This window comes from Aegilops tauschii, chromosome 2, assembly GCF_002575655.3.
Source record: "Aegilops tauschii subsp. strangulata cultivar AL8/78 chromosome 2, Aet v6.0, whole genome shotgun sequence".
NCBI lineage: Eukaryota > Viridiplantae > Streptophyta > Magnoliopsida > Poales > Poaceae > Aegilops > Aegilops tauschii.
Genome location: NC_053036.3, coordinates 28426296 through 28498384, shown reverse-complemented (window position 1 = coordinate 28498384; position 72089 = coordinate 28426296). Strand labels below are relative to the sequence as shown.

Here is a 72089-nt window from a genome sequence, read left to right as displayed (position 1 = left end):
CCATGGACTTGGCTACCTTGAGCAGTCTTTGTGAGCTTCTCGGAGAGGGAGAGGTAGACGACAGAGGTGAGATTGGATAAGTTTTGGGTCACTGAATCACATGAAGGCTCTGAAAAGGAAAAAAAGGTTGTTGGTTGCTTTGTGTGGGTTGAGCGATGCATGACCCCATGTGGGATGTGTGGCACGAAAGGGAGCCCCGCGGCGTGTGGTGGCACGCCCGATATGGGCTTGGCGTGGCGTGGCGGGCCTGCCTTCCGATGGCCGCGCGGCGGCCGCCTCAGCCTAGGGCGGCTATGGTGGCGGGTGCGGCGGCCGGCCCTGCTTTGGGCAGTGGCCTTGGCTGCGTTCGGCGGCGGCAACCAGGTCTGCGGCGACGGACCATCTGACCTCGGATCGGCGGTGGCGGCATGAAGGGCCAGGTGGATGGGTCGGCACCATGCGTGGTTTGCCCTCCGGACAGATCTGATCTGGCCAGTGCGGCCTGCTCGATGTGCGGCGGCTCAAATCGGCGGCGACCCGTGCACACGATGCTTGATGGAGGTTCTTCAAGCGGATCCGGGTGACAACCTCGTTCTCGGCTTGATGCCAAGACCGGCGTTGGCAGCACTCTTTTATGTCATTACCTTCTTGAAGGCATCGCTATGGAGAAGGTCCAGACCTCTATCCGCTACCTCCGGGGGAAACCCTAGATCAGTAGATCGGATGACGGCAGCGCGTTGGTGTCGTTTCCTCCTTGGGGGCGTCATTCTTGGAGGCGTACACGGGATCGAGGGACCAGTGGGTGACTTTTTTGGTGGAGCGGTGCTTCATCCTACACATTGATGACGGCGGATCTCGACGGCGTGGCGCAGTGGAGACTCGGCGCCCGATGCGCAGTGATGGACTCGCGCAGGAGGAGGTAGCTAGTTGTCTAACATCATGGTGGCATCGATGGCAGAGTGGCCTGACAAGGTAGAAGCCTCAATATCTGCTCTAGAGACGGACATGTGGAAGATGGCGGCGACGACACATGTGAGTGCGTCAGACCAGTTTATGCCCCAGACCTGGTATGTGGCTCGGCTGGGGCTTCTGGCTTTTGATGATAGTCTTAGGCGAGTGGTCTGGGTATTTGGCCCAGCTAGCACCCCTTCATCATATGGCTAGGAGTAGTGGCATATGTTGCCAAGATGGCGGGTTCAGGCATATTGTTGTAATACTTTGTAAGGTCCTCGAAAATAATCAATAAAGTGGCCACATGCATCTTCCAGATACAGAGGCTTGGGGTCATCCTCTTTTCTAAAAAAAACCATGATTCTGGATCATGCTTTACCTCCATACCACATCTTAGGGTTGGTAGCCTCCCTTCTCAGATGACGTTTAAGCTTCAGTTCCATTGTTGGTAATCCTCCAATCACCAGCCTCTAGGCAAACAACTTCATTTTTTGCGTAACCACAATTTTTCGGAACAACGACTGTACCGGTCGTTCACCTTACAGCGTAGATAGCATAGCGATGATATAAGTTGCTGGCATCGACCCCCATTGGTCAGAAAGCTTTCTCTCTGATCCGCACGACCGCCCCATCGAGCCGGGGGGGGGGGGGGGGGGGGGGGGGGATCCAGCCATGCCAATAGCCGCCGCCGCCACTTTCACTTTGGTCAAACCCCTCCCAATGCTGAGGAATGTGAACCTGCGAGACTAAGCCGTGACTCCCCTCTTATGCCAATTGGAGCAAAATAACAGCACTGCCAGACCACACTATGACTACAAGCTCAAAATGACGCCGACACCACTACAACCATTGTAGCCAGGATGCCGACCAGCCGACAACGAGGTCCAGGACAACCCAAGCAAGCGAGCGTGGCTCAACACTACTACGGCATCCGAGCCGCCACCACCACCGTGTCCCTCGTGCCGCCACCACCACCGCATGCCTCGGCGCCAACTCGCCAATAGCAACACAGAACCACGCCGTGGTCGAGCGAAACCGCACTGCCAACGCACACTCGGGTGCGGTTCACCGGATCCTAAAGAAACCATGCACAACCACAACCTAACCACACCACAAAACACCAACTAGCAGCCCCGCTGCACCGCCAATGACCGGACCAGACATTGGCGACACTAACCTAGCTCCACACCACCACTGCGTCACAGCAAGCCATGGCCGGGCTGGGTGGAAGGCACCCGAGCCGCCCGCCAAAGCAACCCACCGACATGGCCCAGATCGGGCCCGCCGGCTACACCCAACCACCACCATGTGTCAAGGCGTTGGCCAGATATGCCCGGCTGCCCGCCTGTCGCATGGACGCCACCACTGCCGCAGACTAGACGCCTCCACTGTCAGTGCTCGTCGATGCACCTACGAGTCATGGAGTCACCATGTTCGCACACCCATGCCTGCCTTCTATGGGAACTAGGGTGGACGCCTCCAATGTGTCACCTACGGGCGGCAGATTCGGGCGGGGACATAGTCGAAGAGGTGGGAGGTAGACGGCGTGAGACAGCTGCAGACAGTCGAATGTGCATATACTTTTGTGCTCGATCATATTCGAATACAGAATTTTGTTCGCCTTCGAACTTGTTCCATAAATTTGCATTTTGTTCTTAGACATTTCTCACCTTAATTTGATCAGAAGTGCAATATATTCATCGGGTAGGATTACATGAATGCCTCATATTACATGAATATGTTTTGACGGAAATATGCAGGAACATTCACCAACACCATAAAGGTCGCCACATTTAAGTTATTTGATTGCATATTAAGATCTTGTGTGTTTTGCCCGAGTAGGCAAATCCGTGACAATCACATGGGGAAGAATAACACATCTGAATTTGTTCTTGTATATCAAGTGAAAATAGATTCCATAAAATAAATAGTGGGAACGAAGGGGGGGGGGGGGGGGGGGGGGGGGGGGGGAGGGAGATAATATATATACATAGGTTGAAACAAGCAGGCCTAAACATGTCAAACATGCAAAGTCTAAACCAGCTAATTAAAAGGCTCAAGATAAGACCAATACATACTGCAATGACATTGAGCAGCTAGAATTCCGGGGGGAGAAGCCACATCAGACCCGCAGAGTCATTAGTAATGTTATAGTTACTAGTCCTGTAATATCCTGTTGACTTGATCCTACCCACTCCATTGATTTTTTTGTCTTTCCTACAATACAAATGTTCGCTGTAGTGACATTTCATCAATTGCACATCATTGCAGATGCGATTAGTATCACCTGGTAAATTTAAATGGTTGTAGTAGATGTGGTTTCTCTCTACTCCGCCACGCCTATCCGCCGGCACGTACACCATCTTCGAGCAATTGGTACTCAAGAATAAGGCATGGTCGTCCAATGTAGTCACTTCTACCCAGCTATAATCGTAACGTGTATTTTTTATTAGCTCAAACACCTTGAAGAAAAGCCTGTTCTGCACTGTCGTCCACTGGGCTCGTTTGGCCATCAACATCCTGTCGCCGTGCTTGAAAATGTAGCTGACGTCGTCGGATCCCACACACTTGGGTAGTTGGTTCATGTCCAATTCGTAGGTGATGCTGACCACCAGATCGCTGTTCTTGGTCATGCTAATTGTGTATATTTGTAGACTGCGGCGGAGTAGGCCACATAGCTTCCCATCGTAGAAAGCGATGTCGTAGTAATGGTTACGCTCTCTCGACCTCCACCAATTATGGTTGCGACATCCAACTTTGCACACCGCGAGCCCGGCCGTAGTGACGGCAATGATGCAACGATTTGACGTGGGGCGCTCCGAACACACTAACTTGTCCATGTATGGCGTGGCGCGTTGCTTGGCGGAGAGCGGCGCCTCGACGCCAGAATAGAGATTGACAATCGTTAGCCAGTCACCAGCACCACCGTCGCGAGAGGATGCGGCGGCGATCCAGCCTCCATCATGAAAGCCGACGAGCCTGTTGTGGACTGCCTCGGGCGGGAGCTGAAGGCGTAAGGATACACCGTCCATGGGGCAGAACACGCGCATCGCACCGCCATGATACGACGAGAAGATGAGCCATGGCAAAGTCGGCGCCGGCTGTTGCCGTGACTTGACAACACGCCATGAGCGGCAGACTACGGTGAAGCGGACGCGGTCGAGAGGGGAAACGATCCGGCCGTAGACCTCGCCGAGAAGATCGGCCGGGAGCTTGGACCACGTATCATCGGCCGCCGCCACCGCAGCGGACGTGCTCAGCTGGGCCGCCATCTTCGTAGTTCTCGATTTAATTTGACCACAAGACGGTTTATGCATATATGCGGCTGGATTTGTATTTGTATTACGGTGGGGATCGATCGGCGTAGGAGTAGTAGAAAGAGGCCTGACGTCCCTTTGACCACGTGTTGTAGAAACTTACCAACGTATCTTTCGTCGGGGGCACGTAAACCGAAAGCAATCACGTCACGTTCCTACTCCACGCAACTTTTTTTGCGGATGTCCAGGCAAGTTATTTTATAGAAGAAAAAAAATAGAAAACTTACTTGATCGGCACACCGGGGTCAGCATGCAAGTTTTTGTAGTGTCCAAGATTTTTACATCTTTATGTACTCATTTATTTACAGGTGGAAGAATTTACATAGCTCCCAAGGGAGCCGTAAGCAACACATGGTTTGCACTTTCAATGAGATTTGAGTAGATAGTGAAATGTTTTCTTCTCGGCCAAAATATTTATGCAATTTCAGTAGTACACACAATTTGAAATCTTTATAAAATATTTTTTGAAAAATTAGAATATTTAATTGAATTCAAGTGAACATATACAAACCGGAATCACTGAAATTCAGTGATTTGATGATTTAGGTTGGTGCTGAATTTTTTCTGAAACTGAAAGTGAAAACCATCAGCAACACTCAATCGTATGCATGCATTGGCCTTTTAATAGCTAGTTCGAGTACAAAGTTTACACGCAATTCATTTCCATCCTAGTTTACACAATCTAGAAGACTAGAAGAGAGAGCTTGTACACAAATGCTCAATATGGATAGCAATGACAAGCTTGCGAAAATTCCAGCAGTATAAAGCTATTAATAGAATCATAATCTAGTCAGGGTCAATGGTCGTAAATTAATTAATCCATACTAGTTGTCATTGCTAAGGTTGTACTAAAGCGGCTACAGTAATATGGATCGGAGGGAGTAACAAGTTTAGGTGCAGCGAGCGAGCTAGCTCAAACCACAATATGATGTGTACCCTTCTAGCTCGAATACAGGATTGCGTTTGCCTTGTAGCTAGTTCTATAAATCCGTAATTCGTTCTTAGATATTTCTCACCTTAGCTTGATCGGAAGAGCAGATATATTCCTTAGATAGGATTACATGAATGCTCAATGCTACAGGAATTTATTTTGCTGGTGATATTCACAAAATATTACCCTTCAAGTCATCACATTTACAGCGAACCAACCTATGGTTGCACAGTTAGGAGGACAGTGGTATCCTCAGACTTACAGGGCTCAAGTCCCAAATTTGACATTGGTGCTAGCATTATTCATGGATTTATTTCAGGCTTCCGGCGATGTTCGTTCAGTAGGAGGAGACATTCCCGTCGACTGCGAGGCGCTTATGGTGAGTTCGTAAAATCTCAAGTTCTTATGCCGGCTAAGTCTCTCGGAGGTGCTCATAGGGGTAGGATGTGCATGTGTGCGTTCATAGGGATGAGTGTATGCTGATGTGTGTGAGGGACTTTGATTGTACTGTATTCCAAAAAATCATCACATTTACATTACTTATTTGTGTTGTCTTTGACTGCATATTAATCGGAATTGATCTGCCTACGACTAAGCCGAGTGCGATGTATCGCACACAGTTTTTGTCTAGCGTGTGCGAAAGGGTGGCTTAATAGAACCATTCTACACTAGTGAATTTTGTGTAGAAAGATGCAAAAACTAGACTTGACTTATATTTTTTTCCTCTCTACAAGACGCACACTTGATATATTGTATTCTAACTGTAATCAACAAAACAACATTTATGTCGCTATCCTAGTTCTTTTGCTAAGTTTGTGTTTGAACAACATCACTCATATAATTAATGTACATTTTCGGACTAGTGATGCGTTCATTACCAAATTGCACACACATACATTGGAGACTTCCTAGTCGAACACATAAACAATGGTTGCGCTGTTGCGCACATTCGTAAAGAGACATATAGTTGGACGGTGACAAATAATTTGTTTTCTCGCAAATGAAGCTACACATTCTCCCTAAATCGAACTAAGAACTAGCACTATCTCTTCTAAGAATGATGCTGACGGATCTTGACGTACGGCATCTTCAGCTTCCATGCATGCATCTTGTTTCTGCAAAGAGCAAATCAAGAGAAGTTAAAGTATGATACATAAATAAGTATACCTCACACATGATTACATGACTAAGGACTTGGCACATTTTCGGACTAGTGATGCGTTCATTACCAAATTGCACACACATACATCGAATACTCCCTAGTCGAACACATAAACAACGGTTGCGCTGTTGCACACTTTCGTAAAGAGACATATAGTTGGACGGTGACAAATAATTTGTTTTCTCGCAAATGAAGCTACACATTCTCCCTAAATCGAACTAAGAACTAGCACTATCTCTTCTAAGAATGATGCTGACGGATCTTGACATGCATCTTCAGCTTCCATGCATGCATCTTGTTTCTGTAACGCTACAACGACGACGATGGCTCTGCAAAGAGCAAATCAAGAGAAGTTAAAGTACGATACATAAATAAGTATACCTCACCCTAAAAGAAGTATACCTAGTTGATTCAGCCATGCATGAATAAATGGGCACAAAAAATTGGTTAAATTTATCTGGAAATAAACTGGTTACCTGACTTGCCCGATCAAGGAGCAGCTTTAGGGGTAGGTGCGGCCCTCATTGGTGGCACGGGTCCTGCTCCCGATCCATCAAAAAGACTCACATTAAAAACGGGCTAGCACAATCAGAAATGCACATAACAGTTTACACTATTAAGCAACAACTTACCTTCGCAGGAACCAAATTCACCGGGGCTCGAGTCGCAGATGATCATCGTACGAATGAATTTCTCTCTATCAACGGTCGCCGACATGAGCTTGTCGAGGTCGGTGCCCTCCAGTATGCGGCAAAGGCAGATGGGAGCGTCTTGGACGAGCGACCTGATGCCGTCGCAGCACTTGCCCTGGTTCGGAGGCTCCGGCGCGGTGCTGCTGGTGAGGAAATCCTTGCACGGCATCAGCCCCATCAGCGGCGTCCGGCACTCCTTCGGCTGTGGCTTCGATGGGGGCGGAGGCGGCGGAGGTAGAGGAGGTGGCGGCGGCGGCCGTGGACAGAATATGGGTGGTATACACAATATCTGTGGTATAAACGAAAAGCAGGGGATGATGCACCATGACCATGATGATGGTTTCGCCACCAAGTCGCCGTTGGTGGAGGGAGCGGGGGCCCTGGCCGTGACGGCCACCGCCGAAGTCTCCGGCGCGGCGGCGGTCAGGACGGCGAGGGTGAGGAAGAAGCAGGCGAGATGGGACTTGGATGGCGCCATGGGTCGGTCTCTTTCTTGGTTTGTGCTTGCTGGCCAGATGTGAATGGTGCCACGAACGTCTTGTGGTTTGTGATCAGTGAATGTATATATAGGGTGGAAGCACGTGAAATGCTCCATGTAATGCGTTGGGATAAGGAGATTGAGATGTTTTCTGTTGGAGCCGAGCCATATCCTGATTCCTTGATCTTCTCTCGTACCTTTTGATGGTTTGTTAGGCGGGAGTGTTAGTGCGGGATTTGTTAGGATGATCTTCACCGTGTGGGCCCAACGGCCCACCGGGCCCTTAGATCCGCGCCCCGATCGGGGGCGCTCAGCCCACTATGGGTGACGGGCCCCTGTCACCTGCACTATATAGAAAGAGGTGGGGGGCGGCGGCTCGCATCACGAGGTTCGTCGCGACACCGTACTTCCCACCACATCCCCTACCGATCTAGGTTTAGTGCAGTGCTGACGGGAAGCTCCGCCACCACTTCGCCCACGATCTGCCATCACCACCGCCGCCATCCACCATGGCCAACCCATCGGGCTCATCAATCCAAGGAAAAGGTAAAGACTACTGTGAATCCTTAACCCTAACCGATCCAGAGGACTTCACAATGGTATCAGACAAGGTTTGGTTTAGGATTTTCAGTAGAAATGAACACAAAAGAAATCTTTCCCCCTCCCGAAGAACCCTAGACAGGGCAAAGAAGATCACCGGAGCAGGGCCAAGGGCCCGCCGGCAAAGAGCGCCGCCGTCATGGCCGCGCCGTTCCTCTCGATCTCGATGCGCATCGGCAAGCCGAGGCATGAGAAGAAGAACACCACCCCGTTTTGGGGGCAAAGAGACCACGCGGTCGCCGAAACAGGGCGCCGCCGCTGAATCGCTTGACGGCGGTGCGCCCATCTACGGGTGCACGCACACGCCGGCAAGGGGGGCAGAGGGGCGCCATTCTTCCCTGAATCTGCACTGCTCGAATCCTTATATGGTGGTGGAGGGAGAAAAAGCAGAAAAAAGGGAAATAGGGAGGGGATCGCGCGTCGCGGTGGTTTGCTGTCGACGCCGGCGGCCGGCGCAGCCGTGCCCAGCCGCTACTCCAACAGAGATGGAGGCGCCGTCGAGGCGCAAGTGGAGCAGAGGAGGGCGCAAGCCCGACCCTCTTTCTGTGCCACAGGAAAGGAAGGGAGTCGCGGTGCAGCGCGGCGCGGTGACGCTCGTCGCCGTCGCCGGCGACCGGAGCGGCGCGATGCCCCGGCGTGCGGGACAGAGCGACAGATCAGAGGAGGGGCTCGCGCCTAGTCCTCTTTGCAAAAGAGAAGGGGGAAGGGAGAAGAGGCGCGCGCGGCGCGGTGGCTTCCGCCGCCGGCGGCGGCGGCCGGGGCGCAACCCCGTGCTTCCGCCGTCGAGAGAGAGAGAGCAAAGAGACATAAATGGCTAGGGTTCGGTCGGGGTTTCCGTCGGCTCCTGTTTTGTTCAAGCGAGAAGAACGCTGGATCGTCCGATCGGACTGGATGGTCACGATTGAAAACCTAGCCCCGCTGCAGGCCTTTTGGGCCGAAAGAGAGAGCGGGAGCCGGGCTGAGGCCGGTGCGGCCTGCTGCTTTTTCTTTTGTTTTTTCAGTTTTTGTCCAGTTTTTTGGGCAAAATATAATACAGTTTTTTTTCTATTCAAATTATTCAGAGAAATTTTTTTGTTTAGAAAATAGAAAAGAAAAGGAAATGTTTCTGAAAAGAAGAATTTCATGAATTTTTACTTAGTCAAAGAAAAGTTTATGTAAACAGTAAAAGTTCATGAATTTTTTATTCCGCTGCGTAAATAATTAATAGTACTCTTTTACAAAGAAACAAAATGTATTATCCTCCAGTTAAATTGGAACCAACGGGAAAATTTAATTGGATGAGCAGTCTTTTGAGAGAAGTTTTTTCACTTGTGGGTGAAATCAGATTAAGATAGCTTCTGCTATGACAGTAGAAAGATATTTGATTAAAGTTTAATTATGGTATTGTTATTTTCTGACCAACGTTGATGATGACAATATTATAATTCAATGAGTCTTATAGTTAAAAGTTCAAATCTCTGATAATTTTTGTATCAAAGTGACCAATTTTCAGAGCATTTGATAAAGATTGAGAAATGTATATTAAAAGTTTTCCGCTGCAAAAAAAAAGTTGATAATGATGATTATTTTCTTAGCAAAGTCGCTTAATAGAAATTTTATTATCACATTATTTACGAGTTATATGCATTATTTCCATTTCCGCCCAACGGTGATACGGAATTAATGTAGAAGGATGATGTTTTATTCTAATTCTGCCCAACAGTGATTTAGAATATAAAAGAAAGTTTTTCAAAGTTTAATGTGCATATTTTTTTAACCAGGCCAACATGGGTTATTTTTTGTGCTCATTATTGTTGATTATTGGCTAAGTTTTCTCAGACTAAAAGTTTTCCATGCTTTCATTCACGAAAGCGAATGGCTGGGTACTTGTGACCCGAAAGATGACCAAGAAAGGTCATAACGTGAGGGAGTATGTGCTCTCTAAAGAATGGTTTCAAAAGAAAAGAGAAAGATCATTGAGAGTCTTGGTTGACGAATGTCTTTCATGTACTCTCTATGAAGAAGATTTTTCAATCAACATGATTTGAAATGAAACAAGCAACATGTGTGTTTAATTTGACCAACGTCGGATCAAGCACGTGTGTCAAAGAGCATTTGGATCTATTTCTGAATTTGATGATTGAATATGCAGTCAAAAGAGCCAATTCTGGCATTTATATCCCTTACAGCGAATTACCCGCATAGCGGGAAAAGATGATTATGATAAGAAACCGCATGGCGGGAAAGGTCTGGGAAAACACCTGCGTAACTGGGTAAAGTTGACATAGTATTATGTCAAAAATCCTATACGTCAGGAGAAATTTTGGCTAAGACTTATCCTGTGTGACAGGAGAAAGATATGATGACTCATGTGCGTTTAATGTGTCCCATTCTGGGAGAAAAGTATGGAGTAGCTATTATGCTTTCCTAGTATCGACCGTACACCTTATGTGCAACAGTCATTAAGCACTCAATAAATTCACAGAGAATAAAAGTTACAGACGAACCTAAAGATAAGAATGATATGCAAGTGTGACTTGCAAAAGTACTAATGATAAAGAACTATTTTGAGTTTCTGAAATGGAATGAGGAATAAGGAAAAAGTACTCCCATACCGTTAACAGATAACTTCATTACATATGAAGTAATCAGATACATGAAGTAGATACTCAAAGTTTCCTCAATTCACAAGAGTTGTGAATGGTTTTTCGAAATTGTGGCAGAAAAGTTCTTGCCACATTTCGAGGGGGAGAAAGAAATATGAGATATCCATTAATGAAGAATGTGATCATCTGGGGGAGTACGACGATCATAATAATACCCCTAAAGAAAAGAAATAGATGTATTCCTGGATCTTTTACAGTTCCGAAAGCAGACTAAGGAATACTAAGACAGTGTTTAAAGTGCCATAAAGAAGAAAATTTTAACAGAGTAAACCCAAATAATAAAGTTTAAAGATACGCCATTCTTAGTGAAGATGGAGTAATCTGGGGGAGCATGGTATGAAGATACCTAAGACTCAAATAGATTGTATCTAGGGGAGCATGTTGTATGACCTATACAACACCCGTTGTTAGCTCTATAAAGGAGGAATGATTAAACAGGAGGTCCCTGTAAAACCTATTGCCTCTTGGAAGTGAAAGACTACAATTAATTTGCCTCTTGGCAATGACAGAGCAACAACAACCCCATATGAAAGAAGTGCCAGTACCTGAGACACAGATGGTCTCAAGGAATGAGAAAATCAGATACTTCTGATTACTATAAAGTCTATGTTAGTGAAATTCAAATGGAGGTTGATCCCACCTCATTTAAAGCGCTCAATCGAGTTTTGAGAAGTGTCTGCTTATCTAAATGATAAGAGACTATGTGAGATGAAATGAAATTGGTGAATTCTGACGATGTTCGGGACTCACGAGTAATTTCCAATGGAGCCAAAACAGTAGGCTGTAAAGAGTCTACAAGGACAATGTGACTCCAAAGGAAATATGTAAAGGTGTAAAACACGACTAAAATCGAAAGGTTTTTTGCGCATTTTACACTGAATAGATTACAATGAGTGCTGGTAGCACATCATGATCTGAGTTACATCAGATGAAAGATATTATGATCTGAGTTACATCAGATGAAAGTAAAGAACACAGGGGATACTGCCTGAAGAAGTCTTTTATGGACTAAAGCAATCAAATGTTGTTTTGGGTTAAAGAAAATGAGAGGACAATTGTGTTTGTATAAAGTTATAGAATGGGAATTTCATTTCCTATATCTTGTACATGCGGATAACATTCTGCTTGTTAGTAGTGATGTTAATTCGACTGCAGGAGGAAAAGAAGTTCTTGTCCTCAAAGTTTAAAAGAATGTCTCTCGTTATAAGGATCGAGATTCACCGAGAAAAGAATAAAAGGGGTATTAGGTGTGTCGCATGGGCATGCTAAGGAAAGTTTCTAAAGTATGCATGCGAGAAAACCTACGCCTGTTCTTATAGTAAAGGGTAATGATTTTGGGAACTTTAGTGTTCCAAAAGTCAATACGAAATAGACCAAATGAATATGGTACCATATGCTTCAGCTGTTGGAAGCTTAATGAATGCAAAAGTATAACATTACCGTGACACAGTTCACGTAACCGGGTTGTTTTGGTAATGTCCAATCCAGATATAGATCACTGGAATGGAGTCAAGGATATCGGCCTCATGCTGAAAGAAATAAGTGCTCTCAAAAGATTGTGAGTACAAAGACAGGACTCGTGAAATATACAGCGAAATCCACAATTGTCGCTGACTTTCACACTTGGAGTTTTTGTGTGGAAAAACTCTAAAGAATGAATCAGTTATCATTAATATGATGTAAAGATAATGTACAACATGATATGAGGCTGAGGGACAGGCAAAAAGGTTAAAGAAACAAGTACCCGGAATTGATAATGGTTGACAACAGCGATAACCATTTTAAGTTTTTCGCTCCTATGACAACGAGTCAAGTGTTGATGCCAAACACACTGACACAGAGTTATGCGTTGTAAAGGAGAAAGTCCGGAATCATGTAGAAATGCTTGAAGCATAAAAGCAACAGACAAGTGTTTGCAGATCTGCTTATTAAAGGCTTGCCGCCCAGTGTGTTCGGAGAACACACAGTCGACATGGGTTTTATGGTATAGTCTAAGATTTCCGGACAATAAAAGGGCCCAAGGTTAAAGAATCTATTTCAAAACAGATGAGTGTGTTGTAGGTGTTGATTCTATCGGGAATGAACCGTGATGATGAGACATGCTCTACATGCAAATCTGTGATGGAACAAGTACTTTGAAAAGAGTTATTTCAAAGTATAAAGGTCAAAAGTAAAAGTTGAGATCAAGGGGGAGAATGTTAGGATGATCTCCACCGTGTGGGCCCAACGGCCCACCGGGCCCTTAGATCCGCGCCCCGATCGGGGGCGCTCAGCCCACTATGGGTGACGGGCCCCTGTCACCTGCACTATATAGAAAGAGGTGGGGGACGGCGGCTCGCATCACGAGGTTCGTCGCGACGCCATACTTCCCACCACATCCCCTACCGATCTAGGTTTAGTGCAGTGCTGACGGGAAGCTCCGCCACCACTTCGCCCACGATCTGCCATCACCACCGCCGCCATCCACCATGGCCAACCCATCGGGCTCATCAATCCAAGGAAAAGGTAAAGACTACTGTGAATCCTTAACCCTAACCGATCCAGAGGACTTCACAGGATTATGTTATTTCAGTTAGTGCGTGAGTACTTACTTTGTTAGTATCTAATAAACCTTCAACCGGTGATTATGTTAGTTTAGTTAGTGTGTGTAGTTTAGTTGAGCCCATGTAACGTCGGGTCGGACAGTCCATCGACGGCGCGGTCGGTGCCATGGACGGCTGGCCAAGTTCAACGGAGTAGAACCAGCAAAGGCAAAACCCTTCAGGGCTTCGTCTCTTTCAGCATTCTAACGACAGTAAAAATAAAAGCAGCAAACTGCAAGCACTTCTATTCTCTAGCATAAAACTGCAAAGCTTGGACAGATTATAGAATGCAAAAGCTGAACCAATTACACAGGTAACTTTGAACAATATGCGGCACAACACCGCAAGCACTTGAAATGGTTAAACAAGGAAGCATCTGTGTTTGTACCGTGTTTCTAGAAAAAGATGAAACAGTTGCACAAGGCACGGGGATCCTCTGACGTGAGCGATCCTGCCTGTGAGTCACTGACACGTGAGTCCCACCAAGCATGGGGCCGACCTGTCAGAGACTGAAATGCAGGGATAGCTACGTCAAATGGTCCATATCCCAATGCAAAAACCTAAGATGACGCAAGCATAAATTGAACCGATTATGTAGCATAGCATTGAAATTCTCTAGACTGAAATTATGTCCACTTATCATTCAAACTAGGTAATCTTTTGTCCACGGGCTACTAGTTGGGCTAGGACTAGAGTAGTGGCCCAAGAAAGGGGGATTCCCTCCATCATATGTAAGTTTTTCTTCTTGGCTTGAGTTTCTTTGTTGCTTTGCCCCCCGTCTTTGCCTTAATGTTTAATTTGCTCTTCTTTCTTTGACTTGTTGGCCATGAAGACTTTTGGAAGTTTGTTGACCAGGGTGACTTGCTTGTACCCACTGTAGCTTGCTTGGACTTTTGTTGACCTCCTTGACTTGTGTTGACTACCTTTGAATTTTGTTGACCATTGGTCCATGTGGATTGCCATGTAGAACTCCGAAGGGACCCTATAATTTTGGCTATTCTCAACACTACCCCCAAGGACATATGAATCACATATTTGGTAAGGCTTGAATTCGAACTTGCAGCTTTTATTCATGATATGAGAAAAGATGAAAGATTTTGATGTCTACGTATATGAATGAGTTGTCTGTTATGTTCACAAAAAGGCCTGGTCTTCATCATTTGGTCTACTTTCTTAGCAAATTGGTACCAATGTTACCGGTGGCAATAGGTAGTAAGTTGGGTGACGATCTGATGAACCATTGCTCAGTTACAATTACTAGCAAAAGAGCCCGTGCGTTGCAACGGGAGAGAAAACATAACACACTCTCTTAACCCAACAACCATCACTCAAGACCACAATAGGTCCATCTCCTTTATTTTTGCGAGGCATCATATTTGTGTTGCCGCTTATCCTCCTTCTCACCCTCGCCGGCGATAGCCTTGGTGTTCACACAAAACAACAAAAAACGTGTTTGAATATGGTTAATCCTAAGGCGTCTCCCTCTCTCTCTCTCCCTCTCTCTCTCTCTCTCTCTCTCTCTCTCTCTCTCTCTCTCTCTCGCGCGCGCGCGCGATGAGAAATCTGTGGTTTTCCCCTGCGACATTTTTCAGAGGTATGCTTGTGTAGTTATCGATGTTTTCTTTTCCCTATATGGTTATAGTGGGGTGTTTATTTGCAATCCGGATCGCCGCCGGTACGAAAGAAAAACGGATCTTGCGCTATAAATTATAAGTTGCTTCCAAAACAATATTTAAAAAAAATTAACATGTAAAATTAACATCATATTTAGATTCCACACATTTTTCTAATAAAATTTAATATATAATGTTAAAATCGAAGTTACGGTTTAAAAGATACGGATAATTTAGAAAACCATTTGTTTGATTCGTTTTAAGTTAAAACAGGACTGCGGGTTGAATTCTCTGAAACAGAGGGACTTTTATGAAAAATGCCATGACGGACGACCAGAAACCCAATTTGCTTTATTATTAGGTAAAGATTGAGCGATGCGTATTCTTGAAAGTAAGTGAAGATGACATAGTTAAAGCTTTCATGGAAAAGCACACTTAACCTAATGTCGTAGTTTTCTACTTATGTGCATCTTGCATGTAAGACTATTTCTATTTCTAATTACAAATTTGGAATATATTTCATGAACTAAAATCTTATGCGGCATGATTGGGATATTTATCTGCTTTTGTTAAATATTGTATGACACTTGGATTAGGTAGATTATAATTGGAGTGTGCACACCCTCCATTTCCCCACCACTGCTTTGTAGTGTGTGCTAGAGTGTATGTTGGTACCTAGGTCAGTTGGTGGATCCCTATCTTTGGATCTTGTAGGTTTCTCTATTTAACTAGGTGGCACTCGTCCTAACCAATAGGTCGAAGTAAGCTAACAACAAGTTTGAAAAAAATCTATGAAACGAAATGGTTGGAATTTAAACCAAGTCTATTATTAGTTAATATTGATGGAGCAACTGATACATATCCATATATATAAAAACAGGCGGATCATCAGACAACCATTCATTGGATAAAATCTAGTCCATTATTAATAAAATTTCATGTACCGATCAGTATCTCCTTATCTGAAAAACCAGGAATGATTGTAAATCGAGTAACTATTAAAGAACATTGATGGAATAATTGATGTATATCCTTATCCAAAGAAAGATAAGACCATTCAATAAATGTTGAGCAAACATCTACAAGAAACGTTCTAAAGCTTTACATACAGAATTTACCTCTACTCTATATGTATATATATAGCACTGCCCAGATCAGAGAAAAGTGTAAGGAATCACACAATTTTAAGTTTTGTTGAAGGAAGACAGTTGCTTGTACCAATGGGTCATGGTCAGGGTCATGTTGTCATACCAATATTTCTCTTCTTTTCATTTGCACCTTACTACATCACTTTGGCCGAATCGATAGATCTGGGTGGCACTCTACAAACAAATGAGAAGGTATGCATTTAGCTTGTCAACACGTATAACCCTTTCAAATATTTCTTATGTATCCACCATGTTATTGTACCTACATGACCAGTTGATCATGACAAGTACCAATATTTGTATTCTGCTGTAATTATTCATTGTTAGTTATGTGGCCCATTAGATATTAGAACACCATATGTGCAAGGAAATAACTATGTTTTATGGACTTGGTACAACAATCGTCCTAACTTTCCGGATAAAACTTGTTTCTAGGATGGTACTCTTTCAAGATCCAATCCTTTTCACCTCAAAGGGAGAATGAAAACTGATGGAAAAGGCAACACTAAATCTCATGTATGACCCTCCCTCCCTCCCCCCTCCCTCCGTGTTAGATTTTCGTAACAGGAGGAAATATTTGTTCAAATTAAATTACATAGATATGTTTCTCTTTAGCACAATATAAAAAATTAATGCACCACACCCAATGGATTCAGAAACATATATTTTTTTCGCACAAAAAGTAAGAAACAGACCTGGTTTGACAAAGAACGCAATATACAAAATTAATGCACCACACCCAATGTATTCAGATACTGATCTGGTTTGACAAAGAATGCAATATATAAAAATTAGTACACCACACCCAATGGATTCAGAAACGGATCTAGTTTCATGCATGATCTATGTAATACTAATCCCGATGTGCAAACACTTAGCTTCGAGTGCACATCACACTTCCTTACCAAGAAGATCCATGTATGCATGGAAATGTTCTAGAGCTTTACATACAGGAACTTACCTCTACTCTATATGTATATATATAGCACTGCCCAGATCAGAGAAAAGTGTTAGGAACCACACAATTCTAAGTTTTGTTGAAGGAAGACAGTTGCTTGAAAAAATGGGTGAAACCTCCAACCGATTTGGTTATAGTAAGAAGAGGCAAGGAAGGTATGCCAACAAAATAAAGGAGTGAAACCTCCAACCGAGAAGAACCGGCATAACCTTCCAACATCGAAAACATCATAGAAGATGCGAGTGAACTCCGTTTTCGATGAACTCGAGCTTGTCATTAAGATGACCATAGGCTCCAAAACTCACAAAGAGAAGAACCAAACAAGAACCAAGAAAGATGATGCAAGGATGCAATGGTTTGAACTCTCTACGAATGATACGATCAAGCTACTCATCGAGAGCCCCCCTTGATAGTACGGCAATCGATCCTATAACCCGGTCTCCCAACTACCATCACGAGACCGGTAAAATAGAAAACCTATCAAGGGCAAACCTTTGCCTTGCACATGGTCCACTTGAGCTAGATGATGACGATCTTGACTCCCTCAAGTTGGACCACCTTTCTTGGTTGCGTTGGCTCGATGAAGACTAGTTGATTGCTCCCCCATACTCCACTATGGGTGAGCCACTCTTCCGCACATCTTCACAAGTCCATTGTCACCACAATGGACGGCAAGCTTCAAGCATTTGATCTCTTCATGATGCTTCACTTGAACTTGCACACGGCAATGTTGATGACGATCACCACTTGATGTCATCCTCTCCATGGGTTGAGTGATATCTTCCTCTTGACGCAAGCCCATGAACACGTACCTAACCCCACATAGAACTCTCACATAGACCATGGGTTAGTACACAAAGCACAATGGACAATGCTTACCATACCATGGGATCACTTGATCCCTCTCGGTACATCTTCTACACTTTGTGAGTTGATCAACTTGATTCACTCTTGACTTAGTCTTGATCAACCTAGAATCTTTCCAACTCTCTTCATTTGGATGATGTCTTGAAGATAAATATGAATGATCACACAATCTTCTTCTTCAAGACATGCTTGCAATAAGCTCAACTCTCACATGACCAATCTTTGGATAATTCCTTAATAGCACCTTGGTCAACACAAACTCTCCTTGAAACCAACACATGTGCTCCAAGAAAAGCCTACGGACAAAACCTTCAAATATAACTCAAGGCAACCATTAGTCCATAGAGATTGTCGTCAATTACCAAAACCAAACATAGGGGCACCACATGTTCTTTCACAGGATGACAGGCACACCATCATCACCAACTCTGTTTTTTATAAGAGTAGAGTAGAGATTTATTGCAGTTCATCGACACGTGATTTTGATGAGGCAATTCATACATATATATGCTGGTACCATTTCTTCGTTTTTACCACACTAGTGTTTTGGGAGTTTTTCTAAGGCTTAGACTTCATACTACAGAGTTGCAGAACAATGTATAGTGTAGGATTCAACACACCCCCCCCCCCCCCCCCCGGTGGTGTCTTACTGGCTTTTTCAAAGCAAATGCCAGTAGGCTCCGGCTCAACAATGGCTTACTATAATGATTATTCTTCCCAATTTTACAAATCAATTCTCTCTAGAGATCCGTCATCGTACCTTTTACAGGATGATACATACATATTGGGAACAAAATATGTATGACAACAAAATACAAGAGGGTAGGGGATCAGAGCTATGATATCTATGAACATATAATCATATTCGTCCTCTCAAAAAAGTAAAAAACAAAACAAAATGGTTATATTCTACAGAAGACAAAAATGAGGGTTAGAAAACAACAGAAAGGGTTGTTGTTAGGCATGATCAGAAATGGGAAGGAAAAACAATCATTATTATTGAGATTTAATCTATGGAGAGTAGATTCTCTACAAATCTTATATACACTGTGTATTTTTTCTATCGATGTGAAGGGCTTCAATTCGATAAAAGAATGAAGCAAGTATTATGCACGCATTGTTCTGTGAAGACATCCCCACACTCCTGAGTAGATTTCAAGTCGATGGCTTGGGACGTCATCACTGGAGAACATGCTCAACAATCATGCTACAATGCAGGCTATAACCACCAGCCAGATGGGGGCGTCTGATCATGTGAAAAGTGTGACAACATCTCTTCTGTATCCCCTAACCATCAACATCCGTGGCACGTTCTCGACGAGCAGATCCATGTATTCCATGTAGCAGTAGGCGGGCTGGTTCAGCGGCGGTGCCGGGAGGCTCACCAGCACCACGACGGCCATCCTGGAGTGCCTGAGGATGGTAGCGTTCAGCTTCAGCATGGTGTTGAGGAACTTGTCCACCTTCTGCTCATTAACCACGACCTGCTTGCCGCCCTCCATCAGGGGCCGCCCTTCTCTCTCCGCGGTCTCCTTCATCTCTGAAAGGTATACCTTGATTCTGTTCTGTGCGCTTGTGTAAGCTTCTTGAGTGTCATCAATCCTGGAACTGCCGTCCGCATGCGCTTCAAAGGATTTCATGGTGACGACAATAACCTCTGCTCGCATCCTGAGATCATACAGGAACTTCTTGATGTCAGCCTTTAGCTCCTCGGCCTCGGTGTCTTCTTCGGCGATGCAGAAGACCTGGATCTTACAGTCCTCGAAACTGTCCTTGGTTAGTAGGAGCTGAGACAGCAGAAGCATCAGCCCTCCATCTCGCACGATCCAGTATAGGTCGATGGTCCCGTACTGTCTCTGGTACTCGTTGGGCCACTCATCAAGCCCCTTCACTGTGACAACGGCCTTGTTAGCAGTAATGCAATCGTTTATGATGCCGACAAATGTCGATGGTATTTGTGTCAGGTTCTCGCTGCGCCAGATTTCAGGGTAGCGCATGACGACGATGTTTGGCTTCAAGTTTCCCAGGCCCATTGTCTGAACAATGCTGCGAAAACCATCAGACATCGAGGGTGCCACGATGATCTCCGCAACACCCTCACAGCGCTTGTCGTCAATATAAGCGCTTAGTTGCCTGCAGACTGCCTTTGCATCCTCAGCAGACTCATGATAGTCACCATCAATTATAGAGACGAATATCGACATGCCACGTCCCTTTTTCTTCATGAAATTAGCGAAATCTGCAAGCTTTGGGTGGCATGGGACATCTTCTGGAAGTCTGCCCCAAGGGCGGCAGAATATGAGAGGAATAGGGTACCAATTTTTTGGATGAACTTGGTTTGCTGCAGCAGACATGGTCAAAATTAAAAGAATGTTGCTTAGTGTGATGTGAGGTACGTTTAATTCCGATGTGTATGATAATAACAGTACCTCCCAGTGATCGAAGACTTCGCAGAGCTAGTTGAAAGTAGGCACTCTTAAATCCATCTCCCCAGTCTCCAGCCTTTCCTTTTAAGCTGACATAGTAGTAGATAAGGCTTGCAAGGGCAAGAGAGACCACAGTGAAAGCCCAAGAGATCATAAACATGATAACTGGAAATTAAGAGGGAGAAATCATCTGTTAACGGTCTGCACCTTTCTAATGTATTCAATATTACAATATAAGGGTGCAATATTTTCAGTTATAGAAAAAGAACAAAGTAGACGAGAGCTGTAATGCATGCAACTTTAAAAGGTAGCTGACATCCCTTGACCACAACAAACTAACATATAAGTGTTTAGTAAACATTTTTCATCAACTCATTGTTAGAAAATTGTAGTGTCCATTTCTGTATACGTGTTATAACATGCGATCTTAAATAGAAATATTAAAATGGGGAAGCATACCAATGCAAAGCAATGCACCGATGAGAGAAAGGCTCCAATGGTGAAGCTTCCATCGAGGACGCCAACTTGGAGCATCGAGGAGGTCAAGCAGAAAGCAGGAAAGGTTCACACCGGCATAGCACAGAAGGAAAAACATAGTGATAGTGGGTGTAATTAGATCCAAGTTCCCAATCACAACACAACTAATACAGATGAAGCTTGTGAATAGAGTTGCCACGTGTGGCTCAGATCCTTCATAAGCCTTGAAACAATTAAGAACAGGAAGAATGTCATCATTCGCTATTGCCACAAGTAACCTTGGAGCCCCTGTTAGACTCTGCAGCGCTGCACCTAAAGTAGACAAGATGATGCCAATGTGAATTACTGCTGGGGCAGGCCAAGCAACTGTAGCTGTTAGGAGCCTGCATTAAGAAAATCAGTGAGCTGACTACACGAGAAAAAAGTAGTATTACTAACTTACAGCAATCCAAGATGTCAAATATTACAAAATGCTGAATAGCAGCTTGACAGTATCACACAAACACAAAAATAACTCTATGTACTTGCTCACTATGTTGTGCAGAACATCGTATTATTCATATTGGTTTCAAGTAGTCGGTCATATTAGGCTTTGATGTTTGCCATGAGCTTCGCGCGAGTAAATACATTGGTTTTGAATCAATGCTTCCGCCAGGGCATTTACCGGGTACATTTGCAATACTGATAGATAGTGCCGTTCTCTCCTTGAGCATCATTACGAGTATGGGAAGTGTCACCATTCCCCACCTTTAGCCAGTCGCTGGGACGCGCAAGTCCTGAATGTTTTTCAATATATGCAGTAGCGCTTGTGTACTAGTTCATGCCATCTTTCAGCGTTAATGCACTTGCTTTTAATTTAGCAACGATCATATGAATCTTATGCTTATGGAGCTATCAACCTCTCTCTTAAATCTCACATCGGAGATGCTCTAAAAATGCCCCCATGCTGTGACAGCATAGCTAACACACTATCAACATCCAGAAATCAGAAGGTTGGTGAAGAAAGCTCAGACCTGTCAGTTAGAAGCTCTTGTCTTGTAGCCAAGGCTCCGAACAGAAACACAGACAGTAGATACATCATAGTAGTTAAAAGGGTAGCATATAATGTTCCAATTGGTATTGAACTTTGTGTGTCTTTAAGTGAAGCAGAGCGGTTCGAACCAGCCATGATTCCTGTAACAGCTGGGAAAAAGAGACCTAACAATGCGCTGAAAGACAAATAGCAAACGATTAGCAAGCGCACACTAAATAGCATATATATACAGCAAGCATGAGAATTAGCAAACTGGAAGAAACTTTAAGTATGAGAATTAGCAGTAAGAAAGACGCACTTAAAATCCCAATATATAGGCCCATTTGGATCAGGAACTCCAGCATCGTTTGTCCGTTGGTAATCTGCACTCCAGTTGTCAACTAGTGTAGTCGTACTTAATCCAGTGATTCCCTCTGCGTAGGAAAAAAAACCAACAATGATTTAGAACAAAATAAAGAAATTAACATAATCATAAGCAAAGCTACTTACTTGGAGAGTTGAGCCCTGGAGCACTCAAGACACCAATGTAAATGCAGAGTATTGAGAAGAGGACTGGCATTAAGAAAGCAGGGGCAACCTTGTTGATAATTTTGACACCACCAAACACAATAAAACACAACAGTATGGTCACAATGACACCATAGATCTGGAGGTCATGCAAGCTGGGTGTTGATATAGTTATTCCACTGCCTCCATTTGCTGTACTATCGACCACTGTAACCTTCTCTGCATTTGAAAATTGCTAAGAGTTAATTTAAATAAGAAATTATGAAAGATCAAAATTTAAAATAAAAATTGCATGCCACTACAGAATAAAGCATTTGCAAAGGCAAAACTATCATTTCAAAAGAAGGTGAGAGGGTTTTCTCGATTAAATAAGCATTTGGTAAAAGTTTTGTTAGAGTTTGGTATAAACTACTTTTACAAGTTTTGTTCTGCATATAGGACCTGTAAAAACAAACTAACATCAACTGCATTGTTTTGAGCTAATAGTAACACAACACCTTGAAAAAGTCCAGCAGAAGGAACAGCATCCAAAAAGGTTTCTACAGCTCCCAGCACATACCTGCAACTACCAATCGTGTGTTACAACACAACAGCTCATAAACTGATAATGCGTCAGAGAGAGGGAGAAAGCCACGCCAAGAAAGAAATAAAGCATTGAAAGCTGCAATGGTAACACTTGCGATCTCAATAAGCAGAACTGCACAGGCAACAAATGGCAATTCTGTCATTTCCTCTTTTGGTCCTACATAGAACTATGAGCTCTCCTAATTAACATACAGGTTTTTTTTTTTTCTTAAGATTACATACTAGCATAAAGGTTCCAATCCCACACTGCAATACTGCATAAGGTCCAAATATAATAGTATAATATTTTACTGGCTATTCTACCAATATTTGACTCGTTGTACTGTACAAATGTATATAACTGCAGAAACAAGGGAGCTATATTCCTGCCCAAGTAGATATAGTAGCAAGTCTGGAATATGATAGATAAAACTATTTGGCCAAAAGGAAGTTCCAAGAAAAACAAATTTTACAAAGGACACTGTCAAGTAATCAATCGGCATGCTCTAAGTCTAACGCAGACTTACATAGCTCCAGCAACTGCATTTCCAAGGAAGAAGCATAATCCAATACTAACTCCAACTTCTGGACCTAGTGCACGGCCAATTAGATAGTATGGTCCACCACCCTGAAACAAGAAGAAACTTACCTGAACACATCGACGATCTAGCATGTAGCACAGAAAAATGAGACGTAAACAACAAACTCTCTTGCGATGATTGGCTGAGAAGTCTAACTTGCTGATCTGAACATAAATACAGAAATTCTAGGTCTGATATTCAAGTAGTAGATGGGCCTCAAAGGATATCAAAATATGAATTTGTTTTCCTCAATTTTGAAATTACTGGAAATATATTTTACTGTCTACTGGATGGTGATGTGTTTGCCTCTATCGTGTTCGACAAACAACAAGATAAAAAAAAACAGTTATTTACACAAGAGACATATAGAGCCTTACTGAAGAAACTATCACCCACTGCAGATATTCGACATACCTTCATTGCCCCATTTGTTGCAATCGCGCTTAATGATATTGCAGTTAAAAATGTGCATGCGCCACATAATGCAACTAAAACAAGGGACTGCCATATGCCTCCCATACCGACGATCCTACAAGGAGAAATGAAAGGTTGTCGTGTTTAATATTCGAATATATGGTTTATCCTACATCTTTTCTACAGCTAAGTAAGAAACACAATCAGAGGACGTGTCATGTCTTTATCACCTACTGTTAGATGCGAACCCAGAGAACAAGAACTTCTCTCAAACTGGACAGGTCATTTTAAAGAAGTAACCATTCATGCGTGAAACTCAAAGCCCCCTTACACATACACAATAGTAAACTCAAAGCCCCCTTACACATACACAATAGTATGAATATCAATCCGCAGAATCTACATGTTAAATTCTTATTTAGTTGCAAGAGTACAGGGAGTGGCATTAACGAACTTCAAAATGCCAATTCTTCAGTACAGTAATACAGAACAATATGAAGTATATCAAGGTCCTCGGATGAGGCAATTCTCTGAACCAACGGTTCCTAAAGTGGTAATCAATGTTTTGCAATTTTAGAGTAGTGTTTCTTAACTTAGTTAAACTATGGAAACATTGCATTCAATAGTAAATAAATACTCCCTCAGTAGAGTAATATAAGACCTTTTAGATCACTAAAGTAGTGATCTAAAAGGTCTTATATTTCTTTACAGAGGGAGTATATGATAAAGTTAAATGAAGGCTGTTTACCACAATGGCCATAAAGTACACAAGGGAAAGATAGAAATATGACTTCCAGCGTAGCATCTTTATGTTGCAGAAACTAACTAGAAAGTAGTGGATAATGGCATAACGCACTGATAAAGAACAGGTGCAAAAGTTTACCATGTGAAACGTATATAATAGATTATTCCCAAGATATTCTGCAAGCACGGCACAAAGACACCCATCAGGGTACCGAGTTTAGGGTCGGTTTCCTGCATAGCAAATAAAATGAGTGCAACCAACAGTGATGCTTTACAAAAAATAAACCAAAGTGAAATTAAGCAAAGGGACCAAGAGCAACAAAAAAATAGAATAATTTGGTTTACAAATAAAAATAAACATAATTAATTGCAATTAAATTTGGAAATTGGCCTTGACCTAGCAAGCTTGGAAATGGCATTAGATAATTGGATGGGGAACAAACCTGAGGGCGTCCGATGGTAATACCGATATCCTCACTATCCGTAGGACTAGCAGGTGTCTGAGCTGGTTCTTCTGCCATACTGTACAGAATCAGTCAGACGTATGACATGGCTCCAGCTATGTTACAAGCAAAAATAAACATATATATAGGCTTCTAGCGATTTCCCCAAACAATATATATGTTTGAAGCGCAATGAACACATGTTCAGGAAAAACCTTTGAAGCTCTGACTAAAATGAAGCAAATTAGTGCAACAAATGATGAGCTGATGATACCTCTTAAGTCCCAAAATATTGACCAACGAGTCGAAACCGAAGAGCTCGAGCTTTGAATCACTTTGACGCGCACTAGATGTACGGTGCGCGTTCGAAGAAGCCACTCGCATTCTTGGATCCATACTTCTGTTCCTACCAGGGTTGATGGGCCTGTAATATGAAGAATTAAATCTGTCAGTGCTAGCATTTCCGATCAAGGAACCAAAAACAGAACAGAGGAGAGCAGGCGCGAAATGCGCGCCATCCAACCGAATCACCTGGGCGCCGCGGAGGCGTCGGCGGAGGGGCCGGGGTCGAGGGGCGCCATCTGGACGACGGCGCGGTCGTGCGGCTCCACGGGGCGGTACCTCTGCTGCGACGCCTCCGGCACGGGGCCCTCCTCCTCCTCCTCCTCCTCCTCCTCGTCGTCCGCGGCGACGACGGCGCTGTCGTGCGGCTCCACGGCGCGGTACCTCTGCTCCGACGCCTGCGGCACCGGGCCCTCGTCGTCGTCGTCGTCGTCCGCGGCGACGGCGGCGCCCCCTGGGGCTCCCCTGCTCCCCATCGCTAGGGTCGGTTTCGGATCGAGGCACGCTCGGCTCGACTAGCTGGGCGAGGGCGCGAGTCTAGCTGGGACAGGGCACCTGGTTCCAACTTCCAAATGCAGTAACCCTTTTTTTTGGCCCCTAGGCTAGAGGATTTTGCAACTGAAATTTGATTCGATCTGGCAAAATCTATGTCCAATATAACTTTTTTTGTTTTGAACCAGGGAACAAAAGATATTTGTGTTCATTGTTTTTTTTTTGTTTTTGCGGAAAATCCTCCCACCTAATAAGATATTAGATGTAATAGTGGTACACATATCGACGGAAATAATAATAGAAATTTACAACTGGGTACGTCGACAACTACATGCATCGGTGCGGACCGAATGCGCACTGCCATCATCGCCCCTCCCTAGCCGGAGCCGAGCAAACCATGTCGTTGTAGTTGAAATTCGGGAAATCGTCGTGCTAAGCCTTGGAGGACCAGCGCCCTAGAGCACCAATTGTCGCTAACGAAACGAAACGTTGAACCGGAGGACTGTATACTTGCAAGCACACCAACGGTCACGAGCGCTGGTCAAATCCAGACGGATCTGCCTGAGATCAACGTCGATTGGATCCAAACAGATCACCGCAGACCAAAGTCAACATGACCCAATCAAATACACCAGAGACACCTCCACATGGCCTTTATCGGCGCTAGACGCAAAACTGGAATGGGGATAGGGCGGCGAGGACACTATTTTGGCTCTAGGATGCTGCCGCCGCCTTGCCGCCTGACTAGGGCCCAGTTCTTTTGCCAGAATCTGGGGATTCTCCCGGAATCTTGAAGCCCCATTTGTTTCACAATCCTGTCTATTTAGACCCTAACTAGATAGGATTGTAAAACAAATGGGGCTCAAAGATTCTGGGAGAAGCTGGGTGGGGGTCGGATTCTGGGAGAATCCCCAGATTCTGGCAAAAGAATTGGGCCTAGAACACCCAGCACTACCGTCACCACAACCATGGTTGAAATGTCGGATGACTCTTTTTTTGCATACTAATACGTGACTTATTAATAAAATAAATATTCACTTACAAGCCACGTAAACATCGACATTACAGGACTGAAAATATAGGATAATCCTATGCAAAAAACCAGCGCATGTCCCTCTCCACTAAGGAAAAGGAGACATATCACCTCTTCACCCAAACTCGACGCGGCTCCATCACTGATCAATAGCTTTACGGACCTCCAAAGTAGTTTGCCTGAAGCAAAACCATTAGCGTTGAAAGAATCAGACCGGGCAACGTGTCCCCGGACACGCCATCGAACTTCAGAACTGACACCCCCGCATGACTACGGCGTCGGAGAAGGAAACCATAACTGTCAGCCTCCAACCGCAGACCAGCACAAGATGCACCATCTTCCAGCTTTCAATTGCGTAGACAACCGTCTGCGCGTACTCCTAGATGACAAAACCTTCCTGCTCCACCATGACGTCGGAAACAACGCCGCAGCAACGGGGACAGAGCAGAAGGAGAGACACACCTGATGGAGTTGCCGCCGCCTCGCCGACACCATCCATGAACCCTAACGCCGCCGATCTGAAGGCTCGGCAAACACACGATGCCATCAACTTCGAGACGCCGCCATGAAAGACACCGCCGGTGTGGGAGTGAAGTTGAGACAGATTTAGTCGTCTACGCCGCTCCCACCACCCCAACGACGCATCACGACCTATAAATCCAAACCCTAACTACAGAGCGGAGGAACGGGGTCCCCCCTCCCTCCTGCAGCCGGAGGGATAGGGGGCCAGCGCCCTCGCAGTGGAGATCGGTGGAAAAAGGGATCGCCTCCCTAGTCGCCTCCTGGCGGCGGCTAGGGTAGGAAAACGTTTCGTTTGCTCCCGTCAAATGTCGGATGACTTGGCAACCCTAACCACACGGAAGAACCCCAAATACTAGCACATCTACCATACTAGCATAACCACAAGACTAAGAACAAAAGGAAAAACACACGAGAAGAACATGGATAGCTAGTGATGCGAAGGCAACACACCTATAAAATGTAGATTCACACTACACGTTTGAATAGTTTCTCACATATTTCATAGGAGACACAAGAACAAAGGTGGAGGTTCTTCCTCAAGCCCGAAGTCAAGGAGTTATGTGCTTTGTGGGAGCCTTCACCCGTATGTGGTCCCGTGGGAGGCTTTGCAATCCTTCAATAAGTAAGACTATAGAACCTAACGAGAAGAAATTATTGTGTGGAAATTAGCTAGCAATCATAGTGATTGTGAAAAGAAGTACGAGTATTATTTGTTTGGTTGATTAAATGATTGCAAAATTAAATGCTTAATTTGTTGCAGTATAATGCCCGACCCTCTCCCAAAAACTCAAGCTGATGAAGAAAGGTGTACTATGCATTTATACGTCAACACTACCCCTCACGTGTGGCTACCTCGGGCCTAAACATGAACCGAAGGAATGCAGCTTTTGGGTCAATTGGCTGATGCATGCAGTTCTACATAATTACAGTAAAACAGTATGGCAAATGGGCCAATCCTTATAAGTGCTAGCGGAACAAATCCGAACACATAAATCTTTCTACACGTGTTTCTTTTGTCGTGTTTTTTTGGATTTCCTCCATATCAGAATATCTTAATATCCTCCTATGAAAAGTAGAAGACACGGTTGAATATCTATATCTTTATCTAATAATAAAGAGGCTACTGTTTCTTGCGGTATGACACGAAAATTGCCCTCAAAATTGCAAAATATTACCTATCAATGCAACTTATAAATTGATTAAAAAAACGCACAGGGAATCACCAACGGGGCCGGCCCCTGCAGTAGGGACCTCCTATACGGCGCTCTGCGCGCTAGGAGAAGACACAACGCACCCGTTTGGGCCGGCCCATGTTCGAGCGGCATGTTCTTTTATTTTTGTTTTTTACATTTATTTTTCTTTTTCGTTTCTTTTTTCTACTTTAAATAATTTAGGACTTCAAAATAATTTCCGAAAATAAAAAATGAGAACTTAGAAATAATTATTTTTCATAAATCATAAAATTTTTATGGATTCAAAAAATATTCGCAATTTTATAATAAATGTTTGCTTTTTAGAAAAACGTTTGAAATTTTGTAAACAAATGTTTGAGAAATCAGAAAATGTTTTTGATTTTCTAAAAAGTCCTTGTATTGAAAAACGTTAATAAATTGAACAAATTTCCCGATCCAAAAGATATTTATGAACGGAAATAATGTCTAAAAATTTCAAAAACTGTTCGTGACTTACAAAATAGTTTATTCATTCATAAATTATCCGGAGATTCAAAAAAGGATCGTTAAATCAAGAAAAATGTTCGTGAATTTCAAAGATCGTTACACCACTTTTCAAAACAATGTTCGTCCATTCTAGAAATGTTCGCTGATTCAAGAAAATTGTTAAAAAATGTTCACAATTAAAAAAAAAGTGTTTGCAAATATTATAAAATTCTCATGAATTGAAAAAATGTTCTTGATTTTCAGAAATGTTTGAAAGTTTGTGAAAGTCGTCATGAATATGAAAAATATTCACGATTTCAAATATGTTCACAAGTCTAAAAATATATTCATGATTTCACGAAATTGATGCAGAGGAACGGCCCTTTTTCTAGTGTTTGATAAAAGAGCAATTTATCTTACGAAATAGTGATGGAAAATGCACATATTCAGTGATGGTGATGCTGCAAAATGTGATCATGGCCATTAGAGATTATGATTTTTTTCTCTCATTGCAACGCGCGGGCCCTTTTGCTAGTATATAATAGAAGAGCAATTTATCTTACAAAATAGTGATGGAAAATGCACGTATTCAGTGACGGTTGAATCAAAAATTTAGGAGTAAACTGACAAAACTTTTGCTTAATAGGGGTAATTCAAATAAAAAGATCATGAAATGAGAGGTAATAAGAATAAAGAATGGCAATGTATAGGAGATAAAAAATGAAAGAAAAAAAAATCTATTTTACTACCGTGAAGAAACTTGGTGGTTCACATAACCCCTTGATATTTTTTTCGGTTCCCTTACCCCCCCCCCCCCCCAACCCCTCAACTATCCCATACCGGTCAGAAAACGCTCCTGGCTGGTTTATCCCGATCTAATGCTAACGTGGACATGGTCAAAGGGGGTATTTGACCTGCAGGTGGGTCCCTCTTGACTAGACAGTCTCACTGACTGCTGGGCCTAGTCAACGCTGACTGTGCCAAGTCAAATGTGACACATGGGGCCCACATCTCGGTTGCGCAGAGACTAACATGGCATTAATTTAGTTCTAACTGTGTCATTAATTGATGGGATCCACGTGTCAGTGTCTCAGAATAACCTTAATCAACCTAAACTAATGACGCCACGTCGGCCCGACTGGCGTAACCACAGGCGACCTCAAATCACGGCGGTGTCCCTCCGGAGGCCACGTCAGCCGCGTTAGAGGTTACCAGGGTATAGCCCACGCTCGCGCACTTCCATGGGTGGTCGCGGGAGGCTGTGGGGTGGTTGGAAGCGGGCAAGCGTCGGATCTGGGCGGCGGCAGAGCCACGGCTCCGACGACATTGGCATTACGACACGACTTCGAGCAAAATAGGCTGATGTGGGGAATCTACGGACCAAGGGGAGCAGGGCAAGCAGCAGAACGATACAAGGGGAGCTCGGCAATGAGGAGCACGTCGACCATGGCGGACGGCGGCGCTCAGCTCGCGTGGACGACGACTCCATCATGCGTCCGAGCTCTAGAGGAGAGGGGAAACTGGGAGAGGCTCACCGCGACTCTAACGGAGGTGAAGGCTAGGCCGGGGCTCATTTGTGCTCGACAAATCGTTCGTTGGTGCCTGGCGGCCACAGTTGGAGAAGACATCTCGATTTGGTTGGCTCCAGGCTTCGGGGTTCGAATCCTTTGGTGCAGAGGACCGGCGTGAGAATTTGGAGGCTTGGGACACAATGGTTTTGCCAGGGGTAGCTGGTGGCAATGTCACGGCGGGTGGCGCTCTACAGGGTTCGTTGCAGTGCTCGAATCCGAGAGAAAGGTGGGAAGAATGAGTTGCGAGAGACGGCAAACGAGGGAGAAGGGCGAGCGTGGGGGTGGAGGGCAGAGGAGGGAGAAGGCAGAGCGTGACGGTGGCGGCCACGAGCACATCTGCCACGAGCTTGAGGAAGACGATGGCCAAACGCGCTATGACATGGCCCCACTAGTCAACAAACAACTTTGACCTCGGCCATGTCAACAAAACCACCTGTGCAAACCACGAATGACGATTTTTGAATGGGATTGATAGGAGTAGGGGGTTAAGAGAACCAAAAAAAGTTCAGGCAGTTATGCGAACAACCCGTTTTCCTGAGGGAAGTAAAATGGACCTTTTGCAAAAAAATAAAAATAGAAAAGGAGGAGGACCCCCGGCCTCTGCATGAGGGCGATGCATGCAGCCACTTTATTAATTATTCACAAAGACTTACAAAGAAATATAACAGTAAGTCTGAAGCCATCGTCTAGGCAACAACTGTCGCTACTCCTATCCAGTTGATGCAGGGATGCTGATAGTCTGGGCCTAATACCAAACAGACCTTATAGCCAAACCTAATATCTACGACCTGAGGCCCCAACTAAGCCACTTGCCGGGTATGGGGGGCACACTGGTCCAGTGCGCTCTTAGAGGCCGCCGCCGCCAACTGCCACCACTCCATCTTCAGAGTTGTACACGTCAACCTTGCCCGGTCTAGCTACCGTCGACGCCACCACGGCGCCAAACGACACTACCTCCTTGCACGCAAATTGCTGAGCACGTCGCGGTCGTTGCCGGTACACCTCAGCACCATGCCGCCAAGTACCACCAGCCGACACAGCTTGAAGTCTTTGGAAGATCTGTCATGCGTAGCACCTGCCGAACAGGCATGACAAAGCGTAGCGCCTGTCGGCCAGGCATGACTTGACATTTCTACCGAAACTCCATGCAAAACGAAGCCGCTCCGCCTCCTGCCTCTATCTTCCGTTCAAAATGGAATTCACTAAAATAATAATGTAATTTTCACCAAGTAAATTCAAATGTACTCAACTATGAGCCCGAAGCCCATCGAGTGAACCACGTATCTGAAATGCATCATTCTTACAATGTGTTCAGCTGCCAGGAAAAGCCTCTTCCGTTCGTAAGCTTTGCTGCCTTGTCATGGCTGGAAACTGGCCGCCGAGGCCGGTGGTGGCGAGTGGCGACTCGCTTGTCATCGTCAATCTGTTTTCTGGCGCTGAGGTGCCACTCTCTGCCAAGCAACGCACCACCCAGACCATCAAGAAGATAGTCTTCTCGGAGGCCTCCACGTCGAGACGCTGCATCCTCGCCGCTGCCTTCCAGCGATATCTGTCCGTTTGTAGGGCTTGATTTCGACGACGTAGGTGGCGGAAACATGCCGGGCATCTTCCCCAATTTGATGACATGGCCTTCTGTCATGGGAAGCTTTATGGCCTACTCTTTGACGGTGTATTCATATTCGATATTCGCATGACTAGAAGGGGTTCGCCGGCGATCACCTGTACCTATATGTTGAGCACCAGCAAAGTACACAACAGGATAAGCCAGGAGGATCCAATATCAGCTACATTGTCAAGCACAATGACAAGCTATTGGTGGCCGTAAGGGCCCGATGGTCACTAGAGCATAAGCATGTTTTCAAGGTGTTTGAGCCCATTAACACCGATAGTATAGGGAACAAGCATACATGGACAGAAGTGACGACATTGGACGACCATCCCTTGTTCTTGGGTGACATGCGCTCCAAGCTAGCACACGTGGCGGCATAGAGAGAAACCACATCTATTACAGCTATATCCGCTTAAGAAGAAATGGTGACTACATCTGCCATGATCTACCAGGGACAAAATGTGACAATGGCGACCATTTGTATCGCGCATGGAAGACCAAAAAATCAGTAATCCACATGGGATAACTTCAGTTGGATACTACGTGGCTGGTAGCCATCACGCTCTCACGTGCCTTCTCCCTCCAGATTTCTCGCGGACCAATGTTTGCAATATGTAATGATCTTACATAGCTATAAAGGGGTGCTTGCTGCCCTTGACCCTTTTGGTTCATTTATATGCTTTTCTTTTTGATTGTTCTAGATGATGTATGCATGATTTATGAGGTGGATCAGTGAGCTGCCTTGCTCGTGTCCGGCGGGCTCGGTGGGCCACCCAGCCGATATTTATGTCGGAGAACTGCTCTCCCGGCTCGTCTAATGAATCGAAAGAGTGGAGAAAATGGTGAAAGAGGAGATAGGGAGCGGTGGAGTGGTGCAATTCTTGCCCAGCGTCAGGCCTCGTTTAAATAGAAGGCGGACAGGAGGAGCTTGCCCAGCGTTGCGTTTAATGCCGGCCCATTCGTTAACAGACGTGTGGTCGGTGTAGGTTTCTCGGCCTCCACGCGGGTTTGATGGAGGCCTTTGAATGCGACGAGGAGGTGTGTTCAGCCGGACCTGCAGCAGGCGGCGCCCTCGGCCGACGCGTCGCTTCAATGGCGGAGGCAGTGAGAGGTCGCATCCGCCCTGAGCAGTCTTCAATGTAGAGTGGCGCGCTTTAAGCGGCTTGAATGCGTGCAGCTGGATGACAGGTGGGAAGCACGCACGGGTAGTGAAGGGGTTTTGGATGGGCCAGGGCAGTCAAAAGCGGGCATGACAGCGGTCCGCACTCCCGCAAAACTCGCCCACGTTTGTCTCCGGTTTGCGGGAGAAACTGCGTTCAAACCGCTCCGCGGATCGATACGGGCCCGCGTTGGATGACTTTCGCGATCCGGACATCACGGTCCAAACGCATGCGGGAGGTATGAGTGTCGGTGTTCAAGATGCCCTTATATTACAAAAAATATTGTAAAGTTTCAATCTTAATTTAAGTTTTCTCAAGAAATTGGTATATTCATTTTGCTATATGTTTTGTGAAATTTCAGGAGCTTGAAAATCCATCAATTATCTTCTATTTATATACTAATAAAGGTACTTGATGGACTAACCAAAAGAAAAATATGCTAGAAAATCTCACAAAATCAGAAACATCTATGCCTTAATTTATCAGTCAGAAACCCGTAACCTTTAAATACTGGAAATACACTTTTTGTGAAATTTCTTGGAAATAGTTAATTGATACAAGTTGAATGAAATTACCACCTATTCCCTAGCAAGAGTTATTCTTCGTACTTCTTCTATCTCACGAGATCAATCGAGATTAAAGAAGAGGATCAATCATGGACGTGGCTCTCCATCCATCCATATGAACGCAATGTGCTAGGGGTGGAGAAAAAGCTCGTAGCTCGTGTCTTTATTGGGTGCTCGATAGCTTGGCTCCTTAAGCTCATAGATCGCTTCTTAATAAACATAGCCGATCATTGATTTCAGTTTGATGAACTTAACAAGCTTAATGAACAAGCTAACAAGCTTGTTAGTACAACAGCACACATATTCTTATCTTATTCCGATTTATAGGGCTTATCTCAAAATCTTAGTTTTTTCATTTTATAAGGCTTAATTTGGTTGTTCCCCATCACAAGTTCAGATTCTAAGGTGCATTAAATAATTGAATGCAAGTATATAAGAGAAAATTGACCAATGCATGTACTTTATGCATGCATGCATTGCAATTAATACATTGGTAAACATAAATTTTTAAGGAAACAAGAGCACTAATTGAGTGCTTTTGCAAATTACAAAAAGTATTCCACCACTCACCATCTACCTTGGTTGGTGAGATTTTTGAATTGAGCCCTATAAACCGGAAAGGAGGAAGTAAATGATAATCAACATTCTCTTCATTAGTATCGTCATAGAGCATTGATAATTGATTGATTAACTAGATATTATTAGGCTTTGTCATTTGTGAAATCTATGTGATAATTAATGATATTTTTTACTCCCTCTGTTTTTACTTACTCCGCGTATTAGCTTTGGTCAAAGTCAAGCTTTCTAAACTTTGACAAAGTTTATAGACAAAAATATTAACATATACAATAACAAATCAATACCATTAGAGATTCATTATTGAATATACTTTCACATCATATAGATTGGTTATGGTAAATATTTATATTCTTTTCTATAAACTTGGTCAAACATTAGGAAGTTTGACTTCAGTCAACTCTAATATGCGAAGTAAATAAAAACGGAGAGAGTATCAAGTTAATATAGTACTCCCTCCATCCCATAGTATAAAAGCATTGGAAGTACGTGATAAGCAATACGCTAGTTTTCAAATGCTAAGGGCATGTCCGATATGTAGAGAGCTTGATATGATGCTTAGGGAAATCATATAAATAATAGTAATTACATGGCCTCTGTCTACGAGTCACTACGTCTGATGCTAATTATAATGTATGCTATCCCATTAAATTGATTGGATTGTATATGTTCCTCGCAATGGTCTACGTAACACACATAGTCCATTGATTATGGTTAACCTATTTTCTCTAAATGCACTGGATTTGATAGTACTACCAATTCCACCTCGTAGTGAGTAAACAATTTCATCGGGTCTCGGGTGCAAGATTGAATCTTGGGATTGAACAGGAAGCTGGATATAGACAGGCAGGAAATCGATCCCGAGGGCAATGCTCTAAGAGGCCCCGTGATCTAATCTCGCCCCGGGCCCCTAAAATCCTAGGACCGGCCCTGTACACGTCGCCTCTCTTCGCTGTAGCCCCCAGGATGATGTGACCACTTGGTGGTCTTTTTTCTATCTTTCTTTTGCATTTTATTTAGGCATGCTTGTGTTGTTTCCCCAGCAGACTTGCTTTTGTGGTAGTTTACTACTCGTTGGATGCTCGTGTTGGTTACTGTATCTATAAAGCGAGGTGAAAGCCTATTTCAAGACAGTGTATCTGCATAGAGTCAAACTTAATTTTGGCGGGTCCTACGTCAATATTAAGAACTAGTACAACCAAGTTGTCTTGTGAACGTTAGCATGGCCACTTGCTTGTCATCGAAATAACTTCCTGAACGAGGGATGCAGTCATTTGTCCTGTAATCACTCTAAAGGCTAATTATGCCCGGTCTTACCATATAGCCTTACTCAATGTTGTTCAAAGGCTGCTACGATAGTTGAATTGTCAAAGAAGATTAAATTATATGGCTAGTCATTTCGCCCCACCAACTAGCTATTGCTCCACACGGCAGTTAATAAACAGCGGCGCGATTCCTTCCTGACCAGTCTACCAAACATGATTGTTGCATATCCACTTGTTTAGATATTCAAATGGGGTGATTTTTCATGTAGTCATACTAAATATTGTTAGTTCTTACTCAATGGAGTACCCTTGATAGGCAAAAGCTGTGAAGAAGGTGCGTAGTGACAGCCAATTAATAACATGATGCATTACCACTCCACTCTTTTTTATGGAGTCATTTGTCCTTTAGTCACTCCAAATATTTGCTTATCTTACACTGGACAAACCAAGCCAAGTTGTATTGTCAACTCTAACAACATGAATTTCACTTGTGTATCATCAAACTTTAAGTCATTTGCTATATACTTCTTCTGTAAATAAATATAAGAGCTTTTAGATCAATAAGTAGAATACTAAATCGGCAGGAGCCAAGTTGTATTATCTAGTCCTGTATTGTGCCCTAGTTGCTTGTACCTTCGTCTGAATGAGAATAAGACTAATGCTACTACTTGACCAATTGGTGGTTGCTTGGGTTGCTTTGTCCATAGCCGGCTCACACCTCATAGTGAAATCGAATTTTATCGACCACAGATTCACCATGGCTTTTGGTGCTTTTGATTGCTTCAGCATCAATTATTATTTTTCCTGCAAAAAAATATTATTTTCCTGATGGGAATAATAGCTACGTACTTGTATCACATGTGAGTGTTACAGGAAATACCAAAAATTTATAGTTATATGTGCTTCAAATAAACGTTTTATTATAAGTATTAACTAAAATCAGCCTGAAAGAACCCTCTCTGCGTAAAACTACATGGGAACTGCTTGTATAAATCTTGGAGAACACTACTTAAAAACATATGCTTGTGTGATGATATTATGTGTTTAAATATGAGATGAAGAAAAACAGGGAAACATCTATGAAATTTCTAATGAACTAATAGCCTATTTTATGTCTCTGTAGACCGCGAAATTTTAACCTGAAAATAGTCTCTCTTTTGGCGTCGAAAACTTGAAAATAGTCTGCTTGCACATCACGCCTTTCTTCATGGCCCACATCTTTTCCATAGCTTTGAATACTTCATTTCAACCTATAGAATAAACTAAAAATAATAAATTACTTTCAGCGGATATGTATGTGTCACCAATATCTGTTACAGACACATACCAGATGGAAACATTTTTTGCCCCTCGGGCTAGTTTCTATCTGCAACCCTGTGCACATCGCTATTTGTTTCAGGAATAATTATGACGAGAGGACCCGATTAATGAATGTACTTAGGTTTTTAAACTACTGCAATGATCCATAACTACCCTATTGAGCCTTTTTACTGCAATGTGAAATCGATTATAAAGTTGAAACTTCGTCTGCTGATGCATCATAAGCCTTCTCCATGGCTACGTTTTTTTCTCTTTCTTGTAATACTTACAGTCGATGCATGCAATACATCCACGAGATCTCAATACGTACAGTTTTTTTTTTCTATATATTGACCGCATGTAAATCTGAGACATATGCATGGGAGATCGCGCGCTGATAGGTGGTCTGTTTGTACACTTAATTGTCTAGGGAAAATGTGTTGATATTTGCCGCTGATAGGTGGGCAACCATGTGAGGCCGGTATAAGTTGGATGCAAGTATGCAACTTTGATGACTGGCCATGTAAAGGCGCAAAAGTTCACTAAAAGAAAATAAGTTTAATTGTCTCGTTGGGCTAAAAAAGCAACACTTCTCAATTTTCTATAAATTGTAGTGAGCGTGGTTGTCCTTTGTCAGGATCACACCTCGACGAAGAAACCATATGAAAGCCGGTATTATCTCTTTTTGTATGAATTGCAGGCAAAGTCGAGATCGAACTTGAAAGCCACCTCTGTGTAGAATCTGCATCACGCCACTGTGCATGGATAAGATCTGTGCTGGAATATTCAATACTTCCTATGTATCAAAATAGAAGACGCTTTTTGATATTATCACAGTGTCAAAAAGCGTCTTATATTTTAATACGGAGGGTGTACCTAACTTGTTTGGGAACGCGTATACATTCAGTTCATCAAAAATATAGTCATGGCTGCCTACATCGATCGGTATATAGATACATACTAGCTAGATGGTGGCATGCGCATGCTAGACCAACTCAAGAATTGGACTTTTAAACAGAACCAAATATTCACCCGAGGTTTTTTTTTTCCTACATGGATTTGCTCAGTCAGCAGTGAGATGGAATGCTTGGGGAGCTGGGAATAATGCAACATGTGCATGGACAGTTGTACACCGGCCGCCGCCTTATTAGGTACGTAATTGGACGAGGAAGTAAGATCAAGAGCCATAGACAGGCCAGTATGGAACTCCACCTGACTATATATATGTAGTAAAAGGGAATCCTTGGAAACCCAGCCGAAAATTGCATGCCCTACCTCGCTTCTAATTACCAGCAGTTTTATTGCTTGCCAGCTGATAATGGAGTTCTACTATCACATCCTACTCGCTCTCGTCCCCCTCCTGTACCTGCTTATAAGATGGTTCCGCCGTCATCGTGGCCTGCGGCTCCCGCCGGGCCCATGGCAACTCCCCGTCATCGGTAGCCTCCACCACCTCGGCGGCGACCTTCCACACCGCACGATACGCGATCTCTCACGCCGCCATGGGCCTGTGATGTTCCTCAAGCTGGGAGGGATCCCGGTTGTTGTCGCCTCTTCCCGCGAGGCTGCTGAGGATGTGATGAGGACCAACGACGCCGTGCTTGCGTCCAGGCCGCAGACGCCGACGGTGAAGCTCCTCACCAAGCAAAGGCACGACATCGTGCTAGCCAAAAACGGCGAACATTGGCGGCAGCTCCGCAAGATCTGCGTGCACGAGCTTCTGAGCGCCAGGCGCGTCCAGTCCTTCCGGCCCATCCGTGAGCAGGAGGCCATGCGGCTCGTCCAGGCGGTGGCCGCCTCGTCGGCGGCCTCGGACTCCGACAGTGTGAACCTCGACAAACTGCTCGCCGCACATGTGAACGATGTGATTGTGCGGGCCGTCGTGGGCGACGGCGAGGTCGATGACCGGGAAACTTTGTTGCGACTCATCGCCAAGGCCATCGAGTTGGTAGGAAGCTTTCGCCTGGCTGACATATTTCCGTCGTCACGCATAGCACGTGCCCTCAGCTCCAGGGCTATGCATAGGGTTGAGGTCTATGTGGACGAGATATTTACATTCATGGATGGTATCATAAGTCAACACATGGACAGAAGAAGCTCGATGCCCCATCAGAATCAGCATCCGGATAAGGACCTCATAGATGTTCTCTTGAGGGTTCAAGAGGAAAACAGCCTTCGGCTCCCTATTTCCAAGGGTACAATCAAGGGCGTTCTTTTCGTAAGTTAATAGTACATGCATTCATCTTTATTTTATCTAGTAGCATCAACATATATGCTGTAGTATTAATTAACATTCATTTGCTAGCTCGTTCCTTATGAAAATGTTTCTTATTACTGTCTCCTTTCTCGTGTAAAGGGATCAAATTAAAATTCTCAGCAACCAAAGGTAGGCTTGAGTGGATGACACGAGTTTCATGGCCTCAAAACTGCCCAATGAAATAATCCCCACATTTTCGATGACCCCCGAAGCAATAAGTGCATCACCCTCTCTCTAATTGGATTCACATGGTGCATACATGCATGAATGGCCTCTAATTCGCCCTCCCTCATCTCCACGAATGAAATGTGTCGTGGGACTCAACACATTTTATTCGAATGAGACTCGAAGTGGGGGGACTAATTGGAAATCTAATTTTTTTTTTCTAGATAGGGCCTTTAAACCGGAAGATTATAGGCTTTTTACAAACAGAAGTTGTTGCAATCAAATTTGCTCCTTCTCTCTTCTTCATGAAATTCTTAATATTTGCTAGCTTACTAACTATATGGCAATTATTTGAATGCACACAGGATCTTTTATCCGCGGGGAGTGAAACGGCGACATCGGTGCTTTGCTGGGCCATGGCAGAGCTGATGAGGAACCCGGCCATCATGTCCAGGGCGCAGTCTGAGGTAAGAGAGGCCTTCGTGGGACAAATGAAAGTAACTGAGGAGGGCCTGGGAAAACTGAGCTATTTGCAGTGTGTCATCAAAGAGACGTTGAGGCTGCACACTCCTGGACCATTTGGGCTGCCAAGAGAGAGCCAAGAAGCATGCCGTGTCATGGGATATGATGTGCCTAAGGGGACAATGGTGCTTGTGAATGCATGGGCAATATCCAGGGACCCAGAGTACTGGGACGAGCCAGAAATGTTCAAACCAGAGAGGTTTGTGACCGACATGAGAGATTTCAAAGGGCGTGACTACGAGTTCACGCCGTTTGGTGCTGGACGACGAATCTGCCCTGGAATGTTGTTTGGCGTTGCAAGTATCGATCTAGCTCTCGCACATCTCCTCTTCTATTTTGACTGGAATCTCATGGAGGGCAAGACACCTAGTGAATTGGATATGACTGAAACTATGGGAATCACCGCAGGGAGGAAAGAGGAACTTTGGCTAAAACCAACACTACAGGCTTCTTTTGATTCAGTGAACTAGAAGCAAAGAAAATGTCCATTGTAAATAATTGGGAGCGACAACTTCCGTTGTATTTTTCTTCTGAACTTGATGTGTGATATGAATATGATACAATAATAGTTAAGTTTATTTCTCCAATGATAAACATATTATACGCTTTGTGTGTGTGCGTGTGCGCGCGCGCGTGCGTGCAAAATTGTAATTTGTATGAACAACCTTAAATTTAAAGTGAAACCTATTTTATTTCATATATTTTCTTGTGAGAGTGTTACATTTTATGGAGTTTCCTTAGAGAACTTATCCGGATTTTTTTTGGGGGGGGGGGGGGGGGGGGGGGGTGGGAGAGGGAGGGGGGCAGGGGGGGAGGCCATTAGCTAGGTAGGCTGAAGAGCCCAGTAGTTTAGGTCCGCCTCTTTTTCTTTTCTTTCTTTAATTTTCTTTTTCTTTTGTTTAGTCCTTCTGTTGCCTTTATTTTAAATAGCAAACTAGTTTTATAAAATAAGAAACTTGGTCCAATATTAGTGATGCAAATATATTCACTGACGCAAAAAGGTTTGGTGGGCATTTGAATTCATTAGAATTTTGCATAAATGCAAATGGATTACTTGGGCTGTTTTTGTTACTGTTTTTGGATGTTAGGGTCAATTTGGTTATTTTAGTAATCTTGTTTCCTTAACCATAAATATCTAGGAATTATTTGCAAAAATATGAACTATTTAGTTTTGCAGTTTGAAGAAGTAATAATTCGACTTGCATTTCAAATCTGAATTTGACTTTGGATTTTTATTAAGTGATAATTAGCTTAGAAAGGCATGGTGTCATGGCATCATTAGGGGGAGGTTAGTGTAGCATCACTTTGGGGTGTTACACCCCCAACAAGCCATGATGAACGCACCGGTGGGTAGAACCTCAGCACCGGCAGCCCCGATCGTGCCTAGCGTCGGTGGGACGATAATGACAGACGTGGGGCTCGCAACCTCACATATCCCGGCATCCGGCCAACGGTCTTCATGGTGTGAGCAGCACCGGTGCCTTCCCCGTCATACATTACTCTTAGGCCTTCCTCAACGCCCTTAGATCCGGTCCACCTGGCTTCTTCACTCCTGGAGCCTGTACCTCGGGGCTCATGGGCGTAACAATGACTTAGCCCACCATCACAACGGAGGTGATGAACTTCCTCAGCACAACCATACCAAGGAATGATCTTGCAGGAAGGGCGTTGGAGGCCGTCCGAGTGTCCATGCTGACTACACAGTTGCAACTACAGCAGGGCACACTTGAGGCCGCCATACGAGAAGCACGATGGCGAGAAACAATGAAAAACTTGCGGCGCCACCACTACTAGGGATAAACCTAGCAGTAGTGCCAGTTTTAGGTCTAGCAGTAGCGTAGGTTTACTCACGCTACTGATATACCTACTTAGCCGTAGTGCTTTTGAAGGAATGCGCTACTGTTAGTTACTAGTAGCGCGTCTTCATACACGCGCTACTACTATTATTATTTATTCTATTTCTTTTTTATTTTATGCCGTATTCATACATCATTATATAAGTTTTCATACAATAATAATTTAGAGATTGATTTTACATCATAATGAGTTATTACATCACTAGGTGAAAGAACCCTGGATTAGTTTCAAGTGGATGGATCCAAAGTGATCAAGTCATGGATTAGCATGACTTGGTCACTTTGGATCCATCCACTTGAAACTAATCCGTGGTTCTTTCACCCAATGATATAATAACTCATCATCATCATCATCATCATCATCATAATGCATGATTGTCATATAACAACTCCTCCTCATCATCATTTTCGCACATAATAACAACTTCTCATCATCATAGTCATAATCAACACTAACTAACTGTTCTTAATACCTAGGACCTACTCCTCTCTCGTAGGTAAAATACCATAAAAGAGATAAACCGGTCCATCTCCATAATGGAGAATGGAGATAAACCTATCTTCAACTTGTGGCTTGCGCACATTCATGTTGTCTCCAATTAGTTATGTGTGCGCATTCATCACTTTGCTCCAGTCTTTGATTTTGAGCCTTCCATCATTTGAAGAAATCGAGTATGTAGTATAGTAAGCCTTCGAAGGAGTTGGTCGTAAGTTAACCATATGCATACAACCTTCGGTAAACAACATGTAAGGCACAACCTCCTTCGGGAGCCTCTATTGAAAAACGTAATAGTAACATATATAGTTAGCAATGTAGTTTATATACTTAAGAAGAATGTATGCAATAAAGTTACCATCATTAACAAAATCTTACCAAGTTTTTGGCAATTAAGTTACCATCATGCAATTTATGGACTAGCGGCATGTATCCAGTAAAATTTGGGAGGATAGAATGATTCGTTTTAAAGACCTCAACATCATCTATGATGAGACAAGATAACCTTTCTCCTCACAATTAATCTCGGAGTCATAGCTGTAGTATGTCTTGCCTACAGCCTTCCGAGTATTCTTGGAAGATAAGAAATAAGCTGAAAATTATACTCCCTCCATTTACTTATACAAGGCCACTATGGAATATACGTTTTGCATTTATACAAGGCCACCAACAATTATTGAGGAAATAATTAATGATATTTTCTCGTACTAGCAACCTGTTTAATACTTGCATGCATGCCATCGTAATGACACTAGCACTACTAGAGAAAACCTTATACACAGAACTTTAGCAGTAGCGCTTGTTAAAAAAGCGCTACTGCTACAAAGCAGTAGCACGTGCAGAATAAGCGCGCTGCAGATACAAATATAGCAGTAGCGCGTCTAGTTGTAAAAGCGCTACTACTAAAATTCCCACCACTAAGCCGATAGGCTACACATAGTAGTAGCGGTCTTCCAGAAACCGCGCTACCGCTAATATTGTTGTAGCAGCGCGTCTAGGTGTAAGGCGCTACTGCTAACGAAAAGAAAAGTAAATGAAAAACAAATAGAAAAGTAATTGAAAATGAAAGAAATAGAAAAAGGAGAAAGGAAAAAAATGTAAAGAAAAATAAATGAAAAAGGGAAAAAGGAGGAAGGCATAGCAGTAGCGCGTTTACTATAAGGCGCTATAGCTAACTGAGCTATAGCGTGTTTTCAGTAACGCGCTACCGTTATATTTCACTTAACCAGCGGTTTCCCTCCCCCGGCCACCACTTCTCCCCCAAATCCCTCGCCCCATATCGCCGCCGTCTCTCCAATTCGCCGTCGCCCCACTTCACCGCCGTCTCCTGCCGGCGTCGACGCCCGCAACCTCACCATCTCCCCTCGAGGCCGCCCTCATCCTCACCGCCGCCACCCGAGGCCGCCCTCAGCCTCACCGCCGCCGCCCTCGACCTCACCACCGCCCGAGCCCGCCCAGGACTGCCGCTTCCCGAGCCTGAGCCCACCCTCCCCGCCCCTGCCTCCGTCGCCGAGCACCTCCCCGCCACCGTCTCTCCCCTCTCTGTAAGGCCCCCACCCCTCCCCCCACCCCTCCTCTCTCTGCATTTTAGAGCAAAAATTAGTTTAGAGCAAAAGTTAGCTTATAGCAAAAAAATTAGTTTAGAGCAAAAGATGTTAAGTAGTAGATGTTAGAGCAAAAATTAGTTTAGAGCAAAAAATTTGGTTTATAGCAAAAGTTAGTTAGGGCAGTAGGGTTTAATTAGGGTTTTTGTTTTCATAGATGTTTTTTAAAAGAAAAAAATGAAGAAAATGTTGTAGCAGTGCTGCTAGTAGTATATAGTGATACTAGTAGATGTTAATTAGGTTAGGGCAGTAGTGGTACTAGTAGATGTTATTTAGATGTTTTTTAGTTAGGGCAGTAGGGTTTTGCTAGGTTAATTAGGTTAGTAGTGCTGCTAGTAGTAGTTGTACAGTAGGTTAATTAGGTGAAGTTAAATGAATAAACTAAATGAATGAAATTAGTAGTTAACTGAATTTTTTTCTTTCATCATTATAGAGCACTAAAGTTAACTGAATTTTGTTCTATTAGTAGTTAATTTTTTTTTCTTCTACAGTTAGTTTTTGAATTAGCTTGTGAAATTTGGACATGTATATTTGGACATGTGGTTGCTCGTGTATATTTGGACATGTGTTGCGGTGTCGAAGATGGTTATTTGAACACTGTTTTCAGGGAATGAAGCCGAGTGGCCTATGTTTTGCTGGAATGTTGATTCATTTGCGTTCCGGCAAATTTCAGGTGCTCGATTTGTCCACTTTTTAGCAAAGGTCATGCCGAAATTTTCCGTGAATTTCGGCATGACTTGTGCTACAAACTAGGACATATCGAGTGCCCGGGATTTGCTGCACCGGGAAGGAGTCAACGTTCCTGCAAAACATAGGCCTTTTTTATATCATTATTCATTTTATTAGGTCTAGAATTAATTGACTAGATTTAATCATAGGAAACATGGCTAGCAACGATGAAGGACAGGGTTCTGTTGGTTGCGACGACGTCTACCTGGCGGCAGCCGAATTTTTGAGGGAAGCCGACGATCAACGGATGTTGTTGCTAGGCCCACCTGTCGCATCGGGGACTGATACCGACATGCAAACCGGCGATGAGACTGACACCGGCGCCGACACTAGAGGAGCCGGTCTAGAACCGAAAGCAAAGAGGCCACGACGCCCAAACCAGCTCATGACTACTAGACTGGTGGTCACGGATATGGACGATGGCATTTTTGAGCCAAGCGCCCGAGGAAGCGCGATCGTGCTACGACAATCAAATAGGCTGCATCGTATGGACAACCGCCACCATCAACGATGAGAAACTACAGAAGATAGATAATATGAGGCCCTCCCTCCTAAAGAAGCTGCACCAGATATTCTTATTCCCGGGTCGGAATGAAAAGGATTATAAAGATCCAGATAAGGACCCAGCAATGAAGAAGATAAACAAACACGCCATGACCAAGTTTAGCGACGCATTGGCCGCATGGAAAGCAAGGGTGAAACATTGGATCGTCAACAAAAAGGAACCCTATTCCGGGATTGTAAAGGATAATCCGACAATCACGGTAGAGCACTTTGAAATATTCAAGGCGGCTTGCGAGGCCGAAGCTGCCAAAAAAAAGTCGAAGTACATGAAGGGGCTTCAACAGAGGAACATGGGGTGCCACCACCTCGGAAGCCGTGGTTACGGCGGGAAGAGGTCCATATGGGCCAAGGAGGACGCGAAATGCGAGAGTCTGGGCATCCCAGACCCCTTGGCGGACTTCACCGTCCCGCAGGAGCGTGACGTCCTCAGGGCACGACACCATTGGGACTCAGTCAAGAAGGTTTCGAGATGGACCCGGTCACGACGGAGTTCATGAGACTGCTGGTAATTTTAGTTTCTGATCAATTCGACTGCACATTAGTCATATTTGTAAATGATCCTTGTTCCTTTTGCAGAGAGAGCAGCACAGGATTGCGGCCGAAAGCGACTCGCCGTCTGAGGCGTTGGCGAGGCCCAAGTGGGACACTCCATTCAACCAGGCATTGAACATATTGAAAGGACTCCCAGTGGAGACTCGGCCGTCGTATGGACGCGTGCACGGTGTCGGAGATGGCGCCACATGGAAGAAGTACTACCGTGAGACCACAGAGGAGAGAAAGGAAAGACGGAGGTTAACTAAAGAAAACATCGACAAGAAGGTTGAGATTGCGGTTGAGAAGAAATCATCTGAGACAGTCGCAACAGCGGTAGCTGCCACAAAACAGGTGGTTGTAGATATGTCTACTGTCTTGGTTCCGGCCGTTTTCAATTGGAGCAGACAAAATCCAGAAAAAAAATGCAGCTGACTTTCCCCTTGCTGACTACTTCAGGAGCAACTCGACTAGCGTTGCACCAGCACCTGCACCTGCTCCCGCACCGGCTCCGGCACCGAACGTGCTCAGCGGTGCTTCGTCTTTGGCTGAGCTCGACGCCCTGCTACCTCTTGAGCACTGCGTTGGTTTTCCCTTGAAGAGGAAAGGGTGATGTAGCAAAGTAGCGTAAGTATTTCCCTCAGTTTTTGAGAACCAAGGTATCAATCCAGTAGGAGGCTACGCACGAGTCTCTTGCACCTACACAAAACAAATAAATCCTCGCAACTAACGCGATAACGGGTTGTCACTCCCTACACGGCCACTTACGAGAGTGAGATCTGATAGATATGATAGGATAATATTTTTGGTATTTTTGTGATAAAGATGCAAAGTAAAATAAAAGCAAAGTAAAAAGCAAAGGAAATAACTGAGTAATGGAAGATTAATATGATGAAGATAGACCGGGGGCCATAGGTTTCACTAGTGGCTTCTCTCGAGAGCATAAGTATTTTACGGTGGGTGAACAAATTACTGTTGAGCAATTGACAGAATTGAGCATAGTTATGAGAATATCTAGGTATGATCATGTATATAGGCATCACGTCCGAGACAAGTAGACCGACTCCTGCCTGCATCTACTACTATAACTCCACTCATCGACCGCTATCCAGCATGCATCTAGAGTATTAAGTTCATAAAAACAGAGTAACGCCTTAAGCAAGATGACATGATGTAGAGGGATAAATTCATGCAATATGATAAAACCCCGTCTTGTTATCCTCGATGGCAACAATACAATACGTGCCTTGTTGCCCCTAGTGTCACTGGGAAAGGACACCGCAAGATTGAACCCAAAGCTAAGCACTTCTCCCATTGCAAGAAAGATCAATCTAGTAGGCCAAACCAAACTGATAATTCGAAGAGACTTGCAAAGATAACCAATCATACATAAAAGAATTCAGAGAAGATTCAAATATTGTTCATAGATAAACTTGATCATAAACCCACAATTCATCGGTCTCAACAAACACACCGCAAAAGAAGATTACATCGAATAGATCTCCACGAGAGAGGGGGAGAACATTGTATTGTGATCCAAAAAGAGAGAAGAAGTCATCTAGCTAATAATTACGGACCCGAAGGTCTGAGGTAAACTACTCACACTTCATCGGAGGGGCTATGGTGTTGATGTAGAAGCCCTCCGTGATCGATGCCCCCTCCGGCGGAGCTCCGGAACAGGCCCCAAGATGGGATCTCGTGGGTACAGAAGGTTGCGGCGGTGGAATTAGGTTTTTGGCTCCGTATCTGATCGTTTGGGGGTACGTAGGTATATATAGGAGGAAGGAGTACGTCGGTGGAGCAACAGGGGGCCCACGAGGGTGGAGGGCGCGCCCTGGGGGGTAGGCGCGCCCCCTACCTCGTGGCCTCCTCCTTTATTTCTTGACGTAGGGTCCAAGTCTCCTGGATCTTGTTCGTTCTAAAAATCACGTTCCCGAAGGTTTCATTCCGTTTGGACTCCGTTTGATATTCCTTTTCTTTGAAACTCTGAAATAGGCAAAAAACAGCAATTCTGAGCTGGGCCTCCGGTTAATAAGTTAGTCCCAAAAATAATATAAAAGTGAATAATAAAGCCCAATAATGTCCAAAACAGTAGATAATATAGCATGGAGCAATCGAAAGTTATAGATACGTTGGAGACGTATCAAGCATCCCCAAGCTTAATTGTTGTTCGTCCTCGAGTAGGTAAATGATAAAACCAGAATTTTTGATGCGGAGTGCTACTTGGCATAATTTCAATGTAATTCTTCTTAATTGTGGTATGAATATTCAGATCCGAAAGATTCAAGACAAAAGTTTAATATTGACATAAAAATAATAATACTTCAAGCATACTAACAAACCAATGTCTTCTCAAAATAACATGGCCAAAGAAAGTTATCCCTACAAAATCATATAGTCTGGCTATGCTCTATCTTCACCACACAAAATATTTAAATCATGCACAACCCCGATGACAAGCCAAGCAATTGTTTCATACTTTTGACATTCTCAAACTTTTTCAATCTTCACGCAATACATGAGCGTGAGCCATGGACATAGCACTATATGTGGAATAGAATGGTGGTTGTGGAGAAGACAAAAAGGGAGAAGATAGTCTCACATCAACTAGGCGTATAAACGGGCTATGGAGATGCCCATCAATAGTTATCAATGTGAGTGAGTAGGGATTGCCATGCAACGGATGCACTAGAGCTATAAGCATATGAAAGCTCAACAAAAGAAACTAAGTGGGTGTGCATCCAACTCGCTTGCTCACGAAGACCTAGGGCATTTTGAGGAAGCCCGTCATTGGAATATACAAGCCAAGTTCTATAATGAACAATTCCCACTAGTATATGAACGTGACAAAATTGGAGACTCTCTATCATGAAGATCATGGTGCTACTTTGCAGCACGAGTGTGGTAAAAGGATAGTAACATTGTCCCTTCCCTCTTTTTCTCTCATTTTTTTCTCTCTTTTTTATTTGGGCCTTTTCTTCTTTTTTTATGGCCTCCTTTTTTTATTTTATTTTTATTTTTCGTCCGGAGTCTCATCCTGACTTGTGGGGGAATCATAGTCTCCATCATCCTTTTCCTCACTTGGGACAATGCTCTAAAAAATGAAGATCATTACACCTCTATTTTCTTACAACTCAACAATTACAACTCGATACTTTGAACAAAATATGACTCTATATGAATGCCTCCGGCGGTGTACCGGGATATGCAATGAATCAAGAGTGACATGTATGAAAGAATTATGAACGGTGGCTTTGCCACAAATACGATGTCAACTACATGATCATGCAAGGCAATATGACAATGAAGGAGCATGTCATAATAAACGGAACAGTGGAAAGTTGCATGGCAATATATCTCGGAATGCCTATGGAAATGCCATGATAGGTAGGTATGGTGGCTGTTTTGTGGAAGGTTTATGGTGGGTGTATGATACCGGTGAAAAGTGCGCGGTATTAGAGAGGCTAGCAATGGTGGAAGGAGGAAAAGTGCGTATAATCCATGGACTCAACATTAGTCATAAAGAACTCATATACTTATTGCAAAAATCTATAAGTTATCAAAGCAAAGTATTACGCGCATGCTCCTAGGGGGATAGATTGGTAGGAAAAGACCATCGCTCGTCCCCGACCGCCACACATAAGGAAGACAATCAATAAATAAATTATGCTCCGACTTCATCACATAACGGTTCACCATACGTGTATGCTACAGGAATCACAAACTTTAACTCAAGTATCTCTAAAATTCACAACTACTCAACTAGCATGACTCTAATATCACCATCTTTATATCTCAAAACAATTATCAAGCATCAAACTTTTCTTAGTATTCAACACACTCATAAGAAAGTTTTTACTAATCTTGAATACCAAGCATATTAGGATTATTTAAGCAAATTACCATGCTATTTAAGACTCTCAAAATAATCTAAGTGAAGCATGAGAGATCAATAGTTTCTATAAAACAAATCCACCACCGTGCTCTAAAAGATATAAGTGAAGCACTAGAGCAAAACTATATAACTCAAAAGATATAAGCGAAGCACATAGAGTATTCTAACAAATTCCAAATCATGTATGGCTCTCTCAAAAGGTGTGTACAGCAAGGATTATTGTGGTAAACTAAAAAGCAAAGACTCAAATCATACAAGACGCTCCAAGCAAAACACATATCACGTGGTGAATAAAAATATAGCTCCAAGTAAAATTACCGATGGAAGTAGACAAAAGAGGGGATGCCTTCCGGGGCATCCCCAAGCTTTGGCTTTTTGGTATCCTTAGATTATCTTGGGGGTGCCATGGGCATCCCCAAGCTTAGGCTGTTGCCACTCCTTGTTCCATAATCCATCTAATCTTTCACCCAAAACTCGAAAACTTCACAACACAAAACTCAACAGAAAATCTCGTGAGCTCCGTTAGCGAAAGAAAACAAAAGACCAATTCAAGGTACTGTAATGAACTCATTATTTATTTATATTGGTGTTAAACCTACTATATTCCAACTTCTCTATGGTTTATAAACTATTTTACTAGCCATAGATTCATCAAAATAAGCAAACAACACAGGAAAAACAGAATCTGTCAAAAACAGAACAGTCTGTAGTAATCTGTAACTAACGCAAACTTCTGGTACTCCAAAAAATCAGCCAAAATAGGACGACCTAGAAAATTTGTTTATTGATGAGCAGCAATTGGAATCAGTATTTTATCACGTTCTGGTGATTTTTAACAATTAATTTTGTGAACAGAAAGTTTCTAGAAATTACAGCAAGATCAAATAACTATCATCCAAGAAGATCCTATAGGTTTAATTTGGCACAAACACTAATTAAAACATAAAAACACATCTAACCAGAGGCTAGAACAAATATTTATTCCTAAACAGAAGCAAAAAGCAAAAAAACTAAAAATAAAATTGGGTTGCCTCCCAACAAGCGCTATCGTTTAACGCCCCTAGCTGGGCATAAAAGCAAGGATAGATCTAGGTATTGCCATCTTTGGTAGGCAATCCATAAGTGGCTCTCATGATAGATTCATATGGTAATTTTATTTTCTTCCTAGGGAACTGTTCCATGCCTTTCTTTAATGGAAATTGGAAACTAATATTCCCTTCCTTCATATCAATAATTGCACGAATCGTTCTAAGGAAAGGTCTACCAAGAATAATAGGACATGAAGGATTACAATCTATATCAAGAACAATAAAATCTACGGGCACATAGTTCCTATTTGCAACAATAATAACATCATTAATTCTTCCCATAGGTTTCTTAATCGTGGAATCCGCAAGGTGCATGTTTAGAGAGCAATCATCAAAATCACGGAAATCTAGCAAATCGCACAAAGTTTTGGGAATAGTGGAAACACTAGCACCCAAATCACATAAAGCATAGAACTCATGATCCGTAATCTTAATTTTAATAGTAGGTTCCCACTCATCATAAAGTTTTCTAGGAATAGAAACTTCCAACTCATGTTTTTCTTCATAAGATTGCATCAAAGCATCAACGATATGTTTGGTAAAAGCTTTATTTTGACTATAAGCATGAGGAGAATTTAGCATGGATTGCAACAAGGAAATACAATCTATCAAAGAGCAATTATCATAATTAAATTCCTTGAAATCCAAAATAGTGGGTTTATTAACATCTAATGTTTTGATTTCTTCAATCCCACTTTTATCAATTTTAGCATCAAGATCTAAAAACTCCGAATTTTTGGAACACCTTCTAGGTAAAGGTGGATCATATTCAGTCTCATCATTATCAAGATTCATATTGCAAAACAAGGATTTAATAGGAGACACATCAATAACTTTTAGATCTTCATCTTTATTTTCATAGAAATTTGAAGAACAGGCTTTCATAAAGCAATCTTTCTTAGCACGCATCCTAGCGGTTATTTCTTTGCACTCATCAATGGAAATTCTCATGGCTTTGAGAGACTCATTGATATCATGCTTAGGAGGAATAAATCTAAGTTTTAAAGAATCAATATCAAGAGAAATTCTATCAACGTTCCTAGCCAATTCATCAACTTTAAGCAATTTCTCTTCAAGCAAAGCATTGAAATTCTTTTGTGAATTCATAAACTCTTTAACACTAGTCTCAAATTCAGAGGGCATCTTATTAAAATTTCCATAAGAGTTGTTGTAGGAATTACCATAATTATTAGAGGAATTACTAGGATAAGGCCTAGGATTAAAGTTTCCTCTATACGCGTTGTTACCAAAATTGTTCCTACCAACAAAATTCACATCCATAGATACATTATTATTCTCAATCAAAGTAGACAAAGGCATATCATTAGGATCAGAAGAAACACTCTTAGTAACAAATAATTTCATAAGTTTATCCATCTTTCCACTCAAAACATTAATTTTTCTATCGCATGCACTTTTTTTATTAGTAGATCTTTCAGTGTGCCATTGAGAATAATTAACCATAATATTATCTAGGAGTTTAGTAGCTTCTCCTAAAGTGATTTCCATAAAAGTGCCTCCCGCGGCCGAATCTAAAAGATTTCTAGAAGCAAAATTCAATCCGGCATAAATTTTTTGTATAATCATCCACAAATTCAAACCATGAGTACGGCAATTATGTATCATTAATTTCATCCTCTCCCAAGCTTGTGCAACATGTTCATGATCAAGTTGCTTAAAATTCATAATATCGTTTCAAAGAGAGATGATCTTAGCGGGAGGAAAATACTTAGAGATAAAAGCATCTTTGCACTTATTCCATGAATCAATACTATTTTTAGGCAAAGACGAAAACCAAGCTTTAGCACGATCTCTAAGCGAAAAAGGAAATAGCTTCAGTTTAATAATATCATTGTCCACATCCTTCTTCTTTTGCATATCACACAAATCAACGAAGCTATTTAGATGAGTAGCAACATCTTCACTAGGAAGGCCGGCGAATTGATCTTTCATGACAAGATTCAACAAAGCAGCATTGGTTTCACAAGATTCAGTATTGGTAAGAGGAGCAATCGGAGTGCTAAGGAAATCATTATTGTTGGTATTGGTAAAGTCACATAATTTGGTATTATCTTGAGCCATCGTGACAAACAAGCAATCCAACACACGAGCAAACAAAAAGCAAGCGAAAAAGAGGCAAACGGAAAAGAGAGGGCGAATAAAACGACAAGGGTGAAGTGGGGGAGAGGAAAACGAGAGGCAAATGGCAAATAATGTAATGCGGGAGATAAAGGTTTGTGATGGGTACTTGGTATGTTGACTTTTGCGTAGACCTCCCTGGCAACGGCGCCAGAAATCCTTCTTGCTACCTCTTGAGCACTGCGTTGGTTTTCCCTTGAAGAGGAAAATGTGATGCAGCAAAGTAGCGTAAGTATTTCCCTCAGTTTTTGAGAACCAAGGTATCAATCCAGTAGGGGGCTACGCGCGAGTCCCTCACACCTACACAAAACAAATAAATCCTCGCAACCAACACGATAAGGGGTTGTCAATCCCTACATGGCCACTTACGAGAGTGAGATCTGATAGATATGATAGGATAATATTTTTGGTATTTTTGTGATAAAGATGCAAAGTAAAATAAAAGAAAAGTAAAAAGCAAAGGAAATAACTGAGTAATGGAAGATTAATATGATGAAGATAGACCCGGGGGCCATAGGTTTCACTAGTGGCTTCTCTCGAGAGCATAAGTATTTTACGGTGGGTGAACAAATTACTGTTGAGCAATTGACATAATTGAGCATAGTTATGAGAATATCTAGGTATGATCATGTATATAGGCATCACGTCCGAGACAAGTAGACCGACTCCTGCCTGCATCTATTACTATTACTCCACTCATCGACCACTATCCAGCATGCATCTAGAGTATTAATTTCATAAAAACAGAGTAACGCCTTAAGCAAGATGACATGATGTAGATGGATAAATTCATGCAATATGATAAAAAATACCCATCTTGTTATCCTCGATGGCAACAATACAATACGTGCCTTGCTGCCCCTACTGTCACTGGGAAAAGACACCGCAAGATTGAACCCAAAGCTAAGCACTTCTCCCATTGCAAGAAAGATCAATCTAGTAGGCCAAACCAAACTGATAATTCGAAGAGACTTGCAAAGATAACCAATCATACATAAAAGAATTCAGAGAAGATTCAAATATTGTTCATAGATAAACTTGATCATAAACCCACAATTCATCGGTCTCAACAAACACACCGCAAAAGAAGATTACATCGAATAGATCTCCACGAGAGAGGGGGAGAACATTGTATTGAGATCCAAAAAGAGAGAAGAAGCCATCGAGCTAATAACTATGGACCCGAAGGTCTGAGGTAAACTACTCACACTTCATCGGAGGGGCTATGTTGTTGATGTAGAAGCCCTCCGTGATCGATGCCCCCTCCGGCGGAGCTCCGGAACAGGCCCCAAGATGGGATCTCGTGGGTACAGAAGGTTGCGGCGGTGGAATTAGGTTTTTGGCTCCGTATCTGATCGTTTGGGGGTACGTAGGTATATATAGGAGGAAGGAGTACGTCGGTGGAGCAACAGGGGGCCCACGAGGGTGGAGGGCGCGCCCCCCTACCTCGTGGCCTCCTCCTTTATTTCTTGACGTAGGGTCCAAGTCTCCTGGATCTTGTTCATTCTGAAAATCACGTTCCCGAAGGTTTCATTCCGTTTGGACTCCGTTTGATATTCCTTTTTTGCGAAACTCCGAAATAGGCAAAAAACAACAATTCTGGGCTGGGCCTCCGGTTAATAAGTTAGTCCCAACAATAATATAGAAGTGAATAATAAAGCCCAATAATGTCCAAAACAGTAGATAATATAGCATGGAGCAATCAAAAATTATAGATACGTTGGAGACGTATCACGCCCTCACGGTATCTGTCACACCGGCCCTCTTCAATAAATGTATAATCTCCCGTTTCCGTTGCCTTTCAGATGTCTCACGTCGCAGACATGTCTTTGAAGGCCGACGTAACCCCATGCACCATATTGTACACCATCGGCGACCTGAAGGTGGACGTGGGGAAGGCGACGATAATGAAGCCGAAGGAACCATTGTTCCACGGCCGGCCGATCCCCCCGGACATTTCAAGGTTTCTGTGGCCAGGGTCAAACCGGGTGAAAGAACATGCGGTGCCCCCATGTTTGGTTTTGGTAATTGATGACAATCTCTATGGACTAATGGTTGCCTTGAGTTATATTTAAAGGATTTGTCCATAGGCATTTCTTGAAGTTCATGTGTTGGTTTCAAGGAGTTTATGTGGTGACCAAGGTGTTATGAAGGAATTATCCAAAGATTGGTCATGTGAGAGTTGAGCTTATTGCAAGCATGTCTTGGAGAAGAAGATTGTGTGATCATTCATGTATATCTTCAAGACATCATCCAAATGAAGAGAGTTGAAAAGATTCATGGTTGATCAAGACTAAGTCAAGAGTGAATCAACTTGATCAACTCACAAGGCGTAGAAGATGTACCGAGAGGGATCAAGCGATCCCAGGGTGTGGTAAGCATTGTCAATTACGCTTTGTGCACTAACCCATGATCTTCGTGAGAGTTCTTTGTGGGGTTTGGTTGCGGTGTGCAAGTTCAAGTGAAGCATCATGAAGAGATCAAATGCTTGAAGCTTGCCGTCCATTGTGGTGACAATGGACTTGTGAAGATGTGCGGGAGAGTGGCTCACCCATAGTGGAGTATGGGGGAGCAATCAACTAGTCTTCATCGAGCCAACGCAACCAAGAAAGGTGGTCCAACTTGAGGGAGTCAAGATCGTCATCATCTAGCTCAAGTGGACCATGTGCAAGGCAAAGGTTTGCCCTTGATAGGTTTTCTATTTTACCGGTCTCATGATGGTAGTTGGGAGACCGGGTTATAGGATCAATTGCCGTACTATCAAGGGGGGCTCTCGATGAGTAGCTTGATCGTATCATTCGTAGAGAGATCAAACCATTGCATCCTTGCATCATCTTTCTTGGTTCTTGTTTGGTTTTTCTCTTTGTAAGTTCTGGAGCTTATGGTCATCTTGATGACAAGCTTGAGTTCATCGAAAACGGAGTTCACTCGCATCTTCTATGATGTTTTCGATGTTGGAAGGTTATGCCGGTTCTTCTCGGTTGGAGATTTCACTCCTCGCTGTTTTGATGCTACTCGTCGTCTTGTATCCAACAAGCTTGAGTTTGCTCAATTCGGAGCTCATATGCAGAAGTTATGGCAGTTTTGGTCCCAGCGGTAGTACCGCGGGCTGGAGCAGTAGTACCGCTTGGCTGCTACAAGCGGTAGTACCGCTCTAGAGCGGTAGTACCGCTGGTAGCCCCCAGCCGTAGTACCGCTGCAGTCTCGTGCTAGTACCGCCTCAATTCGAGGGGTCTTTTTTCGTGTCGAGTTTTACGGTACTAGCCGCGGCAGTGGGGGGCGTAGTACCGCTCGTATGCGGTAGTACCGCCCTGACCACCGCGGTAGTACCGCTCTGTCCCCAGTGGCAGTACCGCGGGGGGGGGGGGGGAGCGGTAGTACCGCTCTCTGCGGGGCTGGTGTGGGGGGTAACGATTGGATTGTTCCCCCCACTATATAAGGAGGTCTTCTTCCCCAATGAACCTTATCTTTTTAGCTCGTGTTCTTCCCCCATTGTTGACCTTCTTCGAGCTTGCTAACTCTCAATCCCTCCATGGATTCTTGCTAGTTTTTGAGGGAACAGAGAGAGGAGATCTAGATCCACATTTCCACCAATCACTTTCTCCTCTATGTGAGGGGAACCCCTTGGATCTAGATCTTGGAGTTCTTGGTGTTCTCCTTCTTGTTCTTCCTCCCTTTTTCCTCCTTAGCATTAGTTGCTTCGGTGGGATTTGAGAGAGAAGGACTTGGGCACTCCGTGTGCCCTTGCCATTGCATTTGGTGCATCGGTTTGAGTTCTCCACGGTGATACGTGGAAGTTACAAGTTGAGAAGTTTATTACTCTTGGGTGCTTGGTGCCCTTGAGCTTGTTCCTCTTGGGTGCTTGGGCGCCCTAGACGGTTGGTGGTGTTCGGAGCTCAATCATTGTGGTGTAAAGCTCCGGGCAAGCGTCGGGGTCTCCAATTAGGTTGTGGAGATCACCCCGAGCAATTTGACGGGTTTCGGTGACCGCCCCCAAGGGTTGCCAAAGTGTACGGGTTCGGTGACCGCCCCCAAGGGTGGCCATTTGTACGGGTTCGGTGACCGCCCTCAAGGGTCCCTTAGTGGAATCACGGCATCTTGCATTGTGCGAGGGCGTGAGGAGATTACGGTGGCCCTAGTGGCTTCTTGGGGAGCATTGTGCCTCCACACCGCTCCAAACGGAGATTAGCATCCGCAAGGGTGTGAACTTCGGGATACATCGTCGTCGCCGCGTGCCTCGGTTATCTCTTACCCGAACCCTTTACTTATGCACTTTACTTTGTGATAGCCATATTGTTTCTTGTCATATATCTTGCTATCACTTAGTAGTTTTTCTTGCTTAGCATAAGTTGTTGGTGCACATAGGTGAGCCTAGTTGTTGTAGGTTTTGTGCTTGACAAATTAACCGCTAGGTTTATTCCGCATTTGTTCAAGCCTCAACCGTAATTATTTTAAAGCGCCTATTCACCCCCCTCCAGGCGACATCCACGATCTTTCACCGGGCCACAAGAATTTGGCTCCATTGGTACTAGGGGGATGACGAAGACACCCCGCGGTGGCTTGCTGATTGCAATGGGTGGGTCCTGTTGTGGCCAAAGAACCTGCTTCGTCTGGAGGCGGCCGGGAGCACACCCATGATACGTCTCCAACGTATATATAATTTTTGATTGTTCCATGCTAGTATATATTCTGTTTTGGATGATTAATGGGCTTATTTATACACTTTTATATTATTTTTGGGACTAACCTATTAACCGGAGGCCCAGCCCAAATTGCTGTTTTTTTTGCCTATTTCAGTGTTTCGAAGGAAAGGAATATCAAACGGAGTCCAAACGGAATGAAACCTTCGGGAACGTGATTTTTGGAACAAACGTGATCCAGAGGACTTGCAGTGGACGTCAAGAAATCACCGAGGATGCCACGAGGCAGGGGGGCGCGCCCTCCACCCTCATGGGCCCCTCGTGGCTCCACCGACCTACTTCTTCCTCCTATATATACCTACGTACCCCCAAACCATCCAAAGCGACCACGAAAACCTAATTCCACCGCCGCAACCTTCTGTACACGTGAGATCCCATCTTGGGGCCTTTTCCGCCGTCCTGCCGGAGGGGGCACCGATCACGGAGGGCTTCTACATCAACACCATAGCCTCTCCGATGATGTGTGAGTAGTTTACCTCAGACCTTCGGGTCCATAATTATTAGCTAGATGGCTTCTTCTCTCTCTTTGGATCTTAATACAAAGTTCTCCTCGATTCTCTTAGAGATCTATACGATGTAATCTTCTTTTGCGGTGTGTTTGTCGAGATCCGATGAATTGTGGGTTTATGATCCAGATTATCTATGAACAATATTTGAATCTCCTCTGAATTCTTTTATGTATGATTGGTTATCTTTGCAAGTCTCATCGAATTATCAGTTTGGTTTGGCCTACTAGATTGATCTTTCTTGCAATGGGAGAAGTGCTTAGCTTTGGGTTCAATCTTGCGGTGTCCTTTCCTAGTGACGGCAGGGGCAGCAAGGCACGTATTGTATTGTTGCCATCGAGGATAAAAAGATGGGGTTTATATCATATTGCATGAGTTTATCCCTCTACATCATGTCATCTTGCTTATAGCGTTACTCTGTTCTTATGAACTTAATACTCTGGATGCATGCTGGATAGCGGTCGATGTGTGGGGTAATAGTAGTAGATGCAGAATCGTTTTGGTCTTGTGACGGACGTGATGCCTATATACATGATCATACCTAGATATTCTCATAACTATGCTCAATTCTATCAATTGCTCGACAGTAATTCGTTTACCCACCGTAATACTTATGCTATCTTGAGAGAAGCCACTACTGGAACCTGTGGGCCCCGGGTCTATTTTCCATCATATTAATCTCCCGTCAACAAGCTATTTCTATTACCGGTTATTTTGCTTTCTTTACTTTTAGTCTTAATCATAAAAATACCAAAAAGATTATCTTATCATCTCTATCAGATCTCACTCTCGTAAGTGACCGTGAAGGGATTGACAACCCCTTTATCGCGTTGTTTGCGAGGTTCTTATTTGTTTGTGTAGGTACAAGGGACTTGACTGTGGCCTCCTACTGGATTGATACCTTGGTTCTCAAAAACTGAGGGAAATACTTACGCTAGTTTACTGCATCACCCTTTCCTCTTCAAGGGAAAACCAACGTAGTGCTCAAGAGGTAGCAAGAAGGATTTCTGGCGCCGTTGCCGGGGAGGCTTACGCCAAGTCAAGTTAAGATTTGACTCCCAGCAACTAGCCATTTCTGGCGCCGTTGCCGGGGAGTCTACGCACAAGTCAAGACATACCAAGTACCCATCACAAACTCCTATCCCTCGCATTACATTATTTTCCATTTGCCTCTCGTTTTCCTCTCCCCCACTTCACCCTTGCCGTTTTATTCGCCCTCTTTTTCCGTACGTCTTCTTTTTTTTGCTTGCTTTTTGTTTGCTCGTGTGTTTGATTGCTTGCTTGTCACGATGGCTCAAGACAACACTAAATTGTGTGACTTTGCCAACACCAAAGCAATGATTTTCTTAGCACTCCGATTGCTCCTCTTACCGATGCTGAATCTTGTGAAATAAATGCTGCTTTGCTGAATCTTGTCATGAAAGATCAATTCGCCGGCCTTCCTAGTGAAGATGCCGCTACCCATCTAAATAGTTTTGTTGATTTATGTGATATGCAAAACAAGAAAGATGTGGACAGTGATATTGTTAAATTCAAGATATTCCCCTTTTCGCTTAGAGATCGTGCTAAAACCTGGTTTTCGTCTTTGCCTAAAAAAAGTATTGATTCTTGGAATAAGTGCAAATATACTTTTATCTCTAAGTATTTTCCTCCCGCTAAGATCATCTCTCTTAGAAACGATATTACGAATTTTAAGCAACTTGATCATGAACATGTTGCACAAGCTTGGGAGAGAATGAAATTAATGATACGTAATTGCCCTACTCATGGTTTGAATTTATGGATGATTATACAAAATGTTTATGCCGGATTGAACTTTGCTTCTAGAATTCTTTTAGATTCGGCCGCGGGAGGTACTTTTATGGAAATCACTTTAGGAGAAGCTACTAAACTCCTCGATAATATTATGGTCAATTATTCTTAATGGCACACCGAAGGATCTACTAGTAAAAAGGTGCATGCGATAGAAGAAATTAATGTTTTGAGTGGAAAGATGGATGAACTTATGAAATTGTTTGCTAATAAGAGTGTTTCTTCTGATCCTAATGATATGCCCTTGTCTACCTTGATTGAGAATAATAATGAATCTATGGATGTGAATTTTTTTGGTAGGAATAATTTTGGTAACAACGCGTATGGAGGAAATTTTAGTCCTAGACCGTTCCCTAGTAATTTCTCTAATAATTATGGTAATTCCTGCAACAACTCTTATGGAAATTTTAATAAGATGCCCTCTGAATTTGAGACTAGTGTTAAAGAATTTATGATTTCTCAAAATAATTTCAATGCTTTGCTTGAAGAAAAAATGCTTAAAGTTGACGAATTGGCTAGGAACGTGGATAGAATCTCTCTTGATGTTGATTCTTTGAAACTTAGATCTATTACACCTAAGCATGATATCAATGAGTCTCTCAAAGCTATGAGAATTTCCATTGATGAGTGCAAAGAAAGAACCGCTAGGATGCGTGGTAAGAAAGATTGCTTTGTGAAAGCGTGTTCTTCTAATTTTTATGAGAATAAAGATGAAGATCTAAAAGTTATTGATGTGTCCCCTATCAAACCTTTGTTTTGCAATATGAATCTTGATAATGATGGGACTGGAGATGAGTCAACTTTAGTTAGAAGGCGTCCCAAAAATTCGGAGTTTTTAGATCTTGATGCAAAAATTGGTAAAAGTGGGATTGAAGAGGTCAAAACTTTAGATATCAATGAACCCACTATCTTCGATTTCAAGGAATTTAATTATGATAATTGCTCTTTGATAGAGTGTATTTCCTTGTTGCAATCCGTGCTAAATTCTCCTCATGCTTATAGTCAAAATAAAGCTTTTACTAAACATATCGTTGATGCTTTAATGCAATCTTATGAAGAAAAACTTGAGTTGGAAGTTTCTATCCCTAGAAAACTTTATGATGAGTGGTAACCTACTATAAAATATAAATTAAAGATCATGAATGCTATGCTTTGTGTGATTTGGGTGCTAGTGTTTCCACGATTCCCAAAACTTTGTGTGATTTGTTAGGTTTCCGCGAATTTGATGATTGCTCTTTAAACTTACACCTTGCGGATTGCACTATTAAGAAACCTATGGGAAGAATTAATGATGTTCTTATTGTTGCAAATAGGAACTATGTGCCCATAGATTTTATTGTTCTTGATATAGATTGTAATCCTTCATGTCCTATTATTCTTGGCAGACCCATCCTTAGAACGATTGGTGCAATTACTGATATGAAGGAAGGGAATATTAGATTCCAATTTCCTTTAAGGAAAGGCATGGAACACTTCCCTAGAAAGAAGATTAAATTACCTTATGAATCTATTATGAGAGCCACTTATGGATTGCCTACCAAAAATGGCAATACCTAGATCTATCCTTGCTTTTATGCCTAGCTAGGGGCGTTAAACGATAGCACTTGTTGGGAGGCAACTCATACGTCTCCAACGTATATATAATTTATGAAGTATTCATGCTATTATATTATCCATCTTGGATGTTTAATGGGCTTTACTATGCACTTTTATATTATTTTTGGGACTAACCTATTAACCCAGAGCCCAGTGCCAGTTTTTGTTTTTTCCCTTGTTTCAGTGTTTCGCAGAAAAGGAATATCAAACGGAGTCCAAACGGAATGAAACCTTCGGGAGAGTTATTTTTGGAACGGAAGCAATCCAGGGGACTTGGAGTACACGTCAGGGAATCAACGAGGAAGGCACGAGGCAGGGGGGCACGCCCACACCCCTGGGCGCGCCCTCCACCCTCGTGGACCCCTTGTGGCACCCCTGACCGACTTCTTTCGCCTATATATTCCGATATACCCTAAAAACATCGCGGAACAAAATAGATCGGGAGTTCCGCCGCGCAAGCCTCTGTAGCCACCAAAAACCAATCAGGACCCTGTTCCGGCACCCTGCTGGAGGGGGGATCCCTCACCGGTGGCCATCTTCATCATCCCGGCGCTCTCCATGACTAGGAGGGAGTAGTTCACCCTCGGGGCTGAGGGTATGTACCAGTAGCTATGTGTTTGATTTCTCTCTCTCATGTTCTTGAGGTGGTACGATCTTGATGTATCGCGAGCTTTGCTATTATAGTTGGATCTTATGATGTTTCTCCCCCTCTACTCGCTTGTAATGGATTGAATTTTCCCTTTGAAGTTATCTTATCGGATTGAGTCTTTAATGATTTGAGAACACTTGATGTATGTCTTGCCGTGCTTATCTGTGGTGACAATGGGATATCACGTGATCCACTTGATGTATGTTTTGGTGATCAACTTGCGGGTTCCGCCCATGAACCTATGCATAGGGGTTGGCACACGTTTTCGTCTTGACTCTCCGGTAGAAACTTTGGGGCACTCTTTGAAGTTCTTTGTGTTGGTTGAATAGATGAATCTGAGATTGTGTGATGCATATCGTATAATCATACCTGCGGATACTTGAGGTGACATTGGAGTATCTAGGTGACATTAGGGTTTTGGTTGATTTGTGTCTTAAGGTGTTATTCTAGTACGAACTCTATGATAGATTGAACGGAAAGAATAGCTTCGTGTTATTTTACTATGGACTCTTGAATAGATCGATCAGAAAGGATAACTTTGAGGTGGTTTCGTACCCTACCATAATCTCTTCGTATGTTCTCCGCTATTAGTGACTTTGGAGTGACTCTTTGTTGCATGTTGAGGGATAGTTATATGATCCAATTATTTTATTACTGTTGAGAGAACTTGCACTAGTGAAAGTATGAACCCTAGGCATTGTTTCAACGCATTGCAATACCGTTTACGCTCACTTTTATCATTAGTTACCTTGCTGTTTTTATATTTTCAGATTACAAAAACCTATATCTATCATCCATATTACACTTGTATCACCATCTCTTCGCCGAACTAGTGCACCTATACAATTTACCATTGTATTGGGTGTGTTGGGGACACAAGAGACTCTTTGTTATTTGGTTGCAGGGTTGTTTGAGAGAGACCATCTTCATCCTACGCCTCCCACGGATTGATAAACCTTAGGTCATCCACTTGAGGGAAATTTGCTACTGTCCTACAAACCTCTGCACTTGGAGGCCCAACAACGTCTACAAGAAGAAGGTTGTGTAGTAGACATCAGCACCCCAATTTTATTTTTTAGTTTTTTTCTTTTTGGTTCTGTTTAGGAATAAATCTTTGATCTAGCCTCTGGTTAGATTTGTTTTTGTGTTTTAATTAGTGTTTGTGCCAAGTTAAACCTATAGAGATCTTCTTGGATCATAGTTATTTGATCTTGCTGAAAATTCCAGAAACTTTCTGTTCACGAAAACAATTGTTAAAAATCACCAGAACATGATAAAATACTGATTACAATTGAAGTATATCAATAAACAAATTATCTAGGTCGTCCTATTTTGGTGGATTTTTCTGAGTTCCAGAAGTTTGTGTTAGTTACAGATTACTACAGACTGTTCTGTTTTTGACAAATTCTGTTTTTCGTGTGTTGTTTGCTTATTTTGATGAATCTATGGCTAGTAAAAGAGTTTATAAACCATAGAGAAGTTGGAATACAGTAGGTTTAACACCAATATAAATAAAGAATGAGTTCATTACAGTACCTTGAAGTGGTGTTTTTTTTTTCTTTCGCTAACGGAGCTCACGAGATTTTCTGTTAAGTTTTGTGTTGTGAAGTTTTCATGTTTTGGGTAAGGATTTGATGGATTATGGAACAAGGAGTGGCAAGAGCCTAAGCTTGGGGATGCCCAAGGCACCCCAAGGTAAATCTAAGGACACCAACAAGCCAAAGCTTGGGGATGCCCCGGAAGGCATCCCCTCTTTTGTCTTCATCCATCGGTAACTTTACTTGGAGCTATATTTTTATTCACCACATGATAAGTGTTTTGCTTGGAGCGTCTTGTATGATTTGAGTCTTTGTTTTTACTTTACCACAATCATCCTTGCTGTACACTCCTTTTGAGAGACACACACATGATTCGGAATTTATTAGAATACTCTATGTGCTTCACTTATATCTTTTGAGCTATATAGTTTTGCTCTAGTGCTTCACTTATATCTTTTAGAGCACGGAGGTGGTTTTGTTTTATAGAAACTATTGTTCTCTCATGCTTCACTTATATTATTTTGAGAGTCCTACAAAACAGCATGGTAATTTTCTTAAATTGAGAAGGTAGTCCTAAAGTAAGAGGCATCCAAGATTAGTAAAAACTTTCTTATAAGTGCATTGAATACTAAGAGAAGTTTGATGCTTGATAATTGTTTTGAGATATGAAGATGGTGATATTAGAGTCATGCTAGTTGAGTAGTTGTGAATTTGAGAAATACTTGTGTTAAAGTTTGTTATTCCCGTAGCATGCACGTATGGTGAACCGTTATGTGATGAAGTTAGAGCATGGTTTATTTATTGATTGTCTTCCTTGTGAGTGGCGGTCGGGGACGAGCGATGGTCTTTTCCTACCAATCTATCCCCCAAGGAGCCTGCGCTTAATACTTTGTTTCTATAACTAATAGATTTTTGCAACAAGTATATGAGTTCTTTATGACTAATGTTGAGTCCATGGATTATACGCACTCTCACCCTTCCACCATTGCTAACCTCTCTAATACCACACACTTTTCGCCGGTATCATACACCCACCATATACCTTCCTCAAAACAGCCACCATACCTACCTATTATGGCATTTCCATAGCCATTCCGAGATATATTGGCATGCAACTTACCACCGTTCCGTTTACTATGACACGCTTCATCATTGTCATATTGCTTTGCATGATCATGTAGTTGACATTGTATTTGTGGCCGCAAAGCCACCATTCATAATTTTTTATACATGTCACTCTTGATTCATTGCATATCCCGGTACTCCGCCGGAGGCATTCACATAGAGTCATATTTTTGTTCTAAGTATTGAGTTGTAAGTAAATAAAATGTGATGATCATCATTATTAGAGCATTTTCCCAAGTGAGGAAAGGATGATGGAGACTATGATTCCCCCACAAGTCGGGATGAGACTCCGGACGAAAAAAAAGAGGCCATAAAAAAAGAAAAAGTAAAGGCCCAAATAAAAAAAATGAGAGAAAAAGAGAGAAGGGACAATGCTACTATCCTTTTACCACACTTGTGCTTCAAAGTAGCACCATGACCTTCATGATAGAGAGTCTCCTATGTTGTCACTTCCATATACTAGTGGGAATCTTACATTATAGAACTTGGCTTGTATATTCCAATGATGGGCTTCCTCAAAATGCCCTAGGTCTTCGTGAGCAAGCGAGTTGGATGCACACCCACTTAGTTTCTTTTTGAGCTTTCATACACTTATAGCTCAAGTGCATCCGTTGCATGGCAATTCCTACTCACTCACATTGATATCTATTGATGGGCATCTCCATAGCCCGTTGATATGCCTAGTTGATGTGAGACTATCTTCTCCTTCTTTGTCTTCTCCACAACCACCATTCTATTCCACCTATAGTGCTATGTCCATGGCTCACGCTCATGTATTGTGTGAAGATTGAAAAAGTTTGAGAACATCAAAAGTATGAAACAATTGCTTGGCTTGTCATCGGGGTTGTGCATGATTAAATACTTTGTGTGATGAAGATAGAGCATAGCCAGACTATACGCTTTTGTAGGGATAACTTTCTTTGGCCATGTTATTTTGAGAAGACATGATTGCTTAGTTAGTATGCTTGAAGTATTATTATTTTTTATTTCAATATTAAACGTTTATCTTGAATCTTTTGGATCTGAATATTCATACCACAAATAAGAGAATTACATTAAGGAATATGCTAGGTAGCATTCCACATCAAAAATTCTGTTTTTATCATTTACCTACTCGAGGACGTGCATGAATTAAGCTTGGGGATGCTTGATACGTCTCCAACGTATCTATAATTTTCGATTGTTCCATGCTAGCATATATTCTGTTTTGGATGATTAATGGGCTTATTTATACACTTTTATATTATTTTTGGGACTAACCTATTAACCGGAGGCCCAGCCCAAATTGCTATTTTTTTTGCCTATTTCAGTGTTTCGAAGGAAAGGAATATCAAACGAGTCCAAACGGAATGAAACCTTCGGGAACATGATTTTTGGAAAAAAACGTGATCCAGAGGACTTGGAGTGGACGTCAAGAAATCACCGAGGAGGCCACGAGGCAGGGGGGCGCGCCCTCCACCATCGTGGGCCCCTCGTGGCTCCACCGACCTACTTCTTCCTCTTATATATACCTACGCACCCCCAAACCATCAGAAGCGACAAGGAAAACCTAATTCCACCGCCGCAACCTTCTGTACCCGAGATCCCATCTTGGGGCCTTTTCCGGCGTCCTGCCGGAGGGGGCATCGATCACGGAGGGCTTCTACATCAACACCATAGCCTCTCCGATGATGTGTGAGTATTTAACCTCAGACCTTAGGGTCCATAGTTATTAGCTAGATGGCTTCTTCTCTCTCTTTGGATCTCAATACAAAGTTCTCCTCGATTCTCTTGGAGATCTATTTGATGTAATCTTCTTTTGCGGTGTGTTTGTCGAGATCCGATGAATTGTGGGTTTATGATCCAGATTATCTATGAACAATATTTGAATCTCCTCTGAATTCTTTTATGTATGATTGGTTATCTTTGCAAGTCTCTTCGCATTATCAGTTTGGTTTGGCCTACTAGATTGATCTTTCTTGCAATGGGAGAAGTGCTTAGCTTTGGGTTCAATCTTGCGGTGTACTTTCCCAGTGACAGCAGGGGCAGCAAGGCACGTATTGTATTGTTGCCATCGAGGATAAAAAGATGGGGTTTATATCATATTGCATGAGTTTATCCCTCTACATCATGTCATCTTGCTTAAAGCGTTACTTTGTTCTTATGATCTTAATACTCTAGATGCATGCTGGATAGCGGTCGATGTGTGGAGTAATAGTAGTAGTTGCAAAATCGTTTCGGTCTACTTGTCACGGATGTGATGCCTATATACATGATCATACCTAGATATTCTCATAACTATGCTCAATTCTATCAATTGCTCGACAGTAATTCGTTTACCCACCGTAATACTTATGCTATCTTGAGAGAAGCCACTAGTGAAACCTATGGCCCCCGGGTCTATTTTCCATCATATTAATCTCCCGTCAACAAGCTATTTCTATTACCGTTTATTTTTCTTTCTTTACTTTTAGCCTTTATCATAAAAATACCAAAAATATTATCTTATCATCTCTATCAGATCTCACTCTTGTATGTGACCGTGAAGGGATTGACAACCCCTTTATCGCGTTGGTTGCGAGGTTCTTATTTGTTTGTGTAGGTACGAGGGACTTGACTGTGGCCTCCTACTGGATTGATACCTTGGTTCTCAAAAACTGAGGGAAATAGTTACGCTACTTTACTGCATCACCCTTTCCTCTTCAAGGGAAAACCAACGCAGTGCTCAAGAGGTAACAACCCACAAGCACGCGACCTCAGCAAGGTATGTACATCAACACCCGACCTACCCAATTAGAGTCGGGTGTCGGGCTGGGTGATAGCGGACGGGGTGAGGAAGAGGCTCCATTAGTCGCAGATGACGTCGCCATGGATGAGGATGAGGATGACACTCAACAGTATCTCAATACTGGCGCCTACTCAGGGTTTGAGCGTCATGACTCGGTGCCTGAATTGCCGCCTCCAGAGGCTCAACGTATTATAGATGCCCTTCTGGCAAAGAAGCCTAGGAAGAGAGCGAGGAAAGGCAAGAAAGCTGCTTCTATGATCAAACCGCCTCAACATCCTCGGGTTCAAGACCGTATTGATATCCCCGGTGCGGCAAAATGGCATATCCCCGGTGAACAAATCCTACCTGAAGCAGCGCTAGGGGCCAGATTTGGCGATCTAAGGAGACTTCATGACGATGTGCTGCGGATAGAGAAAGTCCTCATCGCCTCGAAAAATCTAGGATACCTACTCTACGTGGTTAACGTGCCGCGGCAATTGTCGTACATCGACACATTCCCCGCGGATAAGTTCTTCCTTCGATTTGATTACATCTTCGACATGTTTCACGTGAAGAAGCTGGATTTTATGTTTGTCCGCCTTTATGCCTTGCACATGAACTACCTCATCGGGGTTGAGCAGATACCTCATATCTGTGTCGCTGACCCGTACATCATGCACGAGGGCTTCTTGGGAGTCTGCGCAGAGCACCGTGAATACGCGAGGGAATACATCGTCAATTTCATGCTCACCAATAAGGACAAGGAGGCGATTCTCGTGCCTTATCATCCCCTGTAAGTCATCCGCGCGGATGTCCTTCCTTCGATTTCAATCATTCATTTGCACGGTGGAGGCTAATTAATTTGAGGTGTACTTATTTTGCGCAGCGGCGGGCGCGCCGTCCTCATCATCCTCTACCCCCGATACTCCCACGCTCTTTACATGGACTCGTCGAAGAACATTAAGAAAAAGTATTATGATGTCTAGTATGCAACCTTCTTCTTGTAGACGTTGTTGGGCCTCCAAGTGCAGAGGTTTGTAGGACAGTAGCAAATTTCCCTCAAGTGGATGACCTAAGGTTTGTCAATCCGTGGGAGGCGTAGGTTGAAGATGGTCTCTCTCAAACAACCCTGCAACCAAATAACAAAGCGTCTCTTGTGTCCCCAACACACCCAATACAATGGTAAATTGTATAGGTGCACTAGTTCGGCGAAGAGATGGTGATACAAGTGCAATATGGATGGTAGATATAGGTTTTTGTAATATGAAAATATAAAAACAGCAAGGTAACTAATGATAAAAGTGATCGTAAACGGTATTGCAATGCTAGGAAACAAGGCCTAGGGTTCATACTTTCACTAGTGCAAGTTCTCTCAATAATAATAACATAATTGGATCATATAACTATCCCTCAACATGCAACAAAGAGTCACTCCAAAGTCACTAATAGCGGAGAACAAACGAAGAGATTATTGTAGGGTACGAAACCACCTCAAATTTTCTTTGTGATCGATCTATTCAAGAGTCCGTAGTAAAATAACATGAAGCTATTCTTTCCGTTCGATCTATCATAGAGTTCGTACTAGAATAACACCTTAAGATACAAAGCAACCAAAACCCTAATGTCACCTAGATACTCCAATGTCACCTCAAGTATCCATGGGTATGATTATACGATATGCATCAAACAATCTCAGATTCATCTATTCAACCAACACAAAGTACTTCAAAGAGTGTCCCAAAGTCTACCGGAGAGTCAAGACGAAAGCGTGTGCCAACCCCTATGCATAATTTCACAAGGTCACTGAACCCGCAAGTTGATCACCAAAACATACATCAAGTAGATCACGTGAATATCCCATTGTCACCACACATAAGCACATGCAAGATATACATCAAGTGTTCTCAAATCCTTAAAGACTCAATCCGATAAGATAACTTCGAAGGTAAAACTCAATCCATTACATGAGAGTAGAGGGGGAGAAACATCATAAGATCCAACTATAATGGCAAATCTCGCGATACATCAAGATCGTGCCAAATCAAGAACACGAGAGAGAGAGAGATCAAACACATAGCTACTGGTACATACCCTCAGCCCCGAGGGTGAACTACTCCCTCCTCATCATGGAGAGCACCGGGATGATGAAGATGGCCACCGGTGAGGGATCCCCCCTCCGGCAGGGTGCCGGAACAGGGTCCCGATTGGTTTTTGGTGGCTACAGAGGCTTGCGGGGGCGGATCCCGATCTATTTTGTTTCTCGATGTTTTTAGGATATATGGACATATATAGGAGAATGAAGTCGGTCACGGGTACCACGAGGGGCCCACGAGGGTGGAGGGCGCGCCAGGGGGTAGGCGCCCCCCTGCCTCATGCTCTCCTCGTTGATTCCCTGACGTGTACTCCAAGTCTCCTGGATTGCTTCCGTTCCAAACATAACTCTCCCGAAGGTTTCATTCCGTTTGGACTCCGTTTGATATTCCTTTTCTGCGAAACACTGAAACAAGGGAAAAACAGAAACTGGCACTGGGCTCTGGGTTAATAGGTTAGTCCCAAAAATAATATAAAAGTGTTTAATAAAGCCCATAAACATCCAAAACAGATAATATAATAGCATGGAACAATAAAAAATTATAGATACGTTGGAGACGTATCAGCATCCCCAAGCTTAATTCCTGCTCGTCCTCGAGTATGTAAATGATAAAAACAGAATTTTTGATGTGGAATGCTACCTAACATATTTATCCATGTAATTCTGTTTATTGTGGCAAGAATTTCAGATCCATAAGATTCAAGACAAAAGATTAATATTGACATAAAAATAATAATACTTCGAGCATACTAACAAAGTAATCATGTCTTCTCAAAATAACATGGCCAAAGAAAGCTATCCCTACAAAATCATATAGTCTGGCTATGCTCTATCCTCATCACACAAAATATTTAAATCATGCACAACCCCGATGACAAGGCAAGCAATTGTTTCATACTTTTGATGTTCTCAAACTTTTTCAATCTTCACGCAATACATGAGCGTGAGCCATGGACATAGCACTATAGGTGGAATAGAATGGTGGTTGTGGAGAAGACAAAAAAGGAGAAGATAGTCTCACATCAACTAGGCATATCAACGGGCTATGGAGATGCCCATCAATAGATATCTATGTGAGTGAGTAGGAATTGCCATGCAACGGATGCACTAGAGCTATAAGTGTATGAAAGCTCACAAAGAAACTAAGTGGGTGTGCATCCAACTCGCTTGCTCACGAAGACCTAGGGCATTTTGAGGAAGCCCATCATTGGAATATACAAGCCAAGTTCTATAATGTAAGAATCCCACTAGTATATGAAGGTGACAACATAGGAGACTCTCTATCATGAAGGTCATGGTGCTACTTTGAAGCACAAGTGTGGTAAAAGGATAGTAGCATTGTCCCTTCTCTCTTTTTCTCTCAATTTTTTTTTCTCTCTCTTTTTTATGGGGCTTCCTTTTTTTTGGCCTTCTCTTTTTTTAGTCCAGAATCTCATCCCGACTTGTGGGGGAATCATAGTTTCCATCATCCTTTCCTCACTTGGGACAATGCTCTAATAATGATGATGTGACGCCCCCGATTTGACCGTACACTAATCATACACGCAACGTGTACGATCAAGATCAGGGACACACGGGAAGATATCACAACACAACTCTAAAAATAAAATAAGTCATACAAGCATCATAATACAAGCCAGGGGCCTCGAGGGCTCGAATACAAGTGCTTGATCATAGACGAGTCAGCGGAAGCAACAATATCTGATTACAGACATAAGTTAAACAAGTTTGCCTTAAGAAGGCTAGCTCAAACGGGGATACAGATCGAAAGAGGCGCAGGCCTCCTGCCTGGGATACTCCTAACTACTCCTGGTCGTCGTCAGCGGGCTGCACGTAGTAGTAGGCACCTCCGGTGTAGTAGGAGTCGTCGTCGACGGTGGCGTCTGGCTCCTGGGCTCCGGCATCTGGTTGCGACAACCAGGTAGAAGGGGAAAGGGGGAAAAGAGGGAGAAAAGCAACCGTGAGTACTCATCCAAAGTACTCGCAAGCAAGGAGCTACACTACATATGCATGGGTATATGTGTAAAGGGGCATATCTGTGGACTGAACTGCAGAATGCCAGAATAAGGGGGGGGGGATAGCTAGTCCTGTCGAAGACTACGCTTCTGGCCACCTCCATCTTGCAGCATGTAGAAGAGAGTAGATGGTAAGTTCACCAAGTAGCATCGCATAGCATAATCCTACCCGGCGATCCCCTCCTCGCCGCCCTGTTAGAGAGCGATCACCGGGTTATATCTGGCACTTGGAAGGGTGTGTTTTATTAAGTATCCGGTT

The 72089-nt window shown here is 43.2% G+C and overlaps 3 protein-coding genes across 3 annotated transcripts; 1 reads left to right on the top strand and 2 right to left on the bottom strand.

Moving 5' to 3' along the window:
• Positions 1-1852: 1852 nt before the first annotated feature.
• On the bottom strand, positions 1853-4202 carry LOC109768484 (uncharacterized). The gene is made up of 2 exons (XM_020327201.1): positions 3393-4202; positions 1853-2005 (listed from the first exon to the last, which is right to left on the bottom strand). The coding sequence occupies exons 1-2, from the start codon at positions 4200-4202 to the stop codon at positions 1853-1855; spliced, it is 963 nt and encodes a 320-aa protein (XP_020182790.1).
• Positions 4203-18899: 14697 nt separating this feature from the next.
• On the bottom strand, positions 18900-26039 carry LOC109768486 (cation-chloride cotransporter 2-like). Its single transcript, XM_020327203.3, has 13 exons — positions 25644-26039; positions 25387-25536; positions 25113-25191; positions 24809-24900; positions 23926-24040; positions 23458-23558; positions 22864-22925; positions 22349-22585; positions 22158-22272; positions 21840-22034; positions 20809-21209; positions 20353-20514; positions 18900-20264 (listed from the first exon to the last, which is right to left on the bottom strand). Exons 1-13 carry the CDS (start codon positions 25928-25930, stop codon positions 19174-19176), a joined length of 3087 nt encoding a protein of 1028 aa, XP_020182792.1. The 5' UTR covers positions 25931-26039; the 3' UTR covers positions 18900-19173.
• Positions 26040-38249: 12210 nt separating this feature from the next.
• LOC109768488 (desmethyl-deoxy-podophyllotoxin synthase-like) lies at positions 38250-40836 on the top strand. The gene is made up of 2 exons (XM_020327206.3): positions 38250-39423; positions 39993-40836. Exons 1-2 carry the CDS (start codon positions 38524-38526, stop codon positions 40617-40619), a joined length of 1527 nt encoding a protein of 508 aa, XP_020182795.2. The 5' UTR covers positions 38250-38523; the 3' UTR covers positions 40620-40836.
• Positions 40837-72089: the final 31253 nt, after the last annotated feature.

Excerpts from the sequence above, each read along its gene's own strand:
- LOC109768484 (XM_020327201.1), bottom strand. The coding sequence starts at position 4,202 with ATGGCGGCCCAGCTGAGCACGTCCGCTGCGGTGGCGGCGGCCGATGAT. Across the intron at positions 2,006-3,392 it reads AGAACAGGCTTTTCTTCAAG|GATCCGGTGAACCGCACCCG; the intron begins GTGTTTGAGCTA and ends TGGTTTCTTTAG.
- LOC109768486 (XM_020327203.3), bottom strand. The coding sequence starts at position 25,930 with ATGGGGAGCAGGGGAGCCCCAGGGGGCGCCGCCGTCGCCGCGGACGAC. Across the intron at positions 25,537-25,643 it reads GACGCCTCCGCGGCGCCCAG|GCCCATCAACCCTGGTAGGA; the intron begins GTGATTCGGTTG and ends TTCATATTACAG. Across the intron at positions 25,192-25,386 it reads AATATTTTGGGACTTAAGAG|TATGGCAGAAGAACCAGCTC; the intron begins GTATCATCAGCT and ends GATTCTGTACAG.
- LOC109768488 (XM_020327206.3), top strand. The coding sequence starts at position 38,524 with ATGGAGTTCTACTATCACATCCTACTCGCTCTCGTCCCCCTCCTGTAC. Across the intron at positions 39,424-39,992 it reads CAATCAAGGGCGTTCTTTTC|GATCTTTTATCCGCGGGGAG; the intron begins GTAAGTTAATAG and ends GAATGCACACAG.